At 34.7% G+C, this 60,948-nt stretch overlaps 3 protein-coding genes across 4 annotated transcripts; 1 reads left to right on the top strand and 2 right to left on the bottom strand.

Annotated features, from left to right (window-relative positions):
* Positions 1 to 1,065: 1,065 nt before the first annotated feature.
* Positions 1,066 to 8,275, top strand: LOC145582307 (uncharacterized). Of its 2 annotated transcripts, XM_081639308.1 has the most exons (7): positions 1,066 to 1,310; positions 1,850 to 1,960; positions 3,660 to 3,783; positions 7,107 to 7,410; positions 7,501 to 7,555; positions 7,658 to 7,739; positions 7,841 to 8,275. In XM_081639308.1, the coding sequence occupies exons 1-4, from the start codon at positions 1,071 to 1,073 to the stop codon at positions 7,232 to 7,234; spliced, it is 603 nt and encodes a 200-aa protein (XP_081495434.1). In that variant the 5' UTR covers positions 1,066 to 1,070; the 3' UTR covers positions 7,235 to 7,410; positions 7,501 to 7,555; positions 7,658 to 7,739; positions 7,841 to 8,275. The 2 variants fall into 2 exon arrangements, with proteins under 2 accessions (XP_081495434.1, XP_081495433.1); XM_081639307.1 differs by having other exon boundaries at positions 7,658 to 8,275.
* Positions 8,276 to 8,355: 80 nt separating this feature from the next.
* LOC145582306 (protein LATERAL BRANCHING OXIDOREDUCTASE 1-like) lies at positions 8,356 to 11,801 on the bottom strand. The gene is made up of 4 exons (XM_081639306.1): positions 11,531 to 11,801; positions 10,593 to 10,840; positions 10,150 to 10,477; positions 8,356 to 8,990 (listed from the first exon to the last, which is right to left on the bottom strand). Exons 1-4 carry the CDS (start codon positions 11,774 to 11,776, stop codon positions 8,730 to 8,732), a joined length of 1,083 nt encoding a protein of 360 aa, XP_081495432.1. The 5' UTR covers positions 11,777 to 11,801; the 3' UTR covers positions 8,356 to 8,729.
* Positions 11,802 to 21,337: 9,536 nt separating this feature from the next.
* Positions 21,338 to 32,702, bottom strand: LOC145583185 (metal tolerance protein C2-like). Its single transcript, XM_081640361.1, has 10 exons — positions 32,070 to 32,702; positions 26,896 to 27,004; positions 26,301 to 26,340; positions 26,070 to 26,146; positions 25,756 to 25,844; positions 22,530 to 22,599; positions 22,177 to 22,215; positions 21,931 to 22,081; positions 21,752 to 21,841; positions 21,338 to 21,597 (listed from the first exon to the last, which is right to left on the bottom strand). The coding sequence occupies exons 1-10, from the start codon at positions 32,518 to 32,520 to the stop codon at positions 21,496 to 21,498; spliced, it is 1,218 nt and encodes a 405-aa protein (XP_081496487.1). The 5' UTR covers positions 32,521 to 32,702; the 3' UTR covers positions 21,338 to 21,495.
* Between the last annotated feature and the right edge of the window lie 28,246 nt (positions 32,703 to 60,948).

Here is a 60,948-nt window from a genome sequence, read left to right as displayed (position 1 = left end):
AGAGACATATGACCAATTGCTGAAAAGCTATTGAAACAAGGTATCACCTCCAAATTGTATTACCTTATTTTAGATTGATAGACTTGTGCAATTGAAGCCGACCTATGCCATTTCTCCTAGATTTCAAGTCACAAAAAAAATAACCTAATTTAAGAAAATTTTAATCTTATTATTATGCCCTCCGTGATTTTAAAGTGACAATGGATCTTAAGCTTTGATTGATAAAAAATTCGAAAGTCCGGCTACCAACTAAATTGGAGTTAAATTAAATATATCAAAAGACCCAAATCCATCTCGTTGCAAAACGTAGTCATGAATTCTACAATTAGTATTATGTGCACCATGGTGCACCTAGGTGCACCACGTCTATACTTTTGAACATTTAGTACAAAAAATTGAACATTTTACAAAAAAATGAACATTTAGTAAAAAAAAATATGAACACGTCACAAAAACTGAACATAAACATGGAATTTTTATGTTCATATTTTATAAAGAAATGTTCATTTTGTATACAGTAAATGTTCAGTTTATATTACAAAACTATTGAATTATTACGAGTCAGACAAACTTCTTTCAAAATTTGTCTGGCTCGCAATAATTCAAAATTTGCGATTGTTCAGATTTTTTTACTAAATGTTCAAAATTTGTTATTGTTCTTATTTTTTTAACTAAATGTTCAAAAATATAGGTGTAGTGCATTACGATTGTTCAGATTTTTTTTTTACAAAATGTTCAAAATTCGCAATATTCAGATTTTTTTTACTAAATGTTCAAAATTCACGATTGTTCAGATTTTTTTGCTAAATGTTTAAAAGTATAGGTGTGATGCATTGCGATTGTTCAGATTTTTAACTAAATGTTCAAAATTTGCGATGTTAAAATATTTTTACTACATATTCAAAATTTGCTATTGTTCAGATTTTTTTTACTAAATATTCAAATAGGTGTACCACAGTGCATCTTAAATTTTGCGCGAATTCTACCACATCCGGTTGAAAGTCCGGCTACAAACCAAATCGGAGTTAAATTACCCAAATCACATTCCTAATGGGCCTTGTTTCACAATTATGAAAATTGAGCTAACTCGTTCATGTTCTGTTCCTAATTACCCCCTTTTCTTCTCTATAAGATCAATTCAGTCTGAAATTCATTGTCAATGTCCCCAAAAAAACGTTGAAGGAAGGAAGATGAATGCCTCAATAAAATCAGCCCTAAAAATCCCACAATCCAGTTTCTTTCATATAAAGTCTGCATTTTTCCATTCCACAACAGCTCTTGAGCGAGGTCGACGCAATCCCTGGACTGCTGTAAGTCTTCTTTCCACCGTTTCTTTTCTTTCAATAATTTTTGTTTTCTTCCCTAATAAAAAAAACCTTAACTTTTAACTGGGTTTTCATTGAATTTGGTTACATTTATTAATTAAGTTTTTAGATTGTACTGGATTTAGAAAATTGGATTGATTCTATTCTATGATTCCCAAGAAATTATTGGATTTTAATGCATTAAACTAGAGTGTATGCTGTGGGTGATAATGGGTATTAGAAAAATGTTCAAATTTTGGTTTGAATTGGATTTGGTTAAGTTATTTTGATTTATCGGGCAGATTGAAGTTGATGGGGGGAGGCATTTCTTTTTTGTCTGTGTAGAGAGCAAAGGGCAATTATTTAGATGAGATTTAATCTCGGGTCGTAATATTTACCAACTAAGCTAGTTGACATCCGTTGAGTTACTCCGTACATTGTTGAGTACTTAAAACTTTGGTTAAACATCTTGCTACTTTATCTTTTCTTGTCCCTTCATGTTATGATAGTATGACATGTGATGGTTTTATTTTGTTGCAATGCAGAGATACAAGAATAATAATAACAGTTATAACAGAAGAGCAGGTTATAGGAGGAACCATTTCAAGCAAAATTTAATGCGGAATGCGAACGCCTATGTTGATCACCTATTTGAGGTGAGAGTTTGATGATGCTTTTTACATTTATCAAACCAATAAAGTTTGGGATGAAATTGAATTATGCTTGCCAAATTGTGAAAGTAATGTGTTTTTTTCGGATGCTCATAACATTGGTATTTTTGCTGTGCGAATTGTACCTTGTATCGAATGTGTAGGTAGGAGTTATAAATGGTGCTTTAAATTTTTTCTTTCTCTGGCATGGAGATTGTTCTCACAGTTTTTGGTAATAGTAGGAGCTATTTATTAGCAAGAACCTAGTGAAAATAGTTTAAAATGCAAAATGAGAGGGTAAGGAAGAGAGGGGTACCATTACTTTGGAAGAATTTCTTCCACTAATGTCACAACCTCGAAATCAATTCACATAAAGCAGTTCGATATCATTCTGGAATCTTTTTTTGATTTAACTATTTCCAATTATATAAACTGTTCTAAATGATAGAGGTTAGCAGTAAATATGGTTGTATGTAGCATTCTTCTCTACAAGAAATTAAAAGTCCTTGCACACCATGTCAGAAAGTGTGCAGTTTCTTCAGCCCCTTGGCACAGAACGCATGATATAATATTGGGCGCAAAAGCGCAACTTTGGTAGTTCATATTCCCTGTTCTGTTAACCTTAATACAAAGGAGGGCTTGGGAGTAGTTAGTCTGCAATGCATTTGGTTGTTGAATTTCAGAATTTGAATTGCGGTGTTTGCTACAAAGCCATCTTTATCCATTAGATGTATCGTATCATGTCCCATTATATATTATGCACAGCTCCAGATTCTGCAAACCAACTACTTTTTAGCCACAGAAATTTCCTCTCATACAATAGGAACTTTCATGTGCATATCATCACTACCCCAAAACAAAACCTTAATAAGTTTGTCAATCTTTATAAGATTATTAATATTGAAGCAGTCTTTGAATCATAAATTTGTTTTCATGCTGTTTCATTGCAACTATGTTCAGTATTTAGAAAAGTTTTCCCATGTCTATATTAATTTATGCCTTTGGATAATACCTATGAATATCTGGAAAACAGCAATTGGTCTGATTAGTTATACCTCTCCGCTTCCTATAAGTAACATATCTCTTTTAAAGTCAAATTTAAAAACTTTGACTATAATTTCACACCAATATAACAAAAAGTGTATAATCATGTGAGTATTTGTAAGATTTGTCTCAACGTGTAGTTTTAAATTGTTAACCTTTGTAAATATTGATGGTCATAATACTGAATTGGAGACTGAGTTAATTTTTAAACAGAGGAAGGATTGTTCATCAAAGCTTCATTCTTTATTTGATTTAGTTGGATGGGGAGGGGGGGGGGGGGGGGGGATGTTGATTTAGTTAATGTAGAGGAGGCTGGATTGCAGAATCTCCTTGTCTTTAGACAGCTAGATGTCACTTAATCTTGTTTTTTATTCTCTTGATAGTATTTCTTTTGGAATAATAGGCAGAGTTCGATGAATTTGTGTAATCTACTTCATCACTATTTTTAAATCTGTATGGAACATGTCGTTGTAGATCTAAAATCTAACCAGCTGGGGGGGGGGGGTGTGTGTGTGTTCTCTTGCTGCTTTGTTTTGATCATAAGGATTGAGAGCACATGTATAGTTGTATACTGCTTTTGCTACTACTTGATTTCTGTTGCCTGCTGGGACTGGTTATATGGTTGTTTTCTGACCACTATTGCCAATGTGGTTGTTTACAGAGCTGGCACTCTGACTCTGACCAAGATGACCAGTCAGCTAAGGGCCCTTCATGGTTCAGGAAACCTCATAATGGATCAGGAAGGAATTTTTCTCATACCCAGGGACGTCAAAAGAAAGGAAGAAGTAAGGATAAGTTGTATTCTTTGCTTGCTAATGTTAGCTGTCGGCGTGTCTATGTTTTTTATGTGCCTTTTTCCCAGCATTAATCCACAATTATCCTCTTTTTTCTTTGTCCCATTCCTCTACCATTTTTCCTAAGCAATTAGGCATTAATTCCCTATTTTGCTGCAAAAGAAAAGTTTTAGTTGCTTGGTTGTCCTACTTGAAACTGGCAATATGGGAAACCTTTTCAAAGAGGGTTGATCGTGACCTATCACACTGGAACATGGGTGCCTGTTGCCATGCTTTACTCATCGCATATTTGTCAGGGTTTGGGGTAAATTGGAGTAAATAAAATATCAGAACTGAGATGCTTATATAATGTGTATATAGAGGTGGCATAGACATGATTTGCTTGTCGAATCCGAGGCAAAGAAGTTATAAGTCAATGTTAGTAAAGAGACAGAGAGATATGAAATATATGGGTCTTGTTAAATGTTAAGCTGTTGAGGCATCTGCTCAAAATCAAGCCAACGCAGATCAATAGAGGAATCCACACATATCTTCAAAGCATAATCCTTGCAAATATAAAACCAACTATGAGGTTTAATGTTTGCATAGTGTTTTAGTGTCTTTTTAACGAGCCAGTGTCTTAAGAGACATGAAAGTGCTAAACTAAGGCTAAAAGTTAACACTCTTGTGACAGACTGGTATAAAATTTATTGCTGGCGACATATTGGTATAAAAGTTAACAATTGGCGACATATTGGTATATAAGTTAAAAAGTTGCGACATTTACCCCTATTATGTCATCGGAGTATATGCGTAGTTTACACGCGCTTATTTTTAGTGTTAAAGACTTTTATCTGACATTTCTTTTTCCTGTTCTCTACTTTTTAAATTAATTTAAAAAGATTATGAAGTAATATCCAAAGAAATATGAAAAGCCAATAGTGAAAAGGAAGGAGAAAACGAACAGGAAAGCCAATATGAAGTAACTAGTACCTTTTGTATATATTTTTTGTTCAACACCAGCTTAATAAGAAGTAATTGCTGTTTTAAGGTATTGGTTGAACTAGTAAGACTTGGAAATAACTTATTAATATTATTAATATGATCCGATCTTCTCTTTTGCGTTTAATATAAAATTATGGATGTGGGTAAGGATTGATTCATCAAAGTTATTGTATTTAATTTAATATCTTTTTTTTATTGATGCTTATTTAATGGAATAATTTACTTTAAGATGATATGACTATTCATAACATAGAATTTTTGATAATTTTTTTTAAACGAAATAAAAAAGAAGAAATAATTATTGATAATATTAAGTGGGAGGGAGGAGGGAAAAAGTATATTCTGGTAATAATAAAGTTATGAAAGTAATTAAAAAACATTATATGAAGTATATATAAACATAGTATATAACACGCGCTTTCATCCGACGAGAAAATAGGGGTAAATGTCGCAACTTGTTAACTTATATACCAATCTGTCACCACATGTTAACTTTTATACCAATCTGTCGCCACATGTTAACTTTTATACCAATATGTTGCCGGAAATAATTTTTATACCAATCTCTCACAAGGGTGTTAACTTTTATACCAATTGTTTCGAGGTTTTTCTGGTCTCTTGGGAGAGTTGTGTCACCTACGTCTAGATTCTGGTCGTCTGTACCTGCAAAATAACGGAAGCTCCAATTGGTCGGAGTTTCGCCTCCGACGATCAAGTTAGTAAAGATTCGGAGTAAGAGAGTGCGGAAAAGTAAATATCTTCTCGGATTTTGAGATCAGGTGTTTCTCTGCTTTCGAGAGTAATAAATGATGTAATGATTGAACGTGTCCCCAAAATGGGGGGAATCTTCCTATTTATAGGGTCATTGGGATTTGTGCCCTTGTCCTAGGTTATGCAAACCTAAGAATGATTGGGCTGTGCCGTTTTACGACTGTCTAGGGATTTGGGCCTTGAAGGCCGCCATTTCCTTTGGGGTACCTGACTGCCACGTGTCGAGCCCTAGTTGGTCCACTTTGGGCCCTTCCTAGGGTGACACGTGTCACGCTATGAGAGGTACACGTGGTAGAGTAAAAATACCTAAAACACCAATATGGTCAATTGGCCTGATATGGTCTAATTTAAGTTTCTCTGATATGATTTCCTAATTTGATTAAACCTTGACCTTTTGTGTACACTAATCGTCAAGCAAAGAAATAATCAAATGAGATGTTGAATTTGTATTACTATTTGCTAAATATAAACTATCATTATTATTAGGAAAAATTGACATTTACTACCGGTCTATCAGCGAAAGTACCTCGTGTTACATTTGCTGCCCGTCTAATTTTTTATTTTATTTTGCTACCACCTAAAATCAAATAATTAAAATTTCACTACTACTTAACGGAATCCGTTAAGGTTCCGTTAAGTTTATTCAAAAAAAAAAAAAAAGTAACCCAGCCACCCCCTTTCCTCCCCCCCGCCGGCGGCCGGCGCCGGCACGAACCCACCCCCCTCCCTTTCCGCCACCCCTACGCAGCCAACGAACCCCCCTTCCCCTTCCCCGTTCTCGCTTCCCCAACCCCCACCCCGAACCAAAACCACCCCTTTCCCCTTCCCCCCGCCGGAATCCGCCCCCAGCCCCGTTCCCCCCACCGAAATCGACCCCCTTCCCCTTCCCCTACCTTTTTCGACCTTCCCTAGCCCTAAACCACCACCCCAAAACCACCATAAGCGAAACCCTAAATTCGTTTTGGGTGGTTTTTGGGTGCTGGTTTAGGGTTAGGGAAGGTCGAAAACAGTAGGGAGGAGGGCCGATTTCGGTGGGGGGAACGGGACTGGGGGCGGATTTCGGTGGGGGGAAGGGGAAAGCGGTGGTTTTGGTTCGGGGTGGGGGTCGGGCAGCGAGAACGGGGAAGGGGGGCTACGTAGGGGTGGGTTCGCGCCGACGCCGGCAGGGGGAGGGGTGGCAGTTGAGGGGAGGGTGGCAGTGAGGTGGAGGGGTGGCAGTTGAGGGGAGGGTGGTGGAGGGGTGGCAATGAGGTGGAGGGGTGGCTGCAAAGTGGTTGAACGGTGGCTAAACCCAACTAACGGAAATAGTAACGGCGTAAGTCAGTTGGTAGTGAAATAAATATTTTAGAGATTTGGGTGGTAGCAAAATAAAATAAAAAATTAAACGGGTAGCAAATGTAACACGAGGTACTTTCGCTGGTACGGTCTAGTCTGTCGCATCATTTCTGAATTAAGCATATATTTACTTAAATAAGTCGAATTGAACATAGCCTAAGCCTTCCTTTCTTGCTTCAGATTTGAAAAATAACCACCTGTATGATTGCTTGATTTGTGTCCAGGAGGATACAATTTTTGTGAAGATGATGATGATGTTCAGAGACTTGAGACCATTTTTCAATCCGCATTTAACGATCGATTTTTCTTCTGGTCATTTGTGAACGATGATTACTCTGATAGGAGGAACTGATCACGATATTCTAATAGTGGTAAGACCTCTTGGAAAAGGAGACAGTGGATTGAAGACGATGATGAATACGAGTACATGTCAGAAGATGACACAAAGTCATCAGATCTAGCTTCAGAGAGGATAGCTCTTGGGCTGAGTGCTTCTGGTCCCCTTAAACTTGATGATGTGAAAATTGCGTGAGTTTATTGGACTTGCTTCTTTTATTTCATTATTTATTGTGACCTGAGGAGACCATCTTGTTGTTGTGTCTAACATTTATGCTCCAGGTACCGATCCTGTGCCTTAAAATGGCACCCTGACCGTCACCTAGGAACCTCCAAAGTAATTAACATCCGTCCTAATCTCTTCAATCTATTTTATGGAGAAAAAAACAGTGCAATAAACTGATTTGTCTAATTATTTTTCCATGCATATGAATAACAGGCTGCTGCAGAGGAGAAGTTCAAGCTTTGTACTACAGCATATCAATCTTTGTGCGATAGACTGGCTACGAATTGAGATAGAGGTGCCCTTCTTTTAAATCCACCATGTCTCCACTAGCTTTTTACTGTCTTCAAGAGCTTTTGGTGAGTAAACAACACACTTGAATTTGGTTGCAATTTCCAGTTTGTGGCGATGGTAAAGATTGTTTCTGGGGCAAAGCCACCGTCATGGTTCAAATCCTACTGTTTCCAGTACCCCATCTTTCCATAAGGGCATCATATCTGAGTGGGTGTTGATCGTAGGTGGACTAAGCTGAACTAGGGGTAGGAAGCTTTGCTCATGTTGCTATGAGCAATGTTAGTGCACCATCCCCATGTAGGACTGTACTTTAATACGAAGTATTACAGTTAGAAATTTAGTGCTTTTCTTTGGTAGATGTTGAATGTGAAAACTTGTGTCTCACGGTGAGGCTTGTATATTTCGTAATAGAAATTTCCTTCTGAAGGTAGGCTTTTGGTTATTATATACTGAAATATTTAGCGACTGGTTGTGCGATATCTGTCGGTTGTCACTGAACTTGTAGTTTCACATTGATATTAGATGCAGTCTTACCCAACACCTAAATAATTGCTCATGCACAACCCTTGGCCTGTTCAGGGGGCCTTACAAAGTACATTGATACAAACATACTCTATTATAATTGCACTACGATACATCTCAAAGGATCTTGTACAAAATCTATTCTACAAGATATGAATCATATGATAGCATTCCCAACTTAGATTTGTTTAATCTTGTACAATAGATAAAAACTGGTCATTCTTCTTGACAACCTTTGGTACAAATCTACCAGCATTGTCTAATTTTCTCGCTTTATACAAAAAAGACGGAAACATAGATCTTGTACCCGGTCTAGGTGTACCCATGACTAAATTTGCTAATTCAAGTGAGCAAAAGAGTTATAAAACAACCTTAGCTACATCTATTTGTAGATGTACCTGATTAGGGCGATTACTCAAAAACAACTAAAAATTTGTAATGAACGATACATAGTTACGATGGTCATTATAATTTACACTGGAATGTGAGTGCCTAGTTTGGCAAACTCTAGGGTTCTCTTCCCTTGTAGCTTGTTAGTGACGTAGTGCTTACTATACTCTCCATGAAGATATTTCCTGTACTGGACCGGGTTGCTTTCGTCCACAAACTCGGACATCGGCCCAAGTTCTACTTCATAACTTGGTGCATAAAATGTCACAATTGAGAGCCTGTCTCTTACCATGTTAGTCACTGCCCTATGCTCCACACTTTTATATTTCCCATTAGTTAACACCTACATAAATATCAAAATATTTGTAAGTAAAATTTAAAGCCAAATTAAAAACCTGTAGCTAAGGACTTGTTTGGTATCGTTTTCGTTTTTTTTTTTTTTTTTTTTTTTTTCAGTTTTTTGCTTTTTTTTTTTAAACAAAAAAACCAACAAAAGGGAAAAAAAAAGTGTTTCTACTTCTTTACTGTCAGTTTTCAAAATTATTATGATTTTAATAAGTTTGACTAATTTTTAATTCATTTATAATTGTAAAAAAAAAAACCAAAAAACAGAATATCATAGCAATACCAAATGAACCCTGACGTTCTAAGCATTTAACTGAGGTAATAATTTATGTTTCAGGCTTGCTCAACTTGGTAATTCGAGACATGAACAAATTGAGTCAAGCAAAGAGTAAAATAAGCTCAACTTCAAAAGCTCATAAGTATAATATGTATGCTTCAACATATAAGTGAATGAAATGAAATAAAAAGGCAATTACAGTATAAGTGATAAGTTCTGTTTCAACAGTACAAATATGACTAAAGGGACTTAAGCTGTCAAATATAGCAAACAACTTGGTTTATGCTGGAAAAGCAGTACAAGAAAAGGACAAAAGAAAATTTAACTTGATGCCACCATTAGTCGACAACTCAGCCCCATTAGCACAAAAGTGGAAATAAAAGTGCTAAAAAACTAAACTTTATTACTTGTATTATACTTTTGAGAGAACAAACTTAAACTAATGGTCTAGTGATTAATCAAGATTAAAGGTTTAAGTTGTCCCCCCCTAGGAAGGTTTGTATATACATCGAGCTTTGACTTTAAGTGCCATTGAATTCATCATTGCGTTTACTTCTCTTGTTCTTTTCCCTTTTGTCTCCTTTTAACTTATAATTATACTATATTAATATAGTGTGCGCTTACATGTATAGAAGAAAAGGTTTTGAACTTAAGTTGTAATTTGTAACCTAAAGGTAATTTAATTTGGAGCCAAGAACCTATAACTCGAGCATTTTCACGACTTCTCAAGCCTAACTTATTTGAACTCAACTTAGCTTGACTAGTTCGTGAAAATCTCAATTAGATCGCAAGCAAGATAGACGACTTATTATCATTTATATAGATTGAAGGGAAAAAAAAAAAAAAAAAAAAGAGAAAGAAAGAAAGAGAGAGTAATTACTTCAAGAGTATCTCCAATATTGACAACAAGAGCACCAGGGATTGGATGGATGGACACCCACTTATTGTCTTTGAGCAATTGAAGGCCAACAGAACTTCCTTGCTTTTGTTGTAAAATAGTAAGTGCACTGCCATCAGAATGAGGGCTTAACCCTAACACTAGGTCTGGTCTTGGACATGGTGGGTAGTAATTCATTCTTATGGCTTGAACTGCTTCCCCAAACATTTCCTCAAACCTCTCGGCTCTCAATCCAAGGCTCACCGCGATACACCTTAGTAGCTTCTCGCACAATATCCTTATCTCCCTCGTGTAAGCCTCAATGCTTTCACTGCACGCAAAGACAGTCAGAAATGTGACAACTTTTTCCAGACATGTTAAAAAATAATAATATATGTGACTATTAATTTCAGACAGATGTAACAATACATTAGTCGTTTAATTACCTGAAGTTTAGTGGCTTTGTTGGCCAAAGACTTGGGTTCCTTATAAAATGTGGATGGATACCAAGAGCAAACATGTTACACCAATCAAGCTTTTGTTGCTCAGAGAAAACAAAAGCTTGACCATATCCTTGAACAGTTCCTGGTGCCATTTTGTACTTTTGTTTTTCTTCTAATGGTTGCATGAAAAAGTCCATTGACAATTTTTCCATCTTCTCTAGAATTTTTGTGTCAACTCCATGGTTTATGACCTAAGCATGTACGTAACATTAAAAATTAAACACAATAAATAGATTTAAATTATGTTAATAAAGTTAAAATACTTGTAAGAAAAAGCTTAAAGCTTTGATACATAAAAAATTATATTTTAGGGGACCAAAGTCACTAAAATGTACAAAGATTGGTCTACTATTCTTCTTAATTATAATTTCATACTTTCATGCACTAAGTCTACATTTTATTTTTGTTTAATTTAGTGATGATCTTGACTAGTTGATTTAATTTATTACATGCGTTAGAAAACTTTAAAGTTACTTTAAAAAGTTGACTAAAGATCTTAAAAATATGTTTAAAAGGCTCCACGCAATTGGTTAACTAAGACTAGTGAAGTTGATGAGCATATTAGTACCTCACATAAAAAAAGATGAGTTAATTAAGTTTAATAAAAATGTGGGACAATATAAAAAACTTTTCCAAAATATTCAAGTTGGAACTGACACTTGATGTGTACATACTAGACACAAGAAACATTGTGTACATGCAACAATAATTCAACATGCTAAGAGCCTAAGACTTAATATTGCTAGCTAGCTATGGAAAAAAAATTATACAACAAAAGGATATTATTTGTGACACGTAAAACATTTCTTTGTTGCAAATAATAAAAAACAGATATAGTAATTTCTATGTGATATAAAAATAGAAATTAAAGCAATTGATACCTGAAAGAATCCCCAATCCTCGCAAGCAGATGCTAGATTAATAATTCCATCGTAGCTTCCTTTAGCAATCTTTGAAAGATCAATAATAGGAACGTCTTTACTAATAGGCGAATCAGAAATGACTGAATCGATCTCATCTACATCCCTCATAAATCTATCAGGAACTGTGGTACTTTGTATTTTCCTTAGCTCTTGCACATCATCTATGTGCCCTACATTCATGTGTGTGATTGGTGCAGGAGCCATTATATAAAGACCTCACTTTTTTTTTTTTTTTTTGGCAACTTTGAGAGTGAAGATTGAGCTTTATTTGTTACAATAGCTCTATACCATTACACTACTACTAGGGCCATGTCTATTTATAATGAGGATATGGTAGTGCAAATGTTTGCATTTTTTGGAAGTTTTATGGCGGCCAGTGGACCCACTACGTGGAGTGACTAGGTCCCATCTTTGAAAAACAGTGGATGTTTTGCTTTTCTGAACTCACAATCATCAAGGATTGGACTCCAGTGAGATACTCTAATAAGTAAGGCATATTTTGGAGAGTTTATTGTAAAACTATACTTCTCACTGTCATGAACTAGAAGGTTTTTAGTGGATGTATATATCACAAGGATGCAGGTAACTATCTGCTTGATCTTGAAACCATTGATACCATGTTACTATGTATACTTCTATCACTTTCAATTTTGAAGGTGAGGCGGTGGAGCAGTGACATCACTCCCCAATCTTAATGGGCTATGCTTAGACCCTTGACTTAGGCCGTTTATATACCTTATTTACACAGCAATACAAACTAAGGATTCAAATTCTTGACACTTACCCTCCCATTTAAGTAAATCGTTCTCATCTTACCTTAAAAAGAATACTCGTCATTTTCTTATTATGTTGGTTCTTATATTATATTATGTCATATGACAAATTAACTTAAAAGGTTAATATAATAGTTGAAGTATGAGATTAATTTTTATATCAATAGTCAAGAGAAAACATAGTTATGTGTAATTTTGATAGAATCATATTAATGTATATTTTTCATGTACGTAGTATAAACTTTTTATAATTTGATATTTCAAAAAAAAAAAAAAATATTTGAAATTAAATTATGCACTGTTAAATATGCCTAAAGAATATGTTAGCTAAAATAAAACGAAAGAAGTACTTCCTCCGTTTCTTAATACTTGCAAGTTGCAACACAGTACAACCTTTTTAACGGTATATAAGAAAAGAGGGTCTCATGTGATTTAAAGCACTTAATATGGAGGAGAGATTGTTTAGTGTATAATTTACGGTTTTTTTCACCATATACCTCTGAGTTTTTTGTTTATTCACCATATACCCATGAAATTTTTCAAATTCACCATATGCCCGCTAAATTTTTACTAAAATTCACCATATACCCCTAATGACAACAAGATGAGTAGAGTTTGATTAATTATGCATCGAAACCACTTTAGACCTCTCTCTCCATCCCTGAAACCAATCATCTCCTTTGTCCAATCCCTGAAACCACTTCAAATATCCATAATCATATCCGTATGATAGATTTTGAGGATGAGAAAAAAGAAATTTGTGGTGTTTTTGGGGGTGGGAAAAAGAAATGTGGATGATTTCGGAGGTAAAAGATTGTATTTAGGGTGGTTTCGGGTCATAATTAACCCTTATGATTGACAAAGTTAACAATCATTAGTCATCAAAGATTTATGGTGTATTTTTGTGAAAACTCAAGGGTATATGATGATTTTAAAAAGTTAATGAATATATGGTGAATAAATAAAAAAAAACTCAGGAGTATATGGTGAAAAACCCGTATAAATTTAATGGGCCATGAGATTCTAATAAGGGTTATAGTTAACTTTTGACATAAAATACTTTTCAATTATCATGTGTTGCAACTATTTGACAAATCCATTTTAGGAAAGTATTACAACTATGAAGAAACAGAGAAAGTATGTTTTAATGTCAAGTGATTAAGACACATAAGTCGTTAATCCCGGGTTACTAATGCATAAAAGGACAAAAGGAAACAAACTAAACTTGGTTTCACGGTTAAACCCCGGCTCAACTTGGCCCCTACTACCCCATGTCCCCATGAACCAAAAAAGTCGTAACAAACTAAACTCAATGTCTTTCTCAAAAAAAAAAAAAAAAAAAAAGCTAAACTCAATGTCAAGTGATTAAGCGATTTCAAATTTTCAATGATGTAACTTTGAGGGTCCATGTTTCCCTTCCTAGGCCCCTACTCTACTCACCCATGACAATTGGGAAGTTGAGAAAAAGCTTGCATATTCACCCCACCTTGACATGTAGCCATTGAATTAATTATTGTTGTTTACTTCACTTTTTTTCCCCCACTTTGCTCAGCATATTTACCAACGTAGAAATTTAATCTATATTTAAAAATATAAATTATTAATTATTAAAAAAAATTTAATACCATATATTGAAATGATTTTTACAACTACCTATCCACATGGCTAAATTTAATGTTATGATAGAGTATAAAATATATTCTTGAACTTTAACTATAAGCTTAAATTTTTGGTTGATATGGTCCTCTAATACATCATCAGAGTCAGCGTGATACAAAGGTCACGGGTTCAAACCTCATTCACCCCTCACTTTCAAGTGTAATACTACCTCCGGTTCTTGTTACTCGCAACAAAACAATATTTTATGTCATCCATAAGCTTAAGCTTTCGGATGGGATGCTCCTCTAACATGTTATGAAGCTGTAATTCCCTGACGTTGGGTATTCTCTAGTGTTCTAACGTGAGGTCAAAAGACCACTAGCTACATGAAAAAAATTCTTCACTAGGTCATACTAAAAGTCAACATTAGAGAAGAGTATGATCACAAATAACCTCAATATACTAAAATTAATTGGTGATCGTCAGAGAAGAGTATAAACTCACTTTTCTAACATATCTGTCAATTATTGATAAAAGTCACATAATTTGTTGCTCGATTAGATTCATGACAGATATGACATGAGTCCACTAAAGAGATTTACTATCATATCCTATCATTTTTTATTTATTTTTTTATTTTTTTTATTTTTTTTATTTTTTATTTTTTTATTTTTTTTACTTGAAAGGGTTAATACAATGTGATAATTGGTGTAGTACCACATATAGTCCAAGTGTTTAGCAAATTAGCAAGTGGGAGAAAGTGATCGAGGAGATTTTTGTTTTTAGTAATAATTTTATTTTTTGGGTGGGAAAAAGGAAGTGAGTTTATTTGAAGGATATCTAACATATTTGGTATTGGCCAATTGAAGGCCGACAAAACAGCTTATCATCGTTTATAAAATAGTTAGCGCATTTTATCACAATGAGAGCTTAAAGACCCAATACAAGTTCCAAAACAACACTTAGATCGTTACATGCTTCTTTCGTACAAGTATTTCATTTTTTTTTTTGTGAGTTCTACTTCATCTTTTAAATTTTTTTATTACAATAAAAAAGAACAAAGGTTTTGTTTTATTTTATTTTATTTTTTTTTTTTTTTTTTGAGTGAGATTTGATATAAATGTACTTTGATATTTTGTGATTTTAATAATAGCACTTTGATTTCGGTCCTTACATCTATTTTTCACTTTAGTCTTTACTCGTGAGTTCTTGTCAGTAACTTTTTATGAGTAAGAAATGTGATTCAAGAGTGAATCACTTACATTATTTATATGACCACTTTTGAGGAGAATTACCATTCAAATTTTATTTTGAAAAAATTATCATAAAAACACAAAAAATTTGATTAGTATTACCACATTTAATCCCCGACAAGAATATTTGATTAAGGGAGCTAACTTTATAAAATTTCAATCAATTGTGGTAGAGAAAATAAAGAAATTCGTAGACCAAACACAATTGTAGGTAAATCGTCATTAATTTCGTAGTGTAATTGATTTAATTTCTCAATTGAATCTTAAAATTAGGGTTTATGGTCAAACAATTGAATTAGGGTTTTACAAAATTGGGTGATTTGGAGCAATTTAAGTGTATTACACAGTTTAGGGTTAAATATAGAGAAATGTTGTCATTAAGTATGAGTTTTTTGTAGGGAAATTTTATAAAATAGGCTTCCAAAACGGAAATTCTTGCCGAAAAAACTAAATGTGAATAGTATTATTCAATATTTTTGTGATAGTTTTTTTCAAAAAAAAATAAAAAATAAAATAAAATAAAAATTTAATAATAGTTAATTTCAAAAGTAGTCATTTAAGTAATACTCCAGTTGTTGGCAAAATTTCCTCAATGAAACACATAATTGTGAGATGAGTACGTATTCAATGACACAATTAAGTTCACAACAAATTAGTGCAAGACAGAATTTTTTCTATATAGATTTATCAGTCGTGTAAGTGTAATTAATTACCTCATCACTATTTCTTAATAAAAAGTGTGACAAATATTATACGGAGTATTATATTGTTTATTTGTTTGAAATTTAATTAAGAAACGTGACATATAATATGGTTCATTAACTACTTAACGTCACAACAATCATTTTGTTTGGCTTTTACAGCCTACCACTACAACATAGAAGTATTGATTGAAATTAATTTATAATAATGAAAATTGCTAAAATCTTTGTTATGTGTGGAAATTGTCCATATTCAACGGTGAGGAAATTTTAGGTGATTAAGTGATCATTTACTACTTTACTATTTTGAACGGACTAATAACAATATGATCGTTGTTGAATACATGCATTTCTTACTTCCTGTTACAAGAAAAAAAAATAGTACTTCCTTCGTTCTTAAATTACATTCCGATTTCTCTCTATTATGTGAATAAATGCTAGAAGTAGGAATATAATTTAGGGACGGAGGGATTACAAATTTAAAAGATGAATATGTCATTAGTTCCCAATTAATTGATCGAATCATCACGTACCACCCCATTTCTATTAAACGGCAAATTGTTTTGAAGGAATGTCTGACCACATTGCCCACATACAAGATCATTAAGATTCCAAATTAGAATAAGGGGACGGGGGAGTTTTGGTTCACACAAACAGGTATGCAGTTGAAAGGTCTAAAACCATATTTAGATTGTGAGTAAGAAAATTAGGTATGAGGCTTTGAAATTCCTTGGAAGAGGTGGAGTCATGGAGATGACTTGTACCAACCTTTCACATTTTCACGTATCAATCAATAAAATAGTTACATATATAACACTCAAACAAAACCAAATTTATGGTATTAGAAATTTAGAATCAAGTTTAAAACTCATACCACCTTAGTTTTGTATTTTAAAATCATATAAACTTATAAACATAAAACCCTAGTAATAGGTAAACATTGTTGCTAGCTAGTTTGTATTATAAACTTCTATCCTCGTCCTTTTTCTCATATGTGACTTTCTTTTTTCTTACAAACAAAATTTCACAACTTTCCTTTCTTTCCATTTGGGGCTCGACTCAACTCGAATCTGTCATAAACCTAGACATTAGATATTTGGTGGTTTTCGTACGAGCTAGGTCACTTACCATTCTAACCCTAAATCAAATCATTTGCTAAATGGTGGATTTTGAATGTAATTAAGTGGGCCACCAAAGTAACATATCTTCGGAACATCTAACTAGACAAAGTCATTGGTATTCCGTCGTCTTAGGGAAAGGCAAGCCAACTTTAGTGTAGTGGAGGAAGGGGGAGTTGCCATTCTTGCAAAACACCTAACTTTCAAGTTGTCATCAACACTCAAGACTTGCCCATTCAAAGCAAAGAAGAAAAGGTACGGCTGCCAATTTTTCAAAATATCACGAATCAATAATATATACTCACCTTTAGCAATAATATATAAGAGTATATTTTCTTAGATTCTAATTTTGAATTTACAATTATAAAGTAATCCAAATTAAATTTGAGGTAAAATTTTCTTAAGTGATTCTGATTTCCAAACTCCAAAGTCAACTTCTTTGTTGTGGTTGGATTCATTAAATTAAGTACTTTAGTAAAAGTGGTATAGGAGGGTTGTGTAGGTCCACGTGTTATGTCAACGTGCCTCGTGCTTAAGCTGACAACGATTCAAATTGTGCTCAGACTACTCTTTCAAAAACTGAGCCCATGCATGACTTGACCCATGATTTATGTTATGTCGAGTTGTGCTGATCGACCTTCATGCAATGACCCACGTTCTGTGTTATGCTGAGCTCATAAGCCGTGCCTCTCGACCCTCATGCAATGACCCACTAGTGTGCCCTTCATATCATAAGTCATAATATGTTGGGCTTGTGGTGAGGTTGTGCAAGATTGAATCATTACGTGTTGTGCTTGATCAATTCTCAGGCCAACTTGGCTCATGCCCAACTTTACACATATGGGAAGCAACTCATTAGATTAGGATTTTTCTTTTTTTTCTTTTTTTTTTTTGTTTGTCTTTTTTTTTTTTTTTTCCAAATTCAAGATTGTTCCAACTAACTTTGCTAAATATGTCGATTATGTTGTGTATGAATTGTCAAATGTCCCTTGATATTATGTTAGTGCTCATTTGGCTTTTCTTTTGTGAGACTTATTTAGGACAAATGAGCCAAGTAATATACTTGTAGGATACTTGTTTTCTTCAACTTTATTCAGAGACTTCTTTACTTATTATTAAATATTTTTAGTTACCTATTGAAAAATTATGAAAACTACAAAGTTGAAAAGTACACAATGAGACGAATCTAATAAGATCAAATTTGATGATATTTTTTCATATAGGTTAGCATACAAATTGAAACCAATTCAATATTATTGATTTGGTTTCATATAGGTTAGTATAATTTTTCTATAAATGTTGCCTAGTGGTGACTGTAATGAGTGTAAACATAGACCTAACCCCTTTGCATCATCAAACGACCCAAGTAATCATTCCCCTATAAACCCAATATCTCACCAATGCATATATGCAAAAGATGAGTGCAAGATGATGCAAGCTAATGAACTTAATATAGCATTCATGCCTTCATGGGATTATCAATCAAAAAAGCTTGTCTTCTAGCTCTAATTTAATGCAAAATCCCAAAGTGAATTTTCCAAGGAGCCAAGAGGTCAATGTAACATGATTACTAAAAATAAATTTAATAAAAAATAGCATGATTGCTTCCCCCACCATCCCTAAATTACTTTTGCAAGATGCACGATTTTCTTCGAGCATACAACTATACAAGAAAGCTGCAAAAATGACCAAATGAGATTAACACTAGCAACCGAAAATTATAGTTAATAATAACAGTTACATAGCTTATGAATTACAGGTGCATTCTATTTCCCATTATTATTATTTATTTGAACTTGATTTTGTTGTAAATTGAATTTATGTAATCCTTATTAACACTTATTAAAAAAACTTACTAGTACTTAACCCTTATCTGAACTTATTTTTCTTAAAATAAGTGAAAATAAATTAAATAGAGAGCTTTATTTCATCTTAGTAACCATCTGAACTACTTAGCATCCACAAACCACGGTTTCTCATCACTATCTATCTTAACTATTTGTGTTTCCAAAACCTAAATATTGTTTCTAGCAAGCTTTATGTTTCTGTGTTGGCTCGCGTTTCTTGCAACATTGCAACAACATAGTGTGGTTTCCTTAGCTCAACATGAGCATCAAATCAAATATAAAAGCATCTTTCGTACGACGCTTGGATAGTGTGTGTGACTGTGTGAGCACAAGTCAAGTGCCACCTTACAGAGTTAAAGTCTTCCATGCATACCTCTTTGAGTACACCTGAATGTACAATGAATTTGCGCGAAAAATATCACAATCCTCACATAAATATGGTGCACATCGTTAGAGACATTCATTGTGTTCAGTACTTTAGTAACTAAAGAGCAAAGTATCACCACTAGGAAAGGCAATAAGAATTGGATGGCCACTAGATTGTTTGCTGTGATTGCTCATCTTTTCCTGCATCAGAAAAAGAAGAAACAAACACTGGTGGAAGACTAACAGCATGGACAAGCAGGGAAGCTTTTTATTCATCGGTTTTTGATTACTAATATATACAAGAAGCAATTTGTATGGTTCTCAATTCTCATAACAAAATGGCCCTATCAATTTGAATATCAAAGATTTGAGATTGTTCTACATTTTGTTTTTATTAATTCGAACACATATAAAGTAAATATTTAGTCGATCCTTTTGACCTTTTTGTAGACATGTAGCAAGAATTGTCCTAATCAAAGTCGATCTTCATGATCAAAGAAAATTCAGAATAGAAGAGAAGTGAATGAAAATCGCTTACATGAAAACTAAAACACAGTAACTTATTAATTTTCTAAGTAACCTAAATGTTTTTTTGTTTGTTGTTGTCAACATAAAGAGTCAACATAAAGAAAAATTGACAACAATAATCCCAATTATTGATTACTTTCTCATTATCAATTACTATTTAACTTAAAAAAGATCCAACTATTAGGAAACCTTCTCATAAATTACCCGTGTTCTTTTAAAATCGGTAAATTTATTTTCATAAATTACATCCCCTCTTTCCTCTGCCTTTGCATTATCTGTCTCGCACCTCAGCCCCACCCCAGCCAACACCATGAACACCCCTCATCCCCTAACTCAATTAAGAACTATTCCAATTTGTTATTTTGTTATGCCTCACAAAAATCCAAATTGAATTGATTTATTCTTTGATATTGGTGGCTTACATGTGAGATCAAGAGTGATTCCTAAAAAAGAAAGTGGTTGGGGTTTAATACAGACTTTAATAAATTATAAGCAAGATTGAGTTCATACTCGAATAATCGATTATCCTTTAGATTATGATTCTGTGAAATTTTAACTTTATTTTCTTGGTTTGGGGATGTAATTTGGCTGATATTTACCATAAACTTCTTTTCTTATCCAATTTAAGTCCACTCCTAGAGATTCTTTGAAAATATTTTGTAACTTAACGAGGATTTGTTATTTTAGAGATTTTGGAGATGGAGGGGTAGACTGAATTTGGAATTCATGGGTGTTAAATATTTGTGGAGCTTATAATTTCATTAGTCTTGGCTTCTTGGATTTGATTGTTTAAATAATACTGGCAATGGAGGTGATTGTGTTGACTGTTGAAAACTTGGCCAAGTAGGTTGGCAGATGGTTCAGGTGAAGGGCAACGACGATGCCAAGGGTAGGTTGTGCCGGACACCAACTGAAACCATGGCTGCTAGATGTCTGAAAAAGAGAGGAATTTGAAAAGGGGAGGGAGGTTAATATGGGAGAAAAAAAAAAAAAAAGGGGGCAAACGAAGTTAAAAGACCATTTAGAGAGCTCTAATTGTTGAGATTATTATAGGTTAAATTACAGTTGACATTAAAAATGAGAAGATGAACAACAATGGATTATTTTTATTAATTTTCCCTAACAATAAAGATAATGAAGAGAATACCAAATATTTAAGTGTGACTAAAAGATCCACAAAAGTACTGTAAGAAACTTGTAACCATACACTGAAAACGCTCCACCAGAATCTCAAAATTTAAAGTTTCGAAAGTAAGAAGCATGATCACAACCTTTGCATTTAAAAAAAGGCCTTTGATGTTTTGAACAAGGGTTTGGGTAAGCTAGGATTGTTTTAATTCTCTAATATTGAAGTATCTCCAACAAAATTTGTTAAATACTTGCAATCAACATCTGCATATAAATAATAAGCAGAATTACTGAATTAGTAAATTTTTTTTTTACCAATAGTTATAGTCACCAAGGGCAACAATATATGTAGTTACTAGTTAGCATAACTAAGGAACTCTGAACACCATAATCCACCGATACCTTAAAGCAATCATGATGAAAGTAATATATATAGATTCATAACCCAGAAATAAGGGGCATTTCATTTTTTTATATGAAAAACAAAGCTCACCTATAAAGAATGTCTAAAATAAGCCAGTAAAGAATGTTTCGAGACTAATATTGGTTTGAATGAAAGGGTAAAAAAGAAAATTCTTACAGAAGAAGCAGGAAAACTACATGAAGAACTTCATACATAATCAGTCTGTAATGTGAAGTCCTGGACACCAAGATCATGGTATAAGCCATGCACAAATTGCAGAATTGATTTATCATCAGCCCCTGCCTTTAACTGCAGAGTAACAGATTCAAGATTAGTAATCATGCACACAAAAAGGAATCATCTAGTATATAAATGAATGAATAACATAAGACTTTTCAAGACTATAAAACAAAAGCCAAAGCAAAACAATGTCATTTGTGGATGGTATTTTAAGAAAAATCACCTGTAAGGAAACTGAACCAACAAGATATCCCGGTACCAATTCCCAGAAACGCGCTGCATAAACTTCTGTGACGTCTTCAAGAGCAGCAATCTAATAACATTCATACAGCAACATAAGAACCTGACTCAGGATCATCCAAGTGTCTAGTAGCAGTTAGCAAAAAGAATGCATTTAATCACCTGTCTAGAACATTTTGTCATTGCTGAAGATGAAATGCTAGGTGGGGCCATTTGCAGCAAAACTCCACCTGTTGCCTTAAATAGTGGCATTACAAGCATAAAGACTGTCACTGAAACGAGCCCCATACACAAAACTTCAGCATTTTGAATCCTGAATAGCAGACAAATATATTGTAAGAGAAGCAAAGCATTAGAGAAATGAAGGGGAGGGATTATAAGCCAAAATTTACAGAGAAAAGCCTGTACCCCATAGCCAAAAGCCAAGATGCCAGGATCAAACCTGCACTGAGAGAAGGAAGGTACTGCTTAAGATATTTTCATACACAAAAAAATCAGAGAGAAAAAGAAAAGAATGGCTAGAGACATTTCCAAAATAAAAGGGAAACAGGTACAGAAATTCAGTTCACATCCACAGGACAATCAACCACATACTCTGTATTAAATAAATCGATGGGGGTAAAAGCATGAGAACAAAAAGGGAAAGATAAAATAACCACCCTTTTTCTTCATTGCAAAACAATCCAAGCTTATATAATATAAGATCATATTTAGAGCACTACATATGTCAAAGAAATAGAATAAGGGTAAGAGTGTTAAACCTGCGAATTGAATCAGCAATCACATGGAGGCAAACTGAGTGATAGTTCATATCTTCGGCATTTCTGTACGCTGCAAGTAGAAAAGTTCTTCACAATTCAGAAGCTTAAATCTTGAAAAGAAAATTATTTCCTTCCATATGTACTCAATAAACAGCTTGAAAGGCAGAATGAAGAAGAGACCTTAATAGCAAGCAAAAATTTAAAAACAAATTATATAGCTTTATCTAACATTCCTCTCAATCATACATAACTCATTTCTTGTTTTTTTTTTTTTTTTTTTTTTTTTTTTTTTTTTTTTTTTTTTTTTTTTTTTTGGAAAGAATAACTCATTTCTAATCTAATGCAAAGAAAATAGGCTAGCACAAACAACTAGGCCTTATCAATTAAAAGAAATAAGTAGTGAAGTAAAATCCATGTTACCACCTTGGCTTTCATCTTTCCAACATCGATGAAGCCATAGTTGGATAAAAGAGTAAATAATGATAAAATGTAATAATTGGTCACATAACAATGTAAAAAATAGCAATTAATAACTCCTCCGTTTTTTTAAGTTGCATCAGTTTTGTTTTCACGGACTCCTATGGAATTTTTGGAGTAAAGAGAGGTAGAGAGAAAAAATAAATGGGGCCCAATTGGTAGGAGAGATAAAGAGAATTTATAAGTTAAAAAGGAAAGTGATGCAACTAATTTAAAACTTCCTTCTTAGAAAAGTGATGCAACTAAAAAAAAACGGAGGAAGTAATTGTAAAGCTGAGGAATTAATAATTGAGAGGGGTAAAGCAAGCAAAGATGGACTTTCCACTACCAGCCCTTGAAGGGGAGGCCCAATCCCAAAATGAAAAGTATTGTATAATGGGGAAATTTAACATTAAGAGAGTAAGCGAGGAGAGGAGGAGAGAAAAGAATATATTCAGTCCGGTTTTGAGTAGTGTACTCATCATCAGAACAAATAAAATTCTGACATTTATAGCATAAGTTCCAGAATCACAAAATTATTAAAATCTTTGCCTTAATTTTCAACATATTTTCCTCTACAAGGGTTTTGAAATCTAAATAAATGCATGTGTTCCCTAACCACCAAGGCACAAACACAAACATCCAATAACACTCAGAAGATACCACATTTATAGGTAAAATTTCTGAAGATATCTTAATGTTAAAGGTTTAAGCAGACATTTTTACTTTAAATTTTGATAACCCTTTAACACTCGAGCTTGTCTTAAAAGGGATAGGACGAAAAAAGGAACATAAAAATTCACACAAAGAAGAAATTCCAATAAACACTTCCAGGGGCGAAGTACTGATAATTAACAACTTCATCATGAGACAGGAAACCCAAAATCATATAAGATTAATTAATTTGAGATGCATCATGATTTTGTATATATAATACCCTAAAGATACACCCAGATTTGTATCCTACAAACTGTCCCTCAAACTAGCATAAATTCTCTGGACTTTAGTCTCACAGTAGCCACCCACACCTCTCCCAGCCAAGCCATCCACAAACTGCCTAAAATCCAACTCTCATCTTATATTCATTCAATCAGCCACCAAGTTCTTTCCAGAATTCCAGGTTGAGGACCTAGGTTGCACCGATACGGGTACGGGGGCATATACGGGGACGGGGACGGAAAACGGCAAATCTAAAATTTCCAGGGTACGGGGACAGCTTTGGGGACGGCGATTTTTTAAAATGTAAATTTAAATATAAAAAAATGGAGGATTGTAAAAATAAAAAGGATCAACCTTCCCTTCAACCCAAAAAAAAAAAATGGAGCACTGTCCACGTGATCCACTACCACTAGCATTAGGATTAGATCCTTCACTCATCATACATTCATACTCACTAGTCACTGGCAGTGCAACAAAAAAAATAAAAAATAAAAAAAAATTGTCACAAATAAATCAAAAGGGTCAACCTTCCCTTGAAAAAAAAAAAAAAGGCTGGAACTTACCTCGAAGAGAAACAGAAGAAGAGAGTGAGAAACAGAAGGTGAGCCGTTAGCCTCTCCACCGCCGCCGCCGCTAGCCTCGCCGCCGAGAGAGAGTGAGAATTGGGAACCCTAACTTCTGATTTTGGAAGTGTGAATTGGGGAAAAGGGTCGATTATACTGGTATTTTTTTTTATTTTATGTTTTTTAACATTTCAAATGCCCAAAATTGCCGTTGGGGACGGCGTTGAACCTCACACGCGTCCCCAGAAAGTCAACACGTCCCCAAAAAGTCAACGCGTCCCAGGGACGTCCCCAAGGCGTATCCGTCCCCGTAACGTCCCGGGGACGGGGGACACAGGCCAAATGGCGTCCCCGTGCAACATAGTTGAGGACTCATTTTTCAACAGCCCTCCCCATGCTTTTATCCTCTTCCAGTAATTAAAAGCTTCTCCAAAAGCAACCATTTTAATCTAGCTAAGTCCATTAAAGATCATTGCCTACATCTTCAAATTTTCCCAGCCACCCAGAGTTCCAGACTTTCTATTCAATAAATACAGAACATAGAAAATCTTGGTAAGGGTCCATACTAAATATTTTCTAAACAAAAAGGAATCTCAACTTTTGCATATAGCAGAGAATGTACATGTCAAATCATAAGAGAAATTATTTAAAGAGATGGAAACACCACATTGAGGCAAGAATTTCCTGAATACACGGCAGTTTCAATACTTGGGATGGGTATGACCGTAAGAACTTTGCTCCCATGTTCGATAAAGCTAACCCGCATAATACTAGAGCTTTTAAATCCACATTTAAGTTTTGAACTCTGATCCACCATTTTCTTTATTCTTTCTTACATTACTTCCTTTAACCATTATCCTCAATCCAAGCATGCCTTAGCCATTGTAATGGAATAAATCAAAATGAAAAAGTTAGTGGTGGCCTGGTGGGTTCTTATGGAGACTTGTGAGCAGCAAGAAGTCATCATGTTACAAATTGAAATTTTAACTGGAGATAAAGAAAGGAGAAACAATGAAGAATGAATTGCACTAGTAGCTATTTATAGGCTATACAGTATATAGCATAGCAATCTTTAGTTGCCATGCATGCTGAAAGAAACAATCTGCCAGAAAATCTCATTATGAGGGTAAATGTTAGGAAAACAATGCCTTCACCCAAAATGCACTTAATACAGAACTTCCGAATGACCCTAAAGATAGGTCTGGTAATCAGAGAAACCACGGAAATAAAAGCAACTAAAGACAGCTGAAAAAGGATAATTAATTTACCAAGATTTCTTCTAGCGTAGTTCCTAAAAAACCAAACACCAACAAGATTCACCAACAAATTTGTCACAGCTGAAACAATGAGATAATGCCTACAAGGATAGAGAAAAAACGATTAATACAACATAGGTACAGCACAATGGATATTATTGTAAAAAGCATCACGATTTGGGGTTTTTAAAGGATACACTATCAAGAACATGCAAACAATCAAACCTAAAAATTTGTAATAGCTCCATCTGACAATTAACAAATAAAATGATTTACAAGCAGCAAAGGACCACAGCCATCAGATCACATCATGTCTATGAACTTACTTGTGCTCTGACTCATCTTGTATGTATGCGTGAAGCGCTTCCACAGCCAAAGAAAAAGACAAAAAGAGAAGAAACAGCTGTCTACAAATGCAGAGTAAATCCGTGTCAGACACAGCCAAAGAAAAGGCCTTAGCTTAAATAGATATGATAAAATAATATAGAGCAAATGAAAGAATGACAGAAAGAAAAGACATAGATTTTCCAAAAATATCTGACAAATGCATAACTTACAGCATTTGTGAAGGCAGACAAAACTTCAAGCCTCTTATACCTGAAGAGACAGAAACACCATTAACATAACAATAATAACATGTATAGAAGAGAAGAAGACCCTGTTATTCTAATTTCTTTTTTGGATCCTATCCCCTTAATTTTTTAGTTTATCAGATTGAAGATGACAAATTTCTAGCAAGAGAAAAAAAGGGAAATCAAAAGCTAAGTTCAGGTAGCAGTGGAATAGATCTTTCACAGTACTAGATTCAACCATCTAGACCCAATAAATACTGTACTAAATTCCTGTTGAACCCTGTAAAGAAGTAAATAAGGAAACAAACTACCAAGTCCCATTCAAATTCAGTCAAAGACAAGTATTCAGAGTTCCAGACTCCAGACCAGGACAAGTATTTCTCCAGTGGCAATCAATATCATGGGTACATAAGCATAACCCCAGGGCATAAGAAATAAAAAAAGTAACAAGAATAAAGGAACATAAGATTAAAATACACAGAAACTTTTGTAATTTTAATCAAGAAGATACCCTCAACAGTTTTCATGAACTAAAAGATATACCAGTTCATCTACAAAGAAAGTCAGAAATGCATCTTACCCATAGGTGTAGGCTTGATCTGGCTTTCTCCTAGAAGCAGCCATTGCAAATAATGAAAATGTCAAAAGGCCACATCCAAACGTCAAATGGAATGCATCAGATACCAAACCTGGTGGGTAACAGAAACACGCGTTCAATATCCAAGGCAACATAGGGCCTATTCAATAAAGATATTGGAGAAAAAAAAAAAAAAAACCCACAACATGGAGAATGACTGAAGACAACACTCACTCTATCACATATATGGACCAGCATATAAGTGTATAACCCAAATAATTAAACAGGTAAGAGATCACAATATGCTAGTTGGCAGATTTTCAATTCGTTGGGGATTTGTTTGGTGTAGATTTTGGGTAAATAATTCATGATTGGTCTTACTGTTTTTTTTACACAATTCTTGGGAAATAAGATAATTAATTAAAGGATGGAAGGCTCATTAAAGATTTTACAGGTAGATATACAATTTCCTAGTTCACTTAATCTTTAATCTTTAGTGACTGGCAAAAAATATATAATTAATAATGTTAGTAGTACAATTTACATCGGATATTCAAAAGAGGTAATCCAGAGAGAGAGAGAGGCATAAGTTGCTTAAACTTTAAAGTCATGTGGTTTTCTAAAGTTCCAACTTTCAAACATTTTCCTATCAGTTGTCCAACCCTATCCCTTCCTCTATGACGTATCTTTAACTTTCAGCCTACTCATGACAAAAAAGAAAGGAGGAGAAACAAAGGGGGGCTTCAGATATCAAGAAATGAGGATCGTCCAAAAGGGCAGTGAACTAGTGCATTAGTGGACTGCAATTTGGAAACTGCAATGGGGAGACTAGTGCATTTTGCGTGGATCTGGAATATAAAATAGGGATAGAAAACTAGCACTTTTCTGAAAGGCTGAAACTTGTATGTTGAAATATGGTCAGGAATAAAAAATAAATAGTTAGCACTGAGGCCCAAGATCTATAAAAAGTTTATTATAGCAGCCTCAATTGCTATTGCTGCAATACCTTTCATTCACATAAGAACATCTGTGAAAACAAATAGTAAACATTTGCAATCCTTTGCCACAAGAAAATCACCAGAGCTAATGGGTTTCCCGCTGCCAGTCCCAAGCCTGGATAAAGGAGGAGGGTTACGGTAGGCCAGTGACAGCCAGTATAAAACTTCGTCACATCCCATGACATGAGCCAAACAGATATTTTCGTGGGGGCGTTCCCTACTCAGCGACGCGCTGCACTTCCTAGACCCGGGTGTAGTGATAAGTATGCAAGGGTTGCTAGGTCGTCGCCCAGAAGCGACGCGCCACATTGCCCGAGTGTGGTGTCAAATGAGCAAGGGCGTGCCATTGGGGCGTTCCCTACTGAGCGACGCGCTGCACTTCCCAGACCCGGGTGCAGTGATAAGTATGTAAGGGTTGCTAGGTCGTCGCCCAGAAGCGACGCGCCATATTGCCCAATTGTGGTGTCAAATAATCAAGGGCTTGGAGTTGGGATCAGGAGGGAGCGTGGGAGAAAAGAATTTAGTTTGCGGATTGGTTCTTGGAATGTGGGGTCTCTTACGGGAAAATCAGCAGAATTGGTAGAAGTAATGAAAAGACGACGCGTGAACATCATGTGCCTCCAAGAGACAAGATGGACAGGAGAAGGAGCTCGAGGCTTGGTTTTGGGGTATAAGGTATGGTATGTTGGGCAAGAAACGAGCCACAGAACAAGGAATGGTGGAGCTAGGAACGGAGTTGGTGTGGTTCTCGATGAGAGGTTGGCAAAAGAGGTGATCGAGGTCTATCGGAAGAACGATAGGTTGATAAGGCTGAAGTTGCTATGTGGCAAGGAGATTGTGAATGTTATCAGTGCTTATGCTCCCCAAGTGGGTTTAGATGCAGAAGAGAAACGACAATTTTGGGAGGACCTAGACGAGGTGGTGCAGGGTGTCCACCACTCAGAGAAGTTATATATTGGAGGGGATCTAAATGGGCACGTTGGGGCGAGCCGAGATGGCTATGAGAGTGTCCATGGAGGCTTTGGGTATGGGCAGAGGGACGCCGGTGGTGAAGCTATTATGGATTTTGCCCAATCATATGATTTAATTTTGGCTAATACTTGGTTTAAGAAGAGGGATTCACACTTGATAACTTTTCGGAATGGAGCAAATGCAACTCAAATAGACTTCCTGCTCACAAGGAGCATAGATAGACAAAGTTGCATAAACTGTAAGGTTATCCCAGAGGAGAGTGTGGTCACCCAACACCGGCTATTGGTAATGACTATTCGTCTGAAAGAGAAGGCGAAGAAAAAAGTTAGACAAGAAGAACCAAGGATAAGATGGTGGACCCTAAGGGATGCAAAAGCTAAGGTTTTTACAGAAAAGGTAATTGAAGAAGCGGATTGGGATGGAGAGGTGGATCCGGACATGACTTGGTTACGAATGAAGAACTGTTTCCTAAGAGTGGCCAAAGAGGTCTTAGGGGAAGTAAGGGGAAGAACTTCGGTACAGAGAGATACTTCGTGGTGGAATGAAGAGGTGAAAGCAGTAATTAAGCAAAAAAGGGAATGCTATCAAGCCTTAGGAAAATGTAGGAGTGATGAAACCTTTGCAGCGTATAAGGAGGCTAAGAGTAAGGCAAAGGCAGCTGTTCGCCAAGCAAAAGAAAAGGCATATCAGGAGGTTTATGAAAAGCTTGATTCCAAGGAGGGAGAAAGGATCATTTATAAGATGGCAAAGAGAAGCCAAGAGGCAAGGAAGGATATTGGCATGGTGAAGTGTGTCAAAGATAAGAACCAAATGGTCCTAGTGCAAGAGGAGGGCATCAAGGACAGGTGGAAGGGGTACTTCGATGAATTATTTAATGGAAGTAATGGAGTTGTGATAGGAGATACCTCTATGAGTGATGAAGAAATCAACATGGAGTATGTGCGAAGGATTAGGAGAGTAGAGGTGGAGATTGCACTGAGGAAGATAAAACCTAAGAAGGCGGTTGGCCCTGATGGGGTACCGATAGAGGTGTGGAGGTGTTTGGGTAAGATTGGTATTGATTGGTTAACAAACCTTTTCAACAAGATATGGACGGCTACAAGGATCCCACAAGATTGGAGGAAGAGCACCTTGGTCCCGGTTTATAAAAACAAAGGAGACGCTCAAGATTGTTCTAACTATCGAGGAATTAAGCTTATGAGCCATACTATGAAGTTGTGGGAAAGGGTGATTGAACAAAGGTTGAGGGCATGCACAAGCATTTCAGATAACCAATTTGGTTTTATGCCTGGGAGATCTACTATGGAGGCAATCCATTTGATAAGACAAATGATGGAGTTTTATAGGGTAAAGAAGAAAGATCTTCATATGGTCTTTATTGATTTAGAGAAGGCATATGACAAGGTGCCAAGAGAGATACTTTGGTGGGCAATGTTGAAGAAAGGTATCCCACGAAGGTATGTAGACCTAGTTAAGGATATGTATCGGGATGTGTCAACAAATGTGAGGACATGCGGAGGGTTGACAAAAGATTTCCCTATTACAATCGGATTGCATCAAGGGTCTGCATTAAGCCCTTTTCTTTTTGCAACGGTTCTAGATGAATTAACTAGACCAATTCAAGATGAGGTTCCATGGTGTATGCTGTTCGCAGATGATATCGTTTTGGTGGATGAGACTAAGGATGGGGTTAATGTCAAGTTGGAGCAATGGAGGCAAAGGTTGGAATCTAGAGGGTTTAAGCTAAGTCGGAGTAAGACTGAATATTTGGTATGTCGTTTTGGCACTCAGAGGGGGACAAGCAATGAAGTGGTGAGTTTGGATGGAAAGGATTTGACCATGAGTGAATGTTTTAAGTACCTAGGGTCGATCATCCAGAAGAATGGTGACATTGATCAAGACGTGACCCACAGGATTAAGTCAGGGTGGCTTAAATGGAGAGCGGCCACGGGAGTGTTATGCGACCGCAGCATTCCCTTAAAGTTGAAGGGAAAATTCTACAGGACTGCCATAAGACCAGTGTTGCTCTATGGTACAGAATGTTGGGCTTCTAAGAAAGAGCATATTAAAAAGATGGAGGTTACGGAAATGCGCATGTTAAGGTGGATGTGTGGAAACACTTTAAGAGATAGAATCAGAAATGAGGTTATTCGCAAGAAAGTAGGTGTGGCGGGCATTGTAGATAAATTAAGGGAAAATCGTCTGCGTTGGTTTGGACATGTAAGACGGAGACCCGAGGGTGCACCGGTGCGAAGAGTGGGACCATGGAGGGATTAAACGAGGAAGAGGGAGACCAAAGATGACTTGGTTGGAAGGAGTGAGGAAGGATATGAAGTGCATGGATTTACGTGAGGATGAAGTTTTGGATCGTAAGGGATGGAGGAGAAAGATTTATGTTGATGACTACACGGAATAATCAAATTTGGTTCATGTTAGCCGACCCCACTTTTGGGATTAAGGCTTTGATTGATTGATTGATTGATTGATAACATCTCTCCATGAAGCAAGGACTATAAAGGAACCTTCGAGATCTTATTTCAGGTAGCCCCAACAATGTACTGTATTCGTTTTTATGATAGTACAGTGTACTGCTCTTGTTCTCTACAACAAAAACCAATACTTCATCCCTTCCCATATGTCTTATAAAATCAAGCACATACATTAAGAGATTGTAGGTCACGGACCTCACGGCATTGGTATTACAAGCTCATATAGAATATTGCATTAGAATTATTAAAAGACAAGTAGTCATCCATTTATATATTAAGTGAAAGCTTAGTTGCCAGATAGTTTAAAGTGGACAGGATTATATTCCTGCCAAATTCATTTTAAACCATTCGTTTTATTATAGTTACAGCCTTCAAATTACTACACCTATCGACAATCTTCCGCGCACACAAATCACAAACAAAGTACCATACTTGAAATTCATAAGTTGCCCAAAGTAAAACCGAATCAGCATTCAACTCACAAAAACAAAACTTGCTACAAATACTAATTCATCAGCCAGAATTCTGGAGCATGATAAATTGATAAGTGGAGTATAATTACACAACTAATACTTGTAAAACATGCTATATGAACATCCAGCTTATGTAAAGTATAAAGCCACGAAAATTCAGCAATTTATAACGATAAAAGCACAAGCTAACATTACAATATTGCAAAATGCAAGATTATCAACAATAAAAAGCTCGAAAACCATACCAACACGACCCGAAAGAAGTCCGATGAATAACTCGGCAGTCGAATACGCCACATTAAGCGAAATCATCAAAAACAATCGCTTCATAGGCCGATTTCCAGTCCTCAAAGCTCGAAAAACCAACGAAATCAACTCAAACGACGATAATTTCGCCCCAGAATTGGGCGAATCTTTCCACAAATTGTAGTCAATATCATTTCCAGGATGAATTGAAGGCGGAATATCAATGCTCGAAGTACTCCGAGAAAAAACCGGCATCATTGAGCTGTTATTGGAGATTATCGTCGTCGGAGTTCGTGGATCTTGATATTGTTGAAGTGAAGATTGACGATTATATGCGTACCTTCGATCTGATGAATTAGGGGTTTGCTGTGAGTTGTAATTGAATGATGTGCTCTTCATGAATTGAAATTGGGGATCGGAAGATCCTTCAGGAACCCTAGAATTTTCCATAATTTCGATTTTCTGGAAAATTTTATGGGCTAAATTGTGAATTAAAATAAACCCTAATTTGATTCAAGAATCTATTGTAAGAGTATTTACGTATTCTAGAGAAGAATTAGGGAGAATTACTATTCAAAATTAGTTGCTACAGTTGTTATCATCGTAGACTTTCGACGAAAGTCAATGCACACAGCTAAGGCTTGTTCACATATGAACTAGGTTGAAATGAATTAATTGGATTTAAACTGATATTTTATAAGAGAAGGAAATTAGGAGCTGAATTAAACTGAATTGAATTGAACTGAGCTGAACTGAACTGATTGAAACAGGGCCTGCCCTTATGGTGTGCGGCATGAGCAGCTGCATAGGGCTCAAAAAAATAAAGGCCCATTTTTACCTTCCTTCTGATCTCTGATCAAGCGAATTATACGAGATACCTAAGAACCAGTCAATTATCCTCTCATTAATTATGGAAAAAATTGTCATTAATCCTTCCGAAAATCTTTCTCCTTTCCGAAAATCTCTCTTGCTCTACATTAATTTGTTCCAAATTTCCATGGATAAACGTTCTATATATCATAAGTATAGATTTTTTCTGTTTGACTCTTCGCATCTCCCTATTAAATTTCAAAACTCCTTCCTAAATCCAAATAGTCAAAGATTGATTATCCTAATAAAAAGGTATCAATTTCAAACGGCTAAATAAATTACTCTCTATATAATTTCGTCCAATTTTGAGATCAATTTCAATTTCTATGAATTAATCTACAGTTTTGGGGATTTTTTTTCCTAATTTTCTCAATTTTCATTAGTCATTAACAACAAAAAAAATTGGTCGATTTTTGCAATTGCCGAATAATCGAACACTTGATTGTCTCAAATTAAAGGTATAATTCTAATTTATATGCTATTTAAGTAATTGTAATTGTTTATAATTTGTTTGAAATTTAGTTAATTAATATTGTTGTTTGTCATGTTCGGCAGGTATAAGATAGTGTTAAGATTGCAAGGAGTTGTTGGAATATTGCAATTGACAGAAGCTTTTGAGATGAATTTGGTATAGTCGTATAGGTTGACAGGTTGTTTGTCTCCAATCTCTATCCTTGTTTTTATTTTTATTTCATTTTTTTAGCCTAATTTTATGTCACTAGTTTAGATAATATTGTTCTTGTTATTGCTTTCTGTTTTAATTAGTGATTGATTGATTTGTGTTGCAATTGTTGATTATGAAGATTGATAGCAATCGAGAATGATCTCTTGGAGAATGTTGATTATGAAGATTTAATCAAAGATTTTGCTTCCAAGAATGCAAGGAGAAAGGTTCTTTTCACATGAAAGATTGATAGATTGATTTTAGTTGAATGTTCAATTAAGATGTAATGAATAATTAGTAGTTTTAAGAACTTGGACATGTTTTGTTTTGTAATAACTATTTCTTTATGTATCATCAGTTTATTTTAGAACTTTAAAGATGTTTTTTTTTTTTTTTTTTAATTTAAGGGCCTCTTTTTTAAATTTTGCACAGGGTCTCCAATTTGTTGGGACGGCCCTGGATTGAAGCTGAACTCAACTGAACTGAACTGAAATTAAGCTTAAGTGAATAGGCCATTAGTTGGAATAGCTAGTTAGCTACTAGCCTACTATTGATTCGATTCCATATCGGAGGGAACCTAAGAGCAACTCTAATGGCAAGCTAATTGTCAAATTAGCTTGCCATGCCACTTAGGATTGCAAAGCTATTCTTCCTTCTAGCTAATTCATACCACAATGGTTAAGCTAAGGGCTCGTTCACATTTACTGAACTGATTGGAGCTGAACTGAACTGAATAGAGCTGAAATGAATATTTTATTGAGAGAAGGAAATTAGGAGTTAAGCGAACTGAATTGACTAAACTGAACTGAAATTAAGCTGAAGTGATCAGGCTCTAATTGTCATTTAGTTTTTTCAACTATATTGTTTAAATAACTAATATTTATTAGAGACAATTAATTTCTAAGCTAATTTGCTTGGCCAAGCTAATTATTGAATTATCCTCCAATGGTTTGGCGTGCTATTAGCTTTGAAATTATTAAAATTGCAAGCTAGTCCTCAAAAACAACCGTTGGAGTTAGGGGTGAACATGGGACGGGTACCCGTACCATTAGTACTAACGGTTCAGGTACCCAATAACCAAAATCCCTAAAAGTGATATTCATAACCCGAACCGATAAGTTCGGGTACCCGGATTTCGGGTACCCATATTTTCGGATCGGTTATCGGGTACCCAATAAGATATTCAATAATGATAATTAAACTTAATTATGTAATTATTATGATATAATTTACCACTAATTAACAACAATATCATATGATTTTGACTAAATTATTAATCATATTACTAATTATTGATATTATAAAGTAATTATGATGTAAAGTAAGAGTTTAGATTTTTAAAAAAAATTGATTTAAGTAGGGAAAAAAAAGCAAAAAAATGCTTATTGGATCGGATCGGGTAACTGTTAATTTTAAAATGATACCCAACAACCATACCCGATAACAAATTATCGGAATGGGTACCCGAACCGTTATGGTTATCAGATCGGGTACCCTAATTTTCGGAACGGTTACGGATCGGTTTTTCGAGTTTTTGATTTTTCGCGTAGTTTTGCTCAGCCCTAATTGGAGTTGCTCGATGCAATCAACCTGTGATAGGGGTGAACATGGTCTGTTTTTGGTGCAGTTTGAGTCTAAACCAAACCAAACCGCAAAATATGGTTTGGTTAATTTTTCAAACCAAACCAAACCATAATAGTATTGAAATTGGACCAAACAAAACCGTAATAATACAGTTTGGTGCGGTTTGGTTTGCGGTTTATGTTGAGACGACATTTTTTCTTAAAAATGCCAAATAATACTACATTAACTTATAATAAAGTTTAAATAATTAGCCTAACACTTTGTTTGGATTGAAGGAAATAGAGGGAAAGGAATGGAAGAGAAATTAAGGGATAGATAATCTCTCATCTGGATAGCAAATGAGGAAGGAAGAGAATTGGAGGGGAAAGAAATGGAGGGATAGAATTGCAAAAAATTGATCTCTCCAACAATGGAGAGATTTGGAAGGAAAACTCTTCATCCTTCCCTTCCCACCCCTTCTCCTCCCTCCCCTTCTTTTCCTTCCCCCTAATCTATCCAAACACACTGTAACGGATTAAATTGTATTACAAATTTACAATAAAAAAACAATTATTATATTTTTAATTTTTTTAATATATAATAATTATTTTTATTTATTTAAAAATTATATAAATATTAAAATACGGTTTATTGGTTTACAGTTTGGTTTGGTACAAAACCAAATCATAAACCGTATTTACAAAAAATTCGAAACCAAACCATATTTTTATAAACCGTAAACCAAACCAAACCACTAAAATACGGTTTGGTCTGGTTTGGTTACGGTTCAGACCAAACTGTGTATAGCCCTAAGCTGTGAAACATACCCATACAATTTGACCCGAAATCAAAATTAAATTCGGCAACATCTAATTTAGTAAAATTTATAAGAAAATTTGTCAAAAATAAGTTAATCTTTACTAAAAGTAAGTTGGTGCTAGGGATGAGCAAAATTTCCGGGTACCCGGAATTGGAATCGGAACTGGTTAGGAACCGGTGGGTTTAGAATCGAAATTAGACTCGGTGGTTCCATTTTCGGGTAATAAATTAAGGATTCAGTTGCAACTGGTTCTAATTTCAATTCTCAATTTTTTGAAACTGAAACTAGTTGGGTACCCGGTTTGCCAACATAAATTCAACTAAATATATTTAAAAAAATATGTTGAATGTATCTAATTAGTAAAATAAAAATAAATAATATTAAAATCTGTGTCAAAAAATAATAATATTAATATTAAACCTAAATAAAATAGCTTAATGCATATCAAAATATAAGCATTAAATGCTTAAAATGAAAATAAACCAAATTTTTTTTATAATTTGTATTTTATATTAGCAAGTATGTATATTAGTGGGTACCCGAAACCAAAACCAGTACCTAGTGGAACCAATTCCGATTCCTAAATTTTAGGACCCAGTTGTACCGATTCCAATGTCGATTCCGAATTTTAGGACCCAAACCCAACTAATTCCGGGTGGATCCTAAAATTTAAACCGGGTACCCGGTATGCTCACTCCTAGTTGGTGTAATAGTGATTGGGATTGCACTTGGTAGAGATGACTGCGTGTTCAATTCCCCCCCCCCCCCAACAGCAATTGGGAGGGTAATAGAACCTAAGCACCCAAAACTAAGCCCTGACTCCGGAAAATCCTAGAGGGTGAACCGTGTGGAACACCATAAAAAAAAACCTAAGGATTAGTCAACCTTTTAGGGGTATTATATTTAATCAGGTCAAATGACTTTCAACCTACGTAACAAGTCACTTTCCTCTTTATTTTTTAAAAAATAAAATTCCTCCATCCCACGAATCACTACCTTCCGACCAACCAACCACCACAACCAACGAATCACCCTCAACTCCCTCACCACCCATGCTCAACTATTGCAAGACCCATTGTCGCACACTATCTCTTCGGAAGAGGGAGGGTTTGAACTGAGAAAGAACTAGCATGTTTCCGACAAGGGGTTTCTTAGGCGTGTGAACAAGAAGAGCAGCAACCTCGGTAGTGTAGGAGTGGTGGCGGTCTTTGGTGGCACATCAAGAAGAGGATTTTCCTTTGGTCATTAGGGAAGGGGAAGAGAAAGGAGTCAAGGTGCATGGGGAAAGGAGAGAGATAGAAAAGGGAGGGGATTTGGCTGGCATTTAGGGAGGGGAAGAGACTAGTCGGTAAGGGTTAGGGGACAGGCAACATGAGGGTTTGGCCGACGTTTAGGGAGGGGGGAGATTGGTCGGTAGGAAGAGGGAGTTGGTTGGCAGTGAAGAAAGGAGAGGATGAGATGCGATGGGTGTTATGGGTAGGCCGGGGATGGCTGGTGGGAGGGGAGAGAGAGAAACTGGTTGATGGTGAGGGGTTGGCCAGCAAGGAGGGGGGGAGGTTGTTGGTTTGCTAGGGCCGGGGGGGGGGGAGGGGGTGCTTGTTTGCGGTGGTCGAAGGGAAGGGGCTGACTGGTGTAGTGGGAGAGGGGCATTTTAAAAATAAATTTTTTTACTTCCTCCGTTTTTTATTGCACCGTAAGTGATTTCACGCTTGTCAATGCATTACTTTGGCTATTAATATCTTTAATTATACTTCTGCAAAAATTATAAAAAGTTGATATTTGAAAAGTAGATTTTGAGACGATTCTAACTAGATCCCACATGTTTATATTTTTCCATACTGATAAATCACAAAAGATGATCAAAGAAGGTTATGTGAATAGTGTAAAAGTTTTTATGGTGCAATAAAAGAAAAACAGAGGAAGTATAATTAATTAGAATATTATTTTACTAAGATTAGAGTCAATCCTATTGTGACATGTGGCATAATTAACCTAAACAACTCGTTACCCTGAAATTCAACGAGTCTTGACTCATTATGAGACAATTTTTTGTAAGGTCAACCTATTTTAAATTGGAAAAATTGTCAGGAATAATACGAACTTTCAACGCTCTTCCAAAAATAAAACGACCTTTTGATTATTACGGAATAAAACAACCTTTGATATCCATCTGCTCAAAATCGAACGTAATCGCTTAGTAACCTGTTTTGTAGGTGAATTTGACACGTGTCGCGCTGTAATTCATCATTTTCTTTTTAAATTTTTTTTAGTTAACTTTCTTTTAAAAAGAACCTTTGATATCCATCTGCTCAAAATCGAACGTAATTGCTTAGTAACCTGTTTTGTAGGTGAATTTGACACGTGTCGCGCTGTAATTCATCATTTGCTTTTTAAACTTTTTTAATTAACTTTCTTTTTAAAAGATGATTTTAATTTTTTTTTAAGAAAACACCTTTAACAACCCTCATCCTGTCAAACCTAAGCCATTCTCGTCAACAACCACCACCATTACCAGTCTACCACCACTTCATCCCCCACCAACAATGAAACGCCTAGCCATCACCCTCATTGTCGCCGAAAATTCCAATGATAGCCCGGACAAAATCCCAACCCGCCTTCACCCTACCCTCCAGTCCTCCACAATACAACTCCGACATACCCTTACCTTAGCCAGCAGCCCGACGGAAACCACAGAGCCCAAAACCCCCTTTAATTTCCCTCCACAATATAACCAGCTCACCTTAGCCCTCCAATTCCAAAAACCCCGAAACCCCACCCCCTCAATGGATGAGCCGCAAAACTTTAAACCCACCCTCCACCATGGTTGAAATCGCTCAAGACAAAGTTAAGGTCGAAGTCAAGGAGAGCATGGTCGGGGTGGTTTGGAGATAAGAAAGGGTCGGGTTGGAGTTTTAAGGGGGTGGTGGGGGAAGCGCTGACCGCCGATGGATGGCAGAGTAAGGAGGTCGGGGAGGGGGAAGGGAGCGTTGTTGAACGGGAATGGAGAGGGAATTTATTTATTTTTAATTTAATTCATTATTATTAAAAAAAAAAGAAAATTTTTAAGATAAAAAAAAATCTTAACCAATAACTATGCGACAAGTGTCGACTTAACTTGTGAAACATGCTATCGGTTTTTTATCCTATTTATAGCATAAATACATGTCAAAGGTCATTTTATTACGGAATATTCAAAAGGTCATTTTATTCATGGAAGACCGTTGAAAGGTCGTATTATTCCCGAGAATTTTTCCTTTAAAATTAATTAAAAGATTGGCTTGTTTTGAGCTAACTAGACAAAAGTTGGCTTATTCTTGACAAAATTTTCAATTTATTTGTATAATTTTTACAAATGCGTAGTTAAAAATATAAACGTTGTTGTATGGACTTAACGTTCCTTTCTTGATCTCTTCAAGGTGCTATACTCTTGCCTCTTCGTAATGTTTCCATTGACATTGATGTAACCTAAAACAAGTGCCTTGTCTTTAGCTATAATCCATGCATTAACTCTTATTATTGAGGTCTTCTCTAGAAATGTCAACAACATCATTATTGAGATTTTCTAAATATTAAATTTCTAGTACGTCTTTCGGAGACGCAATGCTGCTAAAATTACTGAAGGATATTGATTCATGGTTTGGGTAAAATGTTGTGACATGGGAAATAATGGGACAATTGTGAAGATGAGATCCCATTTGTTGAAAAATTTTAGATGTGTTTGGATTGATAGGTCTTTGTTGACTATCATACCATTGCAAAGCAGATTAAAAATGATGATTATTGAAAATATTTGGATCAAAAGTGGGAATATTTGAAGCATAGAGAATTCAAATTACTTTGAAAATTCATATTCCTTCCATATTTGGATTATTTGAAAACATTATAAAAAAAAATTTAAAAAGAAGAAAGAGAGATTTTTTTTAAAAAAAAGTTTACCGGAGAAAAGGCCAATTTAGGTTCATTGTATAAGAAAATAAAATAAAGTCGTTGGTGTAATCTGTTTTTAAAAGTATGTTACCGTTTTTTTTTAAAAAAAACTAGTTCTTTGCTTAAGCAAGATTCGGATATTCATAGGAAAAAAAAAATTATATTTATATCTTATAATAAGTTTGAGTTAAGCACACAATTAGGTACTCAATTCTTTAAAATTTCACCTTTTAGGTACTCAATTATTTTTATTTTGCTTTTGGGTACTGAGTTAAGAATTCAAGTGAAAAAAATTAAATCAACCAAAGAATTGAGTACCTTGGGTTAAAGAATTTAGTACCCTTGGTTAAGTATGTGGGCCCCACCCGATTTAAAAATTAATATTTATAAAAAAAAATGTATGAAGCACAAGTTTGAAGATATATAAATTATTTTTTGTTATTTTTGTATGAAGCACAAGTTTGAAGATATATAAATTATTTTTTTTATATGATGCATAATACAAAAAGACTGCAAGAAATGAAGATCTTCTCTCCTTTGAACTCATGTACAAGTTCAAGTTCACTTTTTTTTTTTTACTTCGATGATACATTTTTACAAGGCTTCCATAATTGTTGTTTTTGGTAGATTCAGGTTCATAGCAGGAAGCTTAATGTTTTCTATTGCATACTAACTTCAAGTGTAAACAGCAAATTCATATGCTTGCATTTTATGAAGTCATGCATAGTAATTGTCGGTCTTCTCTGCCTACGTTAGAATTGCCACTTCCCCAGCGTATGAATCATAGTAATATGATCAGAATTCCTTTTCCTAAAGTAAGCAAATGTAAGTTTGGGTTTTTGCAAAAGCCTTTATTCTTGTTTTGTTGCTTATTCTTTAGCTGGAACTGTTTTCTGGTGATTTAATTTTTTGGAATGATCATATTACTATGATTCATTTCCTTTGGATCTTTGAAACTGTCCTTATTTAGGATGATATTGTGTTTACACTAAAAAAAATTTTGATGAATTTTCTGCCAGGTTCATGCCTAATTTCTTGCTGTTTTGGATGAAACCAACGGCTAGTTTCTTAGTCTAATTTAATACATTTTTTTTATAAATATTAATTTTTAAATCGGGTGGGGCCCACATACTAACCAAGGGTACTAAATTCTTTAACCCAAGGTACTCAATTCTTTGGCTGATTTAATTTTTTTGGCTTGAATTCTTAACTCAGTACCCAAAAGCAAAGTAAAAAGAATTGAGTACCTAAAAGGTGAAATTTTAAAGAATTGAGTACCTAATTGTGTGGTTAACTCAATAAGTTTGTATTTATTATAGATTTTTTTTATTATATTTAATATTTTATTTAACGTTATTATCGTTCTATTATTTAGGCTATAATCTCTGTTTTTTTCTATCAATTATCTTTTTATATTTTAAGGAAAAAAAAGGGTTTTCGGCGGAATTTTTTTAATGTGAACGCGACACGTGTACTTTTTGGATAATCCTGGTGATTAATTTAGTATATAGTATTGATTTTTTTAGTTTTTTTAAAAAAATAATTTTTTTTACCAATCACATTTTACCAATCACGTAGAGACATGTGTAATGTGTTCATTAACCAAAAAAAAAATTATCTCAGTAACAGGTTATCAGTCACTTGGGACCAATAAAAACAAGCACAGAATATAGTTCGGATTATTAAATAACAATTCAAAGTCGGATTATTAAAAGCGGATGACTCAAAGTTAGAATTATTAAAATCAATTTTTCCATAAATAAAATCATCTTCAACATAAATTAATGCCCAACTTCGACAATATCATAAGATAATATTTATTTTTTTTAAAAAAAAGCTAGATTTTGCATACATTTTAGTTACAATGTCATATATAATTTGGTAATTAAATGATGAGTTTTGAATGAAGAAGGTTGAAGAAGCTATGATAAAGCATTATGATAAATACTTAATATAAGTATGTAATAATAAATTACACTTAAAAGAAAGAAACTAATCAGCAAATGACATGTCATTTAAGTTTTTTCTGTAAAAAAATAAAAGTAAAGAATAAAATAAAGCAACAAACATAATCAACGGTTCAAATTTAAAATATTACTGTAGTCAAAGATAATAGGTCACTCCATTGCACGGTCCAGGCAGACACTAGCACAGTCAGGGCAGACCTCGGCACAGTTTCTTCTCGGTCGTCTGACATGACTTGGTTACCACGACGGTTAGTCATATCACGATCCACATGGACACCGACATAGTTAGGATAGACCCTAGTAGAGTGCGGACATTCCATAATAGAATACTGCATTAATTTATGATTAAATTATTTAATATGAGACTAATAGTATGAAAATTTAGAATAATCTATTAAGTTAATGTGTCAAATATATGTAATATGATATACATACATTTTTCACATGAATTAATTTGTTAATCTACACATAATCTCTATGTAATTTTTCATGTAGGTATAATATTTATTATTTAACCCCTTATTTATTAATTTTATATCTAATATAATACCTGCACAATAATTTACAATTATTTTAGTTATTGTAAGAGTATTATATTACCTAATAATATTACCTAATAATATTTGTCTATAATTAAATTACTCACATACTTTATTTTGGATCTAATTTTTTTCTTTTAGCTAAAATATCACTCCTTACTACTCTAAAAAGAATTTTTTTTATGTGTTCATATTCTACAATTCATGACCATCAAAACAAAGTCAAATCCATTTTTTTAAATAAGTGACCCATTATTTTATTTATGAGGCCCAAATTAATATAACCCTTCCTATTCTACAATTCTTCCTCCTAAAAATACCTCATTAATCCCAAAATTTTCCCTACACAAAAGAATATTATTTATTTATTTTTCCTTTAGTTTTTTTCGTTTTCTTTCTTTTTTTCGTTCTTCTTTTCCCTTTTTCGTGAGAAAACTCACTGCCCCCACCGCTGTTCACTGCTGGCGCTACCCGGGCGCCGTCGCCGCCCCCTGATCGCCAGCGAACCACCCAGATGGCCCATCGTGACCTATATCTTCTTCCTTCCTCGTTTTATTTTATTATTTATGTAATATTTATGAATTATTTGGTTTTTTTTTATTTTTTATTTTTTTATTTCTTAAAGTTTATTTATTTAGTATCAAAACTATAATAGAATACTGCATTAATTTATGATTAAATTATTTAATATGAGACTAATAGTATGAAAATTTAGAATAATCTATTAAGTTAATGTGTCAAATATGTGTAATATGATATACATACATTTTTCACATGAATTAATTTGTTAATCTACACATAATCTTTATGTAATTTTTCATGTAGGCATAATATTTATTATTTAACCCCTTATTTATTAATTTTATATCTAATATAATACCTGCACAATAATTTACAATTATTTTAGTTATTGTAAGAGTATTATATTACCTAATAATATTTGTCTATAATTAAATTACTCACATACTTTATTTTGGATCTAATTTTTTTCTTTTAGCTAAAATATCACTCCTTACTACTCTAAAAAGAATTTTTTTATGTGTTCATATTCTACAATTCATGACCATCAAAACAAAGTCAAATCCATTTTTTTAAATAAGTGACCCATTATTTTATTTATGAGGCCCAATTTAATATAACCCTTCCTATTCTACAATTCTTCCTCCTAAAAATACCTCATTAATCCCAAAATTTTCCCTACACAAAAGAATATTATTGATTTATTTTCCCTTTAGTTTTTTTCTTTTTCTTTCTTTTTTTCGTTCTTCTTTTCCCTTTTTCGTGAGAAAACTCACTGCCCCCACCGCTGTTCACTGCTGGCGCTACCCGGGCGCCGTCGCCGCCCCCTGATCGCCAGCGAACCACCCAGATGGCCCATCATGGCCTATATCTTCTTCCTTCCTCGTTTTATTTTATTATTTATGTAATATTTATGAATTATTGGGTTTTTTTTTATTTTTTTATTTTTTAGTTCTTAAAGTTTATTTATTTAGTATCAAAACTATATTTTGATGATTTAAAAGTTATTAAATTCTAGATTTTGTAGCGTTTTAATTTATTAAAATTGGGATTTTAGGGTTCATATGAGCAATTTTGCATTAAAACATGTTTTGAAGAAAGCTTTATGAAGTTTTTAATCAAATTATATTGCTGAAAATTAGTTTGGAAATTAATATTTAATTATTGGTTGTTATATAGGAGGTGATTATTCCCTAGGAGACTTTTAAGTGATTAAAAGTGGCACAAAAAATTATTTACACGAGTTACGTACATGTATACTTCATTATAAATAGTATCATGTTTAGGTATTGTAGGGAATAATTAAAGCATCCCACACTTGAGCCCCTCTGTGATCATACACTTATGCATGGTGGCGTCCAAAGGGAAGGAAGCTAGAGTAAAAGAGTCGCCAACAAGTTTTAGGAACTTGTAAACCGTTCATAGGGTGAAGGTTATACCTCTTCACGATCCATGAGATCGCTAACTCCATAGTGGACCGGAACCATGACTGGATATTCGGGGATGAAGGTACAAATCCAACCTAGAAGAGATTGAACCTGCCCTAATAATAGACCTCTACTTTATTCTTCTCATATTCATATGCGCTTTTTGACTAACATACAATCAATAGGTTAACCCTAAACCTGTTTAATCTATGTTGGTTGAATATTAATGCACAAACAAAACTATTATTGGCGATCACTTGAATTATAATCATATTAGCCTAAATAAGATTATTAATTATCTTACTAAGCGTGATTACAAGTACAAATTCCCTTTAAACATGCATAAAAGGCGTGATCAAGCAATAACAATAATAATATCAAGCAACATAATAATCATTATCAAAATAATAATAATCTCAATAAAGCATAATAATATTAGTAAGATCCTAGGCATGATACTAACAAGATTAATAACAAATCCTAGCATGTCACTAAACATTAAAAATAAAGCTTTATCCCTAACATGATACTAACATGATATAAGGAAAGAATAGGAAGCAACCTAAACATGATACTAAAAAACAATAAAAGCATCCTAACATGATACTAGGAATTAAAATAATTAAAGCATGATTTCTATATCAAAAGAATAATAATCAAATTACTTACTTGGATGCCTCGTATCTCTTTCTAATAACAAAATACACGCGTTAGTAACTTCAAGGAAAATAATAAACAATTAAATTAAATAATTGAAATAGGATTCGGGACCAAACCCTCAGAAATTATAAACCTTTCACGTCTAGGGCGAAGGCAACTTCGAACTTGGCTAGGTGCATCTAGAACTTGTGAATGTGGAATTTTGTATGAGGGAAGGTTTAGAAAAAGAATAGAGAGAGAAAGCTTTTAGCTTTTAGAGAGAGAAAGAATAGAATTAGGTGATTGTGAATGAATGAAAACGGGGAGATACGACCCATCTTTATAGAAAAATAGTCTGAAAACGATAGAAAATACTTCAAGTTCTATACAGAATAAAACTGGCTTCTGTCGCCAGGCGACAGACATTAGCGCCAGGCGACAGACTCTGTCGTTTGGCGCTAATTAAAAGATAAAACGCGCTTTGTACGCGGAATCCTTTTCTTAATATGATTAAGCAGCAAATTCCGTGTTTATCAAATTAAAATCGGATTTATCATAAAACACTTATTTTATTCCAAATAAAACTCCTTAAAATATAATTATCAATCCTAATATTATTAGAATTTAAAAAAACCTTATAGATTATTCTAAAAGATTAAAATCAATCCTAACAAATTTAGGAATAATAATTAATAGGCCCTCCTCTAGATCATCGGGCCGCATATAAAATTCATTTCGAGCCCAATTTAGTATTTAAGCCATAAGTTCCTCATTATTCATCGGAATTGGGCTTATAATATATCGCTGGAAAGCTCTTTTCGAACCTGATCCAACTACACTATTATTGGACCCTTATCATGGACCAAACTAAATTGGACTGACTATTTTCATAAATAGAGTATAAAAAGGAATATTTTCAAAAACAAAAAGAGAGATATTTTTAATAAAACAACCACATCACTAGAATTTTCATACTTTCACTTCGTTCAATAATCAAATGACGTGAAAGGTATTCATCACTATGTTTAGTTTTGGGGAGACACATTTGGGTGTCTACAGAAGCCCTCACTTTGACTGATTTTGGAGAAACGCATGTTTCGAAAATAAAAGTCAAAGTAGCGATAGGGACGGAGAATGACTCATAACGTTCTGCGATCCTAAATCATTCTTGCAACACCGATACCTGCAAACTAGAATTAGTTAAACAGATAAAAGAGTTAAGAAACGCATATCTTGCACCGCCGAGCACACGTCTCTGGAGTAACCGATTTATTGCTGCATTTTTGTTGGTGACGACCTCCACAAGCTAGGGGATATCGCCATTTGAAGGTAACAGTGCCTCGCTATCTTCATTTCTTTGTGACAATCCTCCATAGTGCCTCGGAACATCGTCGAAGGTGACTGTGCCTCGCCATCTTCAATGGTTGTGGCAGTGCCTCGCCATGGCTGTGCCTCGCCGCTATAGACAATCTCCTCTTTACCTTGGGAGATCGTCGAAGACCGCTGCTGTAGAAACCCAAATGTGTCTCCCCAAAACCAAACCCAGTGATGAATACCTTTCATGTCATTTGATTATCGAACATGGTGAAAGTGTGAACGGTCTAGTGATGAGGATGTTTTTATTAAAATATTTCTCTTTCTGTTTTCAAAAATATTTCTTCTCTTACTCTATTTATGAAAAATAGTCAGTCTAATTTGGTTTGGTCCATGATAAGGGTCCAATAATAGTGTAGTTAGATTGGGCTCGAAAAGAGCTTTCCAACGATATATTATAAGCCCAATTCCGATGAATAATGAGGAAGTTATGGATTATATTAAATTGGGCTCGAAATGATTTTTATATGTGGCCTAATGATTCAGAGGAGGGCCTATTAATTATTATTCCTAAGGTTATTAGGATTGATTTTAATCTTCTAGAATATTTAGAAGATTCTTTTTAATTCTAATGGGGTTAGGATTGATAATTATATTTTAAACAGTTTTATTTTGAATAAAATATGTGATTTGGCACAAATATGATTTTAATCTGCTTAACGCGGAATTTGCTGCTTAATCATATTAAAAAGAGGATTCCGTACAAAAGCGCGTTTTATCTTTTAATTAGCGCCAAACGACAAAGTCTGTCGCTTGGCGCTAACATCTGTCGCCTGGCGCTAATCTTGTCACCTGGCGCTGATGTTTGTCGCCTGGCGACAGATGCTAGTTTTATTCCGAATAGGACTTGATTTGATTCCGTGCTATTTTTCTTATAAATAGGGGTCGTATCTCCTCCGTTTTCAATCATTCATCAACGATCAACAATCAATTCACAAACAACAATCATCTCTCTCTATTCTCTCTAAAAAAGCTAGAAGCTTTCCTTCTCACTCTATTATTTTTCTAAACCTTCCCCTTTTACAAAATTTCACATTCACAAGTCTTAGACACACCTAGCCAAGTTCGAAGTTGCCTTTGCCTTAGACGTGAAAGGTTGATAATTTCTGAGGGTTTGGTCCCAAATCTCTATTTCAATTATTTAGTTTAATTGTTTGTTTTAATATTTTCCTTGAAGTTACTAACGCGTGTATTTTGTTATTAGAAAGAGATACGAGGCATCCAAGTAAGTAATTTAATTATTATATAGAAATCATGCTTAGATTATTTTGTTAATTGCTAGTATCATGTTAGGATGTTTTATTGATTCCTAGTATCATGTTTAGGGTTAACTAATATTTATGATATTATGCATGTTTAGCTTAGGATGCTTCCTATTCTTTTCTAATATCCTGTTAGTATCATGTTAGGATTAAAGCTTTGATCTTTATTGTTTGGTGACATGCTAGGATTTGTTATTAATCTTGTTAATATCATGCCTAGGATCTTGCTATTATTATTATGCTTTCATGAGATTGTTAATATGATGATGATGATTGTTATTATGTTGCTTGATATTATATTTATTATTATTGTTATTGCTTGATCACACCTTTTATGCATGTTTAAAGGGAATTTGTACTTGTAATCACGCTTAATAAGATAATTAATAATCTTGTTTAGGCTAATATGATTATAATTCAAGTGATCGCCAATAATAGTTTTGTTTGTGCATTAATATTCAACCAACATAGATTAAACAGGTTTAGGGTAAACCTATTGATTGCATGTTAGTCAGAAAGCGCATATGAATACGAGAAGAATAAAGTAGAGGCCTATTTTTAGGGCAAGTTCAATCTCTTTCAGTCATGGTTCCAGACCTATTGGAGTTAACGATCTCCTGGATCGTTAAGGGGTGTAACCTTCACCCTGTGAACGGTTTACAAGTTCCTAAAACTTGTTGGCGACTCTTTTACTCTAGCTTTCTTCCCTTTGGACGCCACCATACTTAAGTGTATGATCACAGTGGGGCTCAAGTGTGGGATGCTTGAAATATTCCCTACAGCTGCTTGTAGCTATCTTCAGTGCTTTGCTTGAATATTTGCTGTGTTGATGCCTTGGGGGTGATGACAATCCTATCTTCTTTAGGAATAGTTGCCAACACAACTCTTGAATGATGTACGACAATCCGATTTAGGAAAAGTTGTCAATGCCACGTAACAATCCATCCTAGGAAATGTTGCCACGATGAACCAACAATCCGTATTTTGCCAAAATCCAATTTTAGGAAAAGTTGCCAATGCTTCGTAATAATCTATCATAAGAACCTTGCTACGGTCGACAATCCACGTCTTGGAATATAACTCTTGAAAGCAATCCACCTTGGAAATTTGCCAATATTATGCTACAATCCTTTTGGGAAAACATTGCCACAATTGACAATCCGCGTCTTGGAACATTTGCAAAAAAGAGTCTACTGACAATCCGTCTTGGGAAAATTTGCCACTACTGAAATGAATGACAATCGACGTTGGGGAACCTTTGCCGAAATGTTGAGATGAATAGCGACCTACGACAATCCTTTGGGAATTTTGCCAAAGGGAACTTGATGCATGACAATCCAATCTCGGAAATATTGCCAAGGATTTGATGAATGTATGACAATCCGAACTTGGAAAAACTTGCCAAATAAAGAAGGAGCACAACAATCCATGCTTGGAAACATTGCCAGTTTGAGATGACAATCCAATTTTGGAAAAATTGTTGAAGATTTGATGAATGTGTGACAATCCGAACTTGGAAAAACTTGCCAAATAGAGAAGGAGTACGACAATACACGCTTGGAAACATTGCCAAAGGGGACAATCCAATCTTGGAAAATTTGTCGTTGAAGAATGATGCTCGACAATTCACTCTTGGAAATATTGTCGTTTTGGTGATGTGCTTGCTTTTGAACCAATGCCTTGGTGCTTGTAATGAGCCAATGATTAGGCGCTTAAGCTAAGTGAGATGATCGTCGTCAGGCCGATCACTGATTGCGATTGTAATCGAGCCAACTATTAATCATGTCAATTTGCTTATAGGGGCTAACTGGCGTACCAAGGAACCCAATCAATCAATATGACCATTTGACTCTAGTTGATTTGCTAAGTTGTTTGCGTCCTTTTGCTTCAAAATTTTTGTAAAGATCACCTGTCCGTCTGGGACTTAGTGTGCTTGAATTTTTATTTTGGACTATAGGACTTTGCTCATGTTTTTCTTAGGGTTGACCTAAGGTTTGTTATACTTGACTCATCGTGATTGACAGACTTGAAGTTGACTCAATGTGTTTGGACACAACATGACTCAATGTGCATGACTTGCGTTTGTAGACTTAACTCGATGTGATGACACGACATGACTCAATGTGTTCATGATTCGTGTGTGCACCAAAATGTGATTGTGTGACTCGAAAAAAAAACAAAATTTTCCCATAAATTTTCCGTCATTTTTGTGGAGGGTACCGACTTTCTCCCGAAAAATAAAGACGTGAAAAAGAGGAAATGAAATGAAGTGATTAATGGCGCGTGTTGAATGAGCTTAACCAAATTTATGTGTCTACGTTGTATCTCATAGTGCAAGGATTGTAGCATCCTAGACTATCTCAATTGTTGACTCGATGATGAAAGTATTTAGGTAACTTAGGCGCGGAGGCTAAGCACTTCATACTTTGTGATGCAATGATGATTGAGTGATGAAGGACTCTAAGGTGACGAGGCATGCTTCAATGTCGTGTTGAGATTTCATGAAAAAAGGTTCCTAAGGGGAGGATTATTTGTCTATGTATCTGTGATGTGTGTGAAAGTGACACTAAAGCTAGGCTGCAAAGGCTAAGTGTATGGAATATTTTTTTTGAAAATAGTCAAATAGTGGTGAATCTTAGGCTAAGTAAGTTAATAATGTAGGGATCAAGCCCCCAAGTCTAGCTCTAAATGGATAGGGATGAGCATTGGAGATCCCTTGATATGATCATGTATGAATGTAAATATGAATGCATTTTTATTACGGCCGCACCTCAATGTGAGGTTGCCTACGTATCTATTAGGAATCAGGCCGAACCTAGCTCTAGCCGAACCTCGCACAAGTGTGTGTATACCTCAAAGAGGTCTTTTAAGGGTTGTAACGTGGTTAGGCTAAAGGTTAAAGAAGAAAGGGGATAAAGGCTCAAGACCCTAGATAAGCCCCCCAAGGTGTGCAACCTTGCTTTTGAAATCTTTATATTTGTATGCTTGAGGTTTCCTCTGAGGTTTCCTCACTTTTTAACTCTCTTTTGTTTATATTTTACTCTCTCTTTTTTTGCTTTATCATTTTTTCAAATTCAAATCTCTTTTTTATAAGCGTGGGCAATCCCGATCATACGGTCTATCACTCACTTGGCATTCATGTCTCTCAAGCACGGTACCGAGCACTCGATAAAAGACGCAATCTGAGACGTGTTCATATCAAAGACACGTTGATATCAAAGATATTGGAACACTTGCCCTTATGCACACTTTTATATTTTTTGCTTATTTTGATTTTGTTTTTGAGATCTAGGTAAAATCACTCAAGCTTTTGTATTTGCATAAGTTGCACACCATCCCTTCCCAAGGTTAGGTAGATGTGGGTCGAAGAAAGAAAGGTCTATCGTTAGACGAGGCTCAAAGTGGTTTATCAAGAAAGGATTGTATATTTGAAGGGTGAAAGGTAATATGATATGGCTACAAGGGGTGCCTCTAATCATAAGTATACCTTGTGCTTAGTTCGACATGGATTTTTTATTTTTTATTTTTTTTTTAATTTTTTTATGCGATGCAATGCGATAATCATATGTAAGAAAATAAATGCTCATTTTATAAAGGGAAAAGAAAGATCCTACAAAATAAATCTAATGGAAAATAAAAGGTGCCTATGCTAGACTTAATGGGGATAGAAAAAATAAAAAAAGAAAAAGAGGTCATGAGATCTTGTCGTTAAAGCTCGCCTTGTGTCGTTTGCTTGATCATCACCCGGTCTTCTTGCTAGCTAGAGGCAATGGGACCTTGTTTGCTTCTATGAGATCTTGAATGAGATTTTGAAACCTGTAACATTCATCCGTGGTATGACCATTTCCTTGATGGTACTTGCAATAAGAGTTGGGATTCCATCTTGAAGATCGCCTTTTTGGCGTTGGATCTTCAGTAGGGCTAATAGGTTTGATTAATCCTCGATCATGTAGATGATCGAAAACAGCATCATAAGTCATTCCAATGGGCGTGAACTCTCTTTTTGGTTTCTTTTTAGATTCTTGATTATCCATAGCTAAGACATCATTTAGGTCAAAGGTACTAACGTTGTTACTAGAGTGGGTGTTTTCAGAAGAAGAAGGATTGTCGTTCTTCCTTTCCAGCCACTGTTGTTGCTATTGTTAGTAGCTTTTTTCTTTGCAAGGTCATCTTTGATTTCAATACCTATGTCGTAGACAGCCTTGAAAGTATTCAAATTATGTTGATATTTCAAATACTTTGAATACTTGTCTTGAAGGTTCTTGATGAACATCGTTACAGACTCCTTTTCAGTAGGAACCTCGACCATATTAGCAGAAGTTTCCCTCCACTTGTCGAAGAAAGAGGTGAAACCTTTGTTTTCTTTTTGCTTTAGCATCTCAAGTTGTCTATGGTCTGTTTCAACTTGAATGTTGCACTTATATCTATCAATGAAAGCGTTTATTATTCCATCCCAAGTATAGGTTTTCTCTTTATCAAGAGAAAAGAACCAATGTTGACAAACGGTTTCTAGAGATAGTGAAAACAAAGAGTAAAAAATATTCCTATCAATTCCCTTAATGTTCATTATAGTTTCAAAAGCCCTTAAGTGAAAATAAGGATTGTCCGTTGGCTTGAACTTAAGGATTTCATTGGCATTGAACTTCTGCGGAAGAAGCTCCATGTCCACTAAGACCCCTTATGAGCTAATGCCGTGGAACCTATAGTCATTGGAGAGTTTACTCAAGCTTTCTTGCATGAGCTCCATTTGTTGCTTCACAGGGTCATTGATTTGAAGAGCCATAGCCTTCATCATTTCAATTATGTTAGCCATGTCCTTCCTAAGTTTGTTGACTTCTTCCTGAGACGCCATTATCTTCTTAACTTTTCTCTTTTGTCGAATCGATTTATCAAAACGTAGTAATTGGACAAAAGTGTTATCCTTGATTAAACGCCCTTCTCTCCTTGACCAAGTGCAGTGGAAAGGGAAATTGGGGGTAAATTTTATTTTTGACTTCAAGCTCTACTCAACATGCAATAAATAAGAAGAGATCATGGAAGAAAAAGAAGAATGATATGTGTGAAAAAAGTGATGTTGATAGAGAAATATGGGAGAATTAGGAATAGAATAGGCCCCCAACTCAAATGACGGAAAAACGACTCATGCATGAACCTAAAACATGGTCATGGTGACATATACATAAAGTGTGTGCTAAGACTAGTGAGTGTGAGTGACATGCTTTGACTCTTATGTGAGACCATGGGACTATGTGCTTAGACTCAATTAAAAACATGACTACTGTCATTAATAAACTGGTTAAACCGATTAAGCAAACTGATTAATTAGACTCGTCGTGAAGACTCGAGCAGAAAACTGGACTGTCATCGGAGCAACAGGACTGTTGCCAAACGCTTAAGACCAGCGCCAGACGACAACATTGTCGCCTGGCGCTAATCACTAGCACGTGGCGCTACAGCCCAAACATTTGTGCCATTGCTGGAACATTAGTCTGGGATGTTTCCAGTATTTTACTCTAAAGGGACAAGCCTAAAGTCATACTAAGTCCAGTTCGATCAATTTATTTAGACTTTAGTCATTTATATTAATTAATTAATTTAGCAAAGTCCTTTAGTCATTAATTAGTTCATTTAGACTCATTCACAAGTCAAACAAACGGTTAGTGTAAACACATATAAATTATGCACAAGCAAATAATGCACAAGTAGTCAAATAGTCACAATATGATGCAATGAGTTTCCAACCTAACCATGGCTCTAGTTCTCTAAAGTTCAAGGATATGGGTTAGTCAAAGAGGGTCCATGGTTATGAGTCTGAATGCACCATGCGAAAGCCTTACCTTTGGAAGGGTTGGCGCGAGTGGATGGAACCCCGCGAGTTAAACTCGCTTCCACAGTTTGGTGAATTCAAAAAACTCGGATGTACCCTTCGTTGCCAGGAGCGTTCGATTGGGTAGATGGAGCGTGAATTCCCAGAGGGTTATGGCCATATGTAGAACACATATGGGTTTCAGAAAAAAGGGAAAAAAACTCAATTAGGAAGTAAAACCGAGCAAACAGTACTAGAACTGGTCGAAACAAGAAGGTAGATTTCTGGCTCGGTATTGGAAGAATTCGGCGCGAGACAACAATGCCTGTCGCCAGACGACAATTACTGTCGCCAGGCGACAAAGCCATCGCTTGGCGATGGCGCTGTTTTCTCAGCGCTAGTTCCTGCATGCCTTAGTAGCTTTCTGTTCTTGAATTTTCCAGTTTTTCGCAGCGTTATTTCGATTCTAGTTGTGAAAGATATTTCCCTAATTTCCTACGTTAAAAATCCTATGTTTTTGACGCATTACGGATGGTCTTTCTAATACAGACCTTTTTTATGCTTATGCTAATAATGTTAATCAAAATTACGCACATGAAATACTTAGAACTTTTCGAGTCTCATCCACTCATTCTAAATTATTACCAAAATAAATTTCAGGAATTAAAATAGAAATCCTCCCCAGTAGAGTCACCAAAAAACTGTAGGGAATATTTCAAGCATCCCACATTTGAGCCCCACTTTGATCATACACTTAAGCATGGTGGCGTCCAAAGGGAAGGAAGCTAGAGCAAAAGAGTCGCCAACAAGTTTTAGGAACTTATAAACCGTTCACAGGGTGAAGGTTATACCTCTTCACGATCCATAAGATCGCTAACTCCATAGTGGTCTGGAACCATGACTGGATATTCGGGGATGAAGGTACAAATCCAACCTAGAAGAGATTGAACCTGCCCTAATAATAGGCCTCTACTTCATTCTTCTCATATTCATATGCGCTTTCTGACTAACATACAATTAATAGGTTAACCCTAAACCTGTTTAATCTATGTTGGTTGAATATTAATGCACAAACAAAACTATTATTTGCGATCACTTGAATTATAATCATATTAGCCTAAACAAGATTATTAATTATCTTACTAAGCGTGATTACAAGTACAAATTCCCTTTAAACATGCATAAAAGGCGTGATCAAGCAATAACAATAATAATATCAAGCAACGTAATAATCATCATCAAAATAATAGTAATCTGAATAAAGTATAATAGTATTAGCAAGATCCTAGGCATGATACTAACAAGATTAATAACAAATCCTAGCATGTCACTAAACATTAAAGATCAAAGTTTTATCCCTAACATGATACTAACATGATATAGGAAAGAATAGGAAGCAACCTAAACATGATACTAAAAAACAATAAAAGCATCCTAACATGATACTACGAATTAAAATAATTAAAGCATGATTTATATATCAAAAGAATAATAATCAAATTACTTACTTGGATGCCTCGTATCTTTTTCTAATAACAAAATACACGCGTTAGTAAATTCAAGGAAAATAATAAACAATTAAATTAAATAATTGAGATAGGATTTGGGACCAAACCCCCAGAAATTATAAACCTTTCACGTCTAGGGCGAAGGCAACTTCGAACTTGGCTAGGTGCGTCTAGAACTTGTGAATGTGGAATTTTGTATGAGGGAAGGTTTAGAAAAAGAATAGAGAGAGAAAGCTTCTAGCTTTTAGAGAGAGAAAGAATAGAATTAGGTGATTGTGAATGAATAAAAACGGGGAGATACGACCCCTATTTATAGAAAATTAGTCCGAAAACGATAGAAAATACTTCAAGTTCTATACGAAATAAAACTGTCTTCTGTCGCCTAGCGACAGACGTTAGCGCCAGGCGACAGACTCTGTCGTTTGGCGCTAATTAAAAGATAAAACGCGCATTGTACGCGGAATCCTTTTCTTAATATGATTAAGCAGCAAATTCCGTGTTTATCAAATTAAAATTGGATTTATCATAAAACACTTATTTTATTCCAAATAAAACTCCTTAAAATATAATTATCAATCCTAATACTAATAGAATTTAAAAGAACCTTCTAAATTATTCCAGAAGATTAAAATCAATCCTAACAACTTGAGGAATAATAATTAATAGGCCCTCATCTAGATCATCGGGCCGCATATAAAATTCATTTCGAGCCCAATTTAGTATTTAAGACATAGCTTCCTCATTATTCATCGGAATTGGGCTTATAATATATCGTTGGAAATCTCTTTTCGAATCCGATCCAACTACACTATTATTGGACCCTTATCATGGACCAAACTAAATTGGACTGGCTATTTTCATAAATAGAGTATAAAAAGGAATATTTTCAAAAACAAAAAGAGAGATATTTTTAATAAAAACAACCACATCACTAGACTTTTCACACTTTCACTTCGTTCGATAATCAAATGACGTGAAAGGTATTCATCACTGGGTTTTATTTTGGGGAGACACATTTGGGTGTCTACAGGTATCAACAATGAGAATGAAGTCTCGCCATTTTTGCATCGAGTTATTTTTTTTATTTTAAATGGTCATTTGGGACCAAAATGATATCGTAGATTGGACAACCTTGTCTATTACTTACTCAAAATAAAATTACTTAATTAAACATAAAGAGTCATGGGATAAGGATTGGTTAGTGAGTATGTTTAGGTGATTGAACTATTTAAGTGGGGAGTCTTGATTAATAAATTTGAATTGTATGGTTATTTATTTTATTAGTTGAGCATGCTAGGTTTGGTGTATTATAGCTTGTATTTACTTAGTTTTGCTGATTGCGTGCTTTTGTGTGTGTCTTCTTTTTGTCATGGCCTTCGACTTTCAATGAATCTGTGATGATCCAATTATTACACTTGTATTTTTCGGGATCAATATTGCACATGTTAGCTTAATGATGTGAAATTCTGGGATTTGGCTAACGCATTTGTCAAGGGATTAATGTGATTGAGAGTATTCATTTATTGTGTTTAACTTATTTATGTTTTGCTATTCGTTCATATCTTGGGTTTTGAATATTGATTTGGTTTTAAATAATGGTCGTCTTATATGGTTCTAATTTGTAAGCTTTGACCTATTGTATTATTTTAAGAATTTAAGTTTGGATTTTCCGCTGCAATATTCTATAGAGCCTTAATGTTTTAACAAGTTGTGGTAACATGTCAATAGATCTTCTCTATTTTATATAAAGTAAGTGGTATGGAAAAAGGAGAATTATTGGGGTATTACAAATGCTTTCATCAATAATATACTGACTTTGATGAATGATGAGGACATTGATACTAACGTGTTGGAGGGATTGCTGGATTTTGAATGGTGAGGAGAAGGTAATTAATAATAGGTTTTTGCATATATTGTTAAGTTTTTTACTATTAGAAACTAAAAATACCTACTACTGCATGCATTAATGTAATGAAATCATATGAGGGCTTTATGAACCATAAGCCTCCAAGCCTGTTCATGTATTGGATATTCGAACTGAAATGCGATTTCAGTTTTGATATCTGAATGCAAAAACTGATATCTGAATCTGATCCGAAAATTTTGAATAACCAATTTTATTCAGATCGGATGCTTGAGTATCCATTAGAGGTGATCATTTGCGGGTTTGGGCGGGTAGTGGGCCGAGCTTATGCTTATTTTTTTTGTCCAACGGGCTTTATGTAGCAAACCCGAACCCTTTTATGCGGGTTTGATACTTTGTCCATACCCGCTTATTAAACGGGCTAGGCTTGCCCGCAAGCTAATGGGCCTTAAATTTTTGTTTAATTTTTTATAACACTAATTAATCTTTTTATTATTAACTTGTGCTAAAATTATTTTGGTAGAGTTGTTTTAAAATTTTTTGTTCACCAATGATAATAGAAAGTAAAAAAATTAAACTATGACAAATGTTATAAATATATGAAAGAAAAAACTTATTTAATAAGTGTTAATGATAAAATATAAAATTAAAATAAATAATTGTATTTAATAAAAGCTTATAGTTCAATATATCCTCTTTGTATTTATTTTCTAAAATACACAAAGTATGTCATAATTAACTAATTAAATAAAATTACTAAATTATTATTATTATTATTATTATTATTATTATTATTATTATTATTATTATTATTATTATTATTATTATTATTATTATTATTATTATTATTATTATTATTATTATTATTATTTGGCAGCGTTTGTTTGTTTGTTGTTTTGGGTTGTGTCGTATCAGTTTTTATTGGCGTTTTAAGGTGGTTTCTGCGGTAGTTTTTTTGTGGTGACTGTGTGTAACTATGTCGGCTGCCCGGGTGAAGTTTCATTGCCCCTTTGTGGGTCTTAGTGGATGTCAAGATGGAAGTGGCAATGGCCTTACTAAAAGTTCTCTAATCAAGCATCTTAGTGATCGTCATTTTTGTATAGGTGCTCGGGATATCACACGGCACTCTTACTTCTAATTTGGCTGTTTATACTGAGGCTAAAGTTACTTTTTCGCGTATGAGGATTTGGTTATGTGGGGTTTGCTACAAAACGCATATGCATCGTACTAAGTGTCGTCATAGTCCGACTGAGTTTGTGTCACCCCCGGATGAAGGAGATGGTATTGTTCGTTTTGTGCTTCATGGTTTCTCCAAGCCGCAAGCTCCCTCTTCTCTGGCTCAGCTTGGACGCATGGGTGGTTTGGTGCAAGATCAACATTGTGGTTTTGATGTGGCTCTTCTTGATTGTTTGTTCTCCAAGGGGTTTCGTACTGTGAAGTCTATACTGAAGGAATTATGTCTTCGATAAGTGCAATTACTAGATATATTAAGGATCACTATTATAGAGATAATAAGTTCGTTCTTTTGGGTCGTCATTGTCCGTTGCTAGATATGATAAATGATCTTTAGGCTAGTCAAATAGTCCAAAGCCTAATAGAATGGATCCTATGAGGTCACACAACAAGGGTATTGGGTTAAACAAGTAAGAGGCCCATGAATGGGCCTCATGAGATCATGACAAACCATAAGGAGTGTTGGGCTAGAGTAGTTTGATTAGGATTAGGAGTTTGGGCTTGACATGGACTCTTATTTAGAGATATGATCTATAAATAAGATCCATGACTTAGATTGAAACAACAATTGACAAGTCAGTTAATTGTAACTCAAGCAACCAAGTCCCAAAACCCTAATCCCCCCCTCTCTCTCCTCCCCTCATCCGTACGGCCGGCCACCCTAGGTGGCGCGTGTGGTGGTTCGTGGTTAGTTCGTGTTTCTCTTTTCTCCGTAGAAGGTTAATTGAAAGGGTTCAATTACGACTAACTAGCATTAGTGGAGGTATAATCTGTGCCCGTGGACCAAGTAGAGAAATCACGTTTGGGGTTCTTTGTCTCCCATTTGTTCTTGCTCAATTGCTAGTAGATTCACGCTTCAAAGGTATTATTAATTGTTCTTTATGTGTTATGCATTGATCTTGGTGTTTAGATGCTTATGAATATGATTCATACAATTCCGCTTATAGTATCTAAAGTCCTACAGTGGTATCAGTTAGCCTATGCATGTACATATATTGAATATTATTCTTTGAATGTCCACAATTTTACTTCAATTAGGAGAGAGAATAATTTAATTATGGGTGAATTATTATTTTAAATATGATTTAACATATAGAATTATTAAAAGTTGTTTAATTTGCTCAAGAATTAGCCTAAAAGGTCCGAATTTTTGCCAATATGAAATTTTCGAACCCCCCAAACCCTAAATTCGAAAAAATTCGAAACCCCAAATTCTAAATTGTGAATTTTGTGTTTTGGTTTTGATTTAATTCGATTGCTATGTGATTTATGATTTTAATCTATTTAATTTCATGTTAAATTATGAATTTTTCATGATCAAATTATTTAATTTAAGAGTTAAATTGAATTGGGGATTAATTTCATGAAGAACCCTAATTTCAAGATTGAATATGATTTAATTTTGAAATTAATTGGACCATATTAAATTAATTTAATTTAATTTTTTTAACAAAATAATTGTTTTAATTTAAATTAAATTAAAAAAAAAGGGTTTTGAGGAGCGGCAGCCGCGGCGACTGCCGTACCAGGTGGTCAAGGAGGGAGGGCGGGGCTGGGCATGTGGCTCGGATAGTAGGAGCAGCAACGCCGCACAAGGGTTGCGTGTGCTACTGCTGCTGTGCGTCGCTGCTTGCGGCAGCGTACACCAGCCGGTGTACGACCACCGTGGCTGGCTTCGGCTGGCCATACCACGGTGGCTGGTGCGTTTCTAAAAAAAATAAAAAATTTATTTACTTATATTTTATTTTAATAAAATTCAGATTTTAAAATAAAAGATAAGTTTTGATTTTGAAAGATAATTATCAAAATTAAGGTGGTTAATTTTGTAAGTTTGGATAATTATTGAGCAAAAAGTATTCTATATGGATAATAATTGATTAAATAATGAGATTATCCCATAATTATTTTAGGATATAATTGATTTAAAATTTTGTGATTGGCTAGGCAATTAGGATAGAATCTCCTAAATTAGTTAGGATAATCATGGGAAATAAATATGATTTATCTTTCATAATTAAAATAAGATTTGATTCTATCTCATACCTAAGATAGAATATATGATATTTTATGATTGGTAATGAATAATATATGATATTATCAAATTGCGGTAATTTAATTAAAATATGAGATATTAAGATGTCATGTTTCCTTAATTATGAACATTTGATGTTGTAGCTTAGGAAAGTATGATGAGTGATTTATTATATGTCACTTTATAATATATGATGTTATTTATTGCTATATATAGACTAGTATGGCCCATAGATTTCGTATTTTTGTAATCTATATATGTCATCGTTTCGTATTTTTGTAATCTAAATACGGTCTGCGTACCGTTAAGTAATGTAATTTATTTTATTTTATTTAAGTAGTAGATAGAATAGAATAGTATTACAGGTTGTAGTTGATCCAAGAAGCCAATGGAGTGAAGGCCTAGAGGAACTAGATGGATGAGATCCATGAAGGTTTAAGTGGGAGTTTTGCTTTATTAGTTTTTAGGATTAAGGGGCCATACTATGTCATTTTATTTATGCATTAGTAGATTATGCATGTTAGATTTTATTTATGTTGATTGATGATGCGCTAAAGTTCACTAAATAATCACAACATAATAAATCTAGGTCCCAGTAACATTGAGGTTGCTTTTCCAATTAGATACCCAACAATCCTTCGATCGTGAGTAATGGGTCGGCCTCAGCAGAGTGTCACTTGTTATCTTGGGTAATTTGGAGTAGATCACGTTCTACATATTTAATTGGTTATACTCAACAAGGTTACCTAAACCGTTAGAACCTTGAAGCAAAAGGTAATAATTAAACATGTGATGGTTAATTATTCAACCAAGAGTTACAAGAGTTGTAATCAGTAAAGAGTTTACTCACCTTGAAAATGTAAT

The sequence above is a fragment of the Chenopodium album genome, chromosome 15 (genome assembly GCF_948465745.1).
Source record: "Chenopodium album chromosome 15, dcCheAlbu1.1, whole genome shotgun sequence".
Classification (NCBI taxonomy): Eukaryota; Viridiplantae; Streptophyta; class Magnoliopsida; order Caryophyllales; family Amaranthaceae; genus Chenopodium; species Chenopodium album.
This window is presented reverse-complemented; position numbering and strand designations above follow the sequence as displayed.

Bases quoted from the DNA above. Each gene is read 5' to 3' on its own strand.
- LOC145582307 (XM_081639308.1), top strand. From the start codon at position 1,071: ATGAAAATTGAGCTAACTCGTTCATGTTCTGTTCCTAATTACCCCCTT. The intron at 1,961-3,659 runs GTGAGAGTTTGA...GGTTGTTTACAG, and splicing joins ATGTTGATCACCTATTTGAG to AGCTGGCACTCTGACTCTGA. The intron at 3,784-7,106 runs GTAAGGATAAGT...ATTTGTGTCCAG, and splicing joins ACGTCAAAAGAAAGGAAGAA to GAGGATACAATTTTTGTGAA.
- LOC145582306 (XM_081639306.1), bottom strand. From the start codon at position 11,776: ATGGCTCCTGCACCAATCACACACATGAATGTAGGGCACATAGATGAT. The intron at 10,841-11,530 runs GTATCAATTGCT...GTACATGCTTAG, and splicing joins AGGATTGGGGATTCTTTCAG to GTCATAAACCATGGAGTTGA. The intron at 10,478-10,592 runs GTAATTAAACGA...CTTTGCGTGCAG, and splicing joins ACAAAGCCACTAAACTTCAG to TGAAAGCATTGAGGCTTACA.
- LOC145583185 (XM_081640361.1), bottom strand. From the start codon at position 32,520: ATGGAAAATTCTAGGGTTCCTGAAGGATCTTCCGATCCCCAATTTCAA. The intron at 26,147-26,300 runs GTAAGTTATGCA...ATTTGTAGACAG, and splicing joins TGTCTGCCTTCACAAATGCT to CTGTTTCTTCTCTTTTTGTC. The intron at 21,842-21,930 runs GTGATTAAATGC...GAATGTTATTAG, and splicing joins TGACAAAATGTTCTAGACAG to ATTGCTGCTCTTGAAGACGT.